This window comes from Papaver somniferum, chromosome 1, assembly GCF_003573695.1.
Source record: "Papaver somniferum cultivar HN1 chromosome 1, ASM357369v1, whole genome shotgun sequence".
Lineage (NCBI taxonomy): Eukaryota > Viridiplantae > Streptophyta > Magnoliopsida > Ranunculales > Papaveraceae > Papaver > Papaver somniferum.
The window spans coordinates 238,362,984-238,433,254 of NC_039358.1; the positions used below are offsets into that span (position 1 = coordinate 238,362,984).

At 36.1% G+C, this 70,271-nt stretch overlaps 2 protein-coding genes, 1 long non-coding RNA gene and 1 pseudogene across 5 annotated transcripts; 3 read left to right on the forward strand and 1 right to left on the reverse strand.

Moving 5' to 3' along the window:
- The first annotated feature begins 12,721 nt into the window (after positions 1-12,721).
- LOC113320735 (probable polygalacturonase At3g15720) lies at positions 12,722-15,034 on the forward strand. 2 transcript variants are annotated; one of them, XM_026568634.1, is made up of 8 exons: positions 12,722-12,862; positions 13,000-13,128; positions 13,237-13,374; positions 13,501-13,701; positions 13,805-14,012; positions 14,099-14,180; positions 14,271-14,379; positions 14,463-15,034. In XM_026568634.1, exons 1-8 carry the CDS (start codon positions 12,860-12,862, stop codon positions 14,814-14,816), a joined length of 1,224 nt encoding a protein of 407 aa, XP_026424419.1. In that variant the 5' UTR covers positions 12,722-12,859; the 3' UTR covers positions 14,817-15,034. The 2 variants fall into 2 exon arrangements, with proteins under 2 accessions (XP_026424419.1, XP_026424415.1); XM_026568630.1 differs by having other exon boundaries at positions 12,802-12,871.
- Positions 15,035-15,846: 812 nt separating this feature from the next.
- LOC113273715 lies at positions 15,847-54,719 on the forward strand (annotated as a pseudogene).
- LOC113320785 lies at positions 26,594-29,370 on the reverse strand. Of its 2 annotated transcripts, XR_003346296.1 has the most exons (6): positions 29,063-29,370; positions 28,929-28,964; positions 28,292-28,455; positions 27,838-28,180; positions 27,527-27,755; positions 26,594-26,873 (listed from the first exon to the last, which is right to left on the reverse strand). It is a non-coding gene; the product is annotated as an uncharacterized LOC113320785 (long non-coding RNA). The 2 variants fall into 2 exon arrangements; XR_003346295.1 differs by lacking the exon at positions 28,929-28,964.
- A 3,068-nt stretch (positions 54,720-57,787) lies between the features above and the next one.
- Positions 57,788-60,657, forward strand: LOC113320699 (heat shock 70 kDa protein 18-like). Its single transcript, XM_026568595.1, has 2 exons — positions 57,788-58,211; positions 58,464-60,657. The coding sequence occupies exons 1-2, from the start codon at positions 57,995-57,997 to the stop codon at positions 60,161-60,163; spliced, it is 1,917 nt and encodes a 638-aa protein (XP_026424380.1). The 5' UTR covers positions 57,788-57,994; the 3' UTR covers positions 60,164-60,657.
- Positions 60,658-70,271: the final 9,614 nt, after the last annotated feature.

Below are 70,271 nucleotides of genomic sequence, written 5' to 3' on the forward strand. Positions count from 1 at the left end.
TGTTACGATAGAAGAAGCAAGATCAGATCACACAACTACGATAAAAGTAGCATTGGTCTGGCTTCACAATCCCAATGAAGTCTTTAAGTTGTTAACCTGGTTTTCGAAGAAGAAAACCAAACATTAAAGGAGAATCGACTCTAGCACGCAAACTAGTATCACACGTAAGGTGTGGGGATTAGTTTTGCAGAGTTGCTAGATGTCCCCTTATATAGCCTTTCAAATCAGGATTTTTCCTTAGTTACAAAGCAATCAATATCCACCGTTAGATGAAACCTGATTTAGATTCAAACTAATATTTTTCAACCGTTAGATCGAAAACTTAGCTTGTTATACACAAATGACTGTACGCATCTAGGTTTGTTAACCGCACCCAAACGTGTAAATTGTTGGTTCAACAATAGTTTAACCGAAAGGTTAACTATAGGAGCATTTCATACCAACCATGTTCTTCTTCACCATAACTAGTTCAAATGACTCAAATAAACTAGTTAAGAGAGTTGTTCAATTGCAAGGAAATCTTATGTAACTACACAAGACACAATTGAAGCAAAGATGATTTGATTCACTCGAATCGGTTCATGAACTTTAATAGCCACGGTTTGCAGAAGCATTCCTTAGTCTTTTAAGATTAAGTTCATAAATCATCTTTAAGGTATATAACCTTTTCAAGTTCGCAGACTAGGTTGGCGGACTTAAGACACCAGACAAAGTTTACAGACTCTAGCAGAAATTCTCGGGATGAGAACTTCGCCGGTTCGCGAACTGGACTTGGCTCACGCAAGTAGTTTGTCAACTCCAGCAGAAATTCTCGGGTTTGAAAACTTCGGCAGTTCGCGGACTGAGTTCGCAGACTTGGCACTTGCCATACTTCCGGTTCTCTTGATCAACAAAGTTCGAGAACTTTAGTTCAAGGAATCCATTGGTTATGTAATCTAAACTCTCATTCCAATCATTGAAACATTCTTAGAGGACGTTATATAGTTGTTACACCATTTCTCGTCAAAGCAATTTCCAAAGTGATTGAAACTTTCATGACCTTCGTCACTAGGTAAAGATAAACTTCGTCGAAGCGAAAATCTTACCAACACATATTTCGAGATATAGATAGGCGAGGTATACTCGGCTCGAAATACCAAATGTGTATAATCTAGTCTATATATATAGCATGCGACTTTTGTCTCAAAGAGTAGGAGATAGAATAGATAGACTTTATAGTGACAGATAAGTTCAAGTCTCCACATACCTTTTCGTCGAGAAGTTCCACCGGTTCCTTGAGTAGATCTTCTACTTGTATGATGAATCTCCATGAAGTCCTTGAGCTCAACTATACTTACTATCCTAGTCCGAGACTTAGTTATAAGAGACTAGAAATCAAGACTTATAGTTTTGATCATTAACATTGACAAACATGCTTGAGATAGCAACGCATGCGAGTTTGACCGAACAGTGCTCTAACAGATCAATACGTATCAATGGTGACAAAGCTTACTTACTTCTTGTTTTTGACAATTAAATTTAGCTTTGTGAAAGATATAATTCCAACACATTGGCTTAATTTCTGCTTACTGTTTCTACCTGGCAAGATATTGAGATTTTCTTGTCCGGAAATGCATGTTTCATTTATTGGGTTTCTAGTATTGGAATCTATTTAGATACACCACATTATACATCTGTAATGCCGTGAATTTTGAGTTCCTCATCCCCTTGGAAAAGTTTCCATGTGCAATAAAATAAATTGGGTAGCCTTTTACAATACCGTATATAATAAATTGGGTAGAAACTTGCTCTTCTGTGTTTTTTATTCATTTGATATGGCGACCGAAGATTTTATGCTTTTATGTTGTAGTATCTGTGATACGTTGGTTTGAATCTGATACTGCAACACTATACTAGCTAATTTCTATCTTGTATTGTCATAAAACATTTGCACAATATACATACAGAATTCCTCTAAATTGATCGTATAAAATAAATCGGGTTTTCTTTCTTGCCTTTTAGGAAGTTGTTCAGTATGCCACTTTAGCCAAAAGTGGATTTCATTTAAAAACTGAATGCTTAGTCGTAACTATTAATAATTTGCACCAAATGGCTGACAATAAGTTGGTTGGAAAGTAGCAAAATGGGATATAAGTCATTAGTTATGTGGTATACTCTTTTCGAATGTTTTTCTACATTAATGCATAAAGTGGCAAGACGGATCTATAGTTGTTATAAAAAGTATTAACAGGACAAGATGTAAGTCTGAAAAAGCTGAGTTCTTAAAGGGATTGAGTTTCTTAAAAAGACATGAAAACCTTGTTGCCAAAGGTCAGTTTTAGTTTGTCTTATCCCTTATTTTGAATGTCTGAGTTCTAACAAGAGATGGTGCATTAACTGACAAGTTTTTAGGTGCTTTTGAATTATGTTTTTAAAATGCATATTTGGTAAAACCAGCTTGTAGAAGTTCTATGGAGGCACTGAGTAGAACTTTTAAAGAACCCTCTGTATTTTAGTTTAATTTCTACCGAAGTTTTTTTTGACAACCCCAGGATTGTACTGAAGTTGATATCCATGTATTATTGTGTAGGTATTGAGTATTTACATAGGAACAAAGTGACCAAGCCATCTCTAGTTCGCATAAACTTATCAGTTGAGAAAGTCTTCATAGACCAGAAATTCAACATTCCTAGACGACGACATTGTTCACAACAACAGGCTTTGTTTTCTCTACACTGAAGGCTGATGACATTGTTTTCTCTTTCTAAGGAAGAAGTTGGGCTTTGATTGTGAATAAATTATTCATGTATTAATAGTTCGATTAGGATCCCTTAACAAAAGGTTTTAACAAAACCTTCCAACAAAAATTATTAACCGTGAGATATCATACATCTCACGGTTAATAATATAGGAATTATTATGAAAAGTTAGTGAAAATAGGTAGCTGTATTTAGGTTGAAGATTCATCTTCTTTCGATATTAAATTGAATCCGTACTTGCATTAGAATTTAGCGCGTATAACAAAAATGGGCTCCATCTTACTGCTAAAAATCCACCTTGATTCTTTTGATTTCCCTGAAAACCAGATCACTGCACCTGCTGCTCTTCACTTGAATGGTATGAAAAAAATAAACATATATTGTTTTGGACACGGCCCTATAAAATAAATTGGGTAAAAAAACTAGATGGTCACATAAAATATGTTGGGTTTTCTGGTCCTTGGATGGTCAATATTGGGTAAATTAAAATGAGGGTTAGGGAAGTTGATATTGGGTTCATATTACGGGTATGACTTATTTATTTTATCCATTCCCGGTCCGGAAAATTAGGCTAAGGCCCAACTCATGGATAACCCATAATATTATGCCCTTAATTAAAAGAAGTTTAAATATAGGCCCCGAAATATTAAAGAACGATTTTTTTGGGACCATGGTTTTTTTGGAGGGACCATGGTTTTATTTTGGGTAAAGGCATTAGAAGTAATTATAGGTCACCCCATATCTAGTTATTTATTTAATACCTAATCAATTTAGGTTATGATTAGTGAAATGATTTAGTTAAAAATAATTAGTGAGATTAAATTAAAAGATGGGTTTATTATTAGTTGAGTAGAATTATTGAGAGAGTAGAGTTAGAGAAGATGAAGGAGAAAAACATGGAAAATAATTTTTTTTCCAATTCACTAAGTTTGAGTATTCAAATGATGAAAACTCATTTGATTCTTTATCTCCATCCTCTCCTAGAATATTTGTTGATCTTCAAAATGATCCGGATTTGAACTGGATTTTGAACAGTTCGGTTACTTTATATGAAGAACAAGTAACCGAACTCATCTGAAGCTGTAGTTCGGTTTCCCCGTGAGATGAACAAGTAACCGAACTCATCTGAAAGTGTAGTTCGGTTACTTATTCCAAACACGCAGGTTACCGAACTCTCTAATAATTTCTAGGAGTTACAATGTTATGTTCGGTTGGTTCTCAATTAACCGAACTTTGGTGTACAAAGTTCGGTTGGTTCGCATGCATGCGCTTTTGATCTAACCGAACTTTACGTAATATAAGAGTATATAAGTTTACAAAGTTCGGTTCTTTCGCAAACTTGAACCTAACAGCTAACCAACCGAACTCTGAGTTCGGTTTCTGCGATAAAATTGTGAAGTTACCGAACTTAACAAACAAAAAAAATGTGAAGTTCCAGCGTCTATTGGCTAAGTACGGTTACTTTGTAGTTTTAAATTTTTTTGCGAACAAAGCGAACTCTATTGGCTAAGTTCGGTTATTTTGGAACTCGTCATAGTGGCCACAACAACACAGTTTGGTTAGACTGGATTTGTTTTTTTTCGGTTCTAAGGGTGGATTTTGGTTACTTTGTAATTTTAAATTTTTTTGCGAAACAACCGAACAGAGAGTTCGGTGACTTAGTTTTGAATCCAATAGAACCGAACTGGTCTTCGTGTTCTTCATTTTCAAGAAGTTCGGTTAGTAAACTAGGGTTTTTGGAAAATCGACCTAACCGAACATGGCTCTGTAACTCCTATTAAAACCCTATTTTGATGATTTCTATTCGATTGAAGCAATCAAAATCAAATTAAAGCGAAGGGTTTGTTGGAAAATACCTCCGGAGTGGTCCCATGGCAGAATCAGGTTGCGGCTGACCTCTTTTATACTCGATAAAATTATTATGTAACTGAACTTAATTGTGATTGCATTGATGTTGTTACATTTCTTAAATAGGCGGTGGTGGTGGTGGGAGGAGGTGGTGGTGGTAATAGGTGGTTGGTGGTGGTGATAATCAGAGGAGGTGGTGGTGGTAATCGGCGGTGGTGGGCGGTGGTGGTGGGAGGAGGTGGTGGTGGTTATATACATAGGTGGTTATTAGGTTGGTTTTAAATTAAATTAGGTTAAGGGTAGGTTAGTCATTTCAACGTTTTAGGACACCCCTTATCACTGTAGGGAAGGTGGCCTAATAAAACCATGGTCCCCTCAAAAAAACCATGGTCCCTAAAAATCATTCATATTAAAAGACCTTGATACCCTTATGCATCTTGTCAAGCCCATAATTAAATAAAATTTATATCTAGGCCCAAAATTATTAAAATATAATAAACATGATGTCACACCCATCTTTACAACCGACATCCACCACCAACTACCGCCACCGCCCACAAACACCGCCAAAACCACCTCCAACCACCACCACCACCAACCGCCGGCGGCGGCCACCACCGCCTGTCATCACCACCGACCACCGCCTCCCACCAATAACATATGGATGTGTAATCTGAAGTTACATATGCAACGTGCATGTGTATCCAGAAGTTACACATGGGTATGGCATGAAAATGTTACACATGCGTACGACATGTGTAAGCAGAAGTTACACGTGCATATGACATGTGTAAGCAGAGGTTACACATCCATATGGCATGTGTAATGAGAAGTTACACATCAAAAAAACAGACATCAAAAAGAAAACATAAAAAAAAAAACATGTATTACTTTAAGATTTATTTACAATAATTTCTTAGCATGTGTAACTAAAAGTTACACACGCATCTGTCTAGTGTAATTGAGAGTTACATATGCATCTATCTAGTGTGATTGAGATTTACACATGCATCTGACTTGTGTATTCATCGTCAACTCCAATTCCAGCAAGACCAATACCACAAATAAGCAATTAGCTTTTATAAAGTTATTGGAAACCTGAAATATAACACCAAGCAATCAATTTTTATAAATATTAAATGAACAGTACATACAACAATGTATAGTTCCACATGGAACTGACTAATGTAACTAGAAGATAGACATTCATATTGGAATTCAGACTTCTTATTCCTTTCAAACCACAATTACATTAGATTTCACGACTGAATCTAGCAAAATCATCAGCATCTTCCTAGTGTAACCTTTAGTTACACATGCATTTTCCTAGTGTAACTAAAAGTTACACATGCATTTTCCTAGTGTAACTAAAAGTTACAGATGTTTATATACAAATCACCTCCAATACATGAATATTAGATAGTTCAGTTATAGAAGGCTAAGGAAGTACCTATACAGATATAAACGAAGACTCACAATCTGTGCAAGTTTTTGTTGTAGGTCCATCGAATCAACTAACTAAGTCAAATAAAAAAGTGGTACAAAACGGACGTATTCATAGCAAGATAATATTGAAAAAAGACGAAGTTAAAGACCTTCCTTAGAGTCATAAAACGTACAAGACGGACGTATTCATAGCAATAAAAACCTTCCTTAGAGTCACAAGCTTAGAATTTAAACTGTATGCAATTATCAGTTCATGGTTTAAAGGAAGTTAAAGAAAAATTGACTATACTTACATTGTCCTGCACCACCACTGGATCCAAATCCTCCTCTAAAACCTGCACCTGCACCTCCACCACCAACACCTCCTACAATCACAAACTCAATAAGATAGTTACAAAAATTTGCAATTTAACCTCATAAAATCACAAACTCAATTCGAAGGCATCTACATAGTTTTCGCATGCAACTAATAAACAGAACTTCTCATCATTTCGGGTTCACTCAAACTTTTACACATATAATAAGAATGTGTAACTACGAGTTACACATATAATTAGCATGTCTAACTCGCAGTTACACATCCAATTAGCATGTGTAACTCGCAGTTACACATATAATTAGCATGTGTAACTAGTATCTACACATCCAATTATCATTGCATACTCGTAAAGTCTGAAGGCATCATACTAAAAGCTAATAGTCCCTACCAAAAATATACATTTGTGGATATTTCATTCTGTTGTCCATACACTACTTTCGCTATGGACTTAAACTAGTTAACCTAGTTTCACTAGTTGCTCCTACACTTACTTCAACAAACCATTTCCAGTACTTACATATATGCAGACACATGGGCATATGGATTTGATCGAAGTTGCATTAGCTCATCACTCTGATCATCAATTATAAGCATTAACAACAAGTTCATTTCTGTTGTTTCAGGAAGGGTCGCTCTAAATTCCGGATCACTAACTGAAACCTGGTCATTCAAATTGGCATTAGCTGACAAGTGACTTTACATCTGCACAGTTGGAACCTAGAAATCTGTTTAACATATTATGGGACAAATCAAGATTAAGAATGTACAAGATACTCACATCTATTCTCAGTTACACATCCAATCAGTATGTGTAAGTAAAAGTTACACATCCACTTAGCTTGTGTAACTGATAGTTACGTATCCATATAATGCAAAGAAATGTCTAATGTCTTGCACATCCATATAATGCAAAGAAATGTCTAATGTCTTACACCAAACTGAGAGTTACACATCCATATTTGTATTTGAATTACCTGCTATAGCATCCTCTGATGTGTATGATCTTACAATGATTAACCTATAGCATCCTGATAGACACATTTTTGTGTCTAATTTGTCCTCAATGTTCTGTATTGTTAGTACTCGATTACGTACTTATTATGGTGTTTTATGTTTTTGTAGATGTTTTTGGAAAAATAAGCTCTTGCGGCAAAATTGGCTCGAAAAGTGGTGTTTTACACCCCTGAAATGTGTTAAAGGCACCCCAAAATGCGCTGAAAGAATCCCAGAAAAATTACTATTTACTCCCAAAAATACTATTTCCACCCTAGGGCAAGTGCTAAGGGGACACCCATACAGGATTAAGGGGAGGACATCTTCTTCCCAAAATTCAAAAATGAAAAAAGGCGGGAAAAATGGCAGCAACAATGGCAGAGTTTTTGGTCGGATTTTGGAGGAGTTTTTGTGTGATTCAATCGCTGAAACTTCATGGGTAGTTGTGATATGTCCTAACAAAGCTAGTATGGGTGTTTGTTTCGATCAAATTTGTCTAAATAACTTGGTTTAATCCAAATTAGATGTAGTTGTCTTAATCAGGAAACTAGGTAAGGGCATGCTAGTCTTGTTCATTTTCTTGGTTTACTGCAGTTTCCTTTGGTAAACTCTATTTGGTTTTGAAGACCCACAATTATTCCGGCTACTGTTATACGGTTCGAGTTGACTAATCCTTTCCTAAGTTTGGCTGAAGACTTTAAACTTAGAACTTCTTGGGAGGTAACCCATGCTCATGCAACATGGTAATATCTTTCCTTAACTCTTTTTCTTCAAGTGGTAACAATTTCTCCTTGTTCATGATTTTAATTTTATCTTTAGAACATCGAGGACAATGTTAGATTTAAGTTTGGGGGTGGGGAAGAACTTTTTAGTTGCACTTTTGAAACTTCTAGCGTCACATGGTATCCGGTTAGCTAAGTTTACATACTGTTTCTCACCGAAAAGATATAAATTGGAATGCTAGGGATAACAACCTTTTGAGACATTAGAGAAAAAGACATTGAGATCCTTGAAATTCAGGAGAGAACTTGTTCCTTTTAGAGGGTAACTGTGATGAACCTAACCATACATGATGGAAAGGCAAGTAGTCCAGGAAATGCCAGAAAGACAAAGCAACCTCACAATGTAGTCTTAGTTACTGGATTGCGACTCTCTCTCAGTAGAAACTTATCATCATCAACAAGCGGAGCGACATCAAAATCTATGAAGAAAGTTGAAGACGTTTTAGGTTTAGAAGCAACAATAGAAAAGAATAATTCAAAAATCAAAGTTGAAGTTATAAGAGCAAATGATATAAGTTGTTAGAATCCATGATACCAAGACATCACAAGTTGCGAAGATCCAAGTTTTGAAAGTCCTTCTCTCATGACCATGTAAATTGTTGTCGTGTAATTTTTGTTTCCAAAAAAAAAAAAATGAAAAAAAAAAACTAATGAAAAAAATCATCGTTACGTTTTGTTCAATAAGGCCAAAGGGAAGTAGAAATTAATAAGTCAAGGAAGAAATCGAAGAGAAGAGTTAATTGTCAAGGTTCTATGAGGTTCGATAGTTTATCATCAACAGTTGAAGACCGAAGAAGACGTTGTTTCTACTGAGCACTATGAGAGAGTCGAAGAAAGATACATTTGGTTAGTCCGCTTTCAATCTGGAACAAGATACATTTGCTTTGTTAGTCCGCTTTCAATCTGGCACAAGATTTTTCTAGCACTGGTTTAACTCATCACACGTAATTAGTCCAGCTGTGTAGCAGATGTCCCTCTCACCTTTATCTCTCTCCTAATCTTATCCAGCAGTAAAGCAGCGGACGCATCTTACAATGTTTATCTAGCTGTGTAGTGGATATCTCTTTATCTAGCAGTGTTGCGGATGTGTCTCCCCTTTTCTTCAGTCAGCTTTAGAGCTGACACCTTTAATTTCTCTGGCATTCTAGGTTGAGAATATGTATGTCCTCATAACTCTTTGGATACTTGTGACCAATTAGAAGTAATGGTTTTGTGGGTACGCCTCTGGTAAACCCTCCCGAGATTAACTCGGTTTTATTTTTTATTAGTTTTGCTCGAGGACTAGCATATAATAAGTTTGGGGGTATTTGAAAGACACATTTTTGTGTCTAATTTGTCCTCAATGTTCTGTATTGTTAGTACTCGATTACGTACTTATTATGGTGTTTTATGTTTTTGTAGATGTTTTTGGAAAAATAAGCTCTTGCGGCAAAATTGGCTCGAAAAGTGGTGTTTTACAACCCCGAAATGTGTTAAAGGCACCCCAGAAATGCGCTGAAGGAATCCCAGAAAAATTAGTATTTACGCCCAAAAATACTATTTGCACCCCAGTGCAAGTGCTAAAGGGACACCCGTACAGGATTAAGGGGAGGACATCTTCTTCCCAAAATTCAAAAATGAAAAAAGGTGGGAAAAATGGCAGCAACAATGGCAGAGTTTTCGATCAGATTTTGGAGGAGTTTTTGTGTGATTCAATCGCTGAAACTTCATGGGTAGTTGTGATATGTCCTAACAAAGCTAGTATGGGTGTTTGTTTCGATCAAATTTGTCTGGATAACTTGGTTTAATCCAAACAGGGAGTTGGAGGAAAAACATGAGCTTACACGAGTTGTGGTGAATCTAAACGTGTACGGCACGTGTTTGGAAGCCTTAATCAACACTTTGGAACGTGAAGAAGATTTATAAGGAATTTAATCCAGCTGCGGATGCGTAAAAATCAAAATCATTGATAAAAAAAGAAAGAAAATATCTCGAGTAAAAGAAGATTATTTGGGATTAATGGAGGAGATTCAACGCGTGTTTTTTCTTTAAATAGATTCCCTGGGAGTCTTAGAGAGGGTGTCGAGAGTCTGGGGGGCTGAGGAGGGCCAGAGAAGAAGAAATTCGAGTTTTCCCAAACTCTGTTTCTGCTGCTGCTGCTGATGAACATGAAGAACACGAAGAACGGACCATCCAAGACCGTCGTTTTCCAACAGTAACAACGACTCACAGCCGTGTGTCGTACATCAGAGGCAGACTTATTTGCCAGCGGTTGCGACACAGAGACGTGGGTCTTAGAGTAACCGTGACAATCCTCTGTATCGTCTTTTTTTGGTTTGTAACAAATATAATTGTTACAAAACCCGGTTTTGAATTATTTCTCCATTTTCATCATTTGTAAACACCCTTTGAGCAATAATAATGATTTTTGAGCGTGTTTCCAACATGATGAGCGGCTAATTCTCCCACAACCAAGGCAATGAGGAAGCTATTTGCGCATGAATAATTGGTAACTATTTTATTTTCTCTAATATTTAATTATAATTCACTCAATCACTGCTTTTGCAGAGTTTTAAATTGTTTGCTTAATTTTCCTAATCAGTTGTGATTCAATTAAATAGGTTATGCTTTGTTTAGATAATCTATGCTTAAGAGATACAATTGATGTTTGAGAATTTGCTTGATTATTAGTGAGTTAAGAATAAAGGACTTAAAAGATAATTAGAGTTTTGGATTATTTACCATCATTAATTCATGTGCAATAGTAGAATCAGTGTCTTGGTTATTTTCTCATACCTCTCGCCACTTTGTTAATATTTTTGTATATAATTTTATTAAATCTTTAAATTTAATCTTCACAAGTCCGAGAGTTTGAACCTCATTACTACAACATCATCAAAAAATATTATCACATCCTCACTGCAATCATTAACTGTAAGATTTCCAGGCTTAATGTAATAAACAACAACTTGAGAATCCTAAGAACTGAAACATACTAAAAAGAAATAGATGTAGTGAAAGGTACTGAATGACACCCCAAAATTGGGTAGAGAGAACTTACAACTGTGATCGAATTAGAGAAAAAAAGAGAGATTAGACTTATCTTTCAGTTCCATTTCATTACAAAATCTGCACAAGAAGTGCTAATTGAGAAGTATGAACATAGATAGTAATTACCTGCTTGCATAGAAACCATAGTGAAGCAACATCTTTCCTTGTGAAATTTATTTGGTATCGTTGAATCATTGCAAAAGCTATTTCATCCAAGATGAGTTTCATGCCTCTCCTTACACAAACAAATAAAACCAACAAAATCAACACCACCAGAATTGAGAAATAGAATTAATACTGAATAGAGATCATAATTTCACAAAGAAACATCGATTTCAATGATTTTGTATAGACGAATTATTTTACAGAGAGAAGAAAGTTGAAATTAGGTTTTGAACTTTGAAATGACTTAACAGAGGCTCTGCAATCCATTGAATCCATTCCCTGCACCATTCAAAAACAGCTTCCATTTCATATCTATCAAGAACATATGAAATTGAAAATTAAAAGTGAATAAAATTCAATCAAATCTACGGGTAATAAAGATGATGAGTAGTTGATATCGAATCTCTAATAAATTTTTAGATCGCAACTTGAAATTGAGAGTTACAATGATTTTGACGAAGAACAGATGTGAAAATTTTGTTAAGGATTCTTCAAAATAACTACATGATACAACCAGAGAGACTAGATGAATGTAAATCTAAGATCTAAGTTAATTGAAAAACGCCTGAAGATTTATGTTTTGAAAAGTGTTTTTCTCAGATTTGTTTCTGAAATAAACAAACTAAAACCTCTCAATCGAAGAATTATCACTAGTAGAAGAGGATACTTATCTATACGCTTGCTGATGAACTTGTGTTGAATCTGTAAATCGACTGAAACACAACTCGATGAAATCAATACCTGAGAAATCTTCGAATCAACTGAAATCGATTATTTGATTGATATGTTAATCGATTAAACATCATCATCAGAGATCCATAAACATCATCAGCAAAGATCGATGAAGCTAAAATCGTCTTCTTCTTCTTCTTCGTAAAACACGATCTGAAAACCCTAAAACTATTCAGAGCAGAAACTAGAAAGAGAATGTGAAAATGAAAATGAAAATAAAACCGATGATATTCCTCCTGTATATATTCTAAAGGGCAGTGTTGTCATTATTAAAATTCCTAATAATTAATTATGGGCCAGATCTGAAAAAAAAATTGATTTTCCGGGCCCAGTAACATCATTTTCTTAAAGTATGGAGTTGACAGTGAAAGATCCATTTAGTGGGGCTTCTATATATTGAACCCATATAGTAGGGGGTTCTAGTATTTTTTCACTTCCCGGTTTGGTTAACCATTTAAAGGACTAGAAGGTCATTTTTGACCAATTCTGTGCCAATCAGGACGACTGGTTTGACCCTGTCGTCTAGTTAGGAAAACTGAAACTTAGTCCTTATGCTAGGGAAAATAGAAACCTTAGGATTTCCGTGAGGATTGCTCATTAAATTAGCCAAAAATCAACTACACTAATTAAGCAAAAATCAATTAACAAAATCCTCTGAACCATTAATTCCCAACCGTTTAGGAGCCAATTTTTCCCCGAAATTTTTCTTAATTTACTTTATAAATATACTTGTCTGATTTTTCTAATCTTTCATACCAACTTTCACCAAGCATTTTGGGTTGGTTAAAATAAAAATAATAAAAATCATGGTGAGAAAAGTATGATTTTTGTTTACAGTTGGATGCTAATCTTCTTTTCCATTTTTCAACATTCAGAATGCAGTTTTTACATTTACTTGTTGCAACATATACTTATTCCGATTTGTTTTATTTTGTTTTTGTTACAGGGAAGTAAGAAAATTCTTTTAATATTTGGGCTTATTATATCAACCTATATCCATGTTGCATCAGCAAGAGGAGTTTTCAATGTTATGAAATTCGGCGCCGTCGGTGATGGCATTAGAGATGATACTCAAGTAAGAGACATGTCTCAGATAAAGAATTAAGCAGCATTTTAATGAAAAATGAGAAATTGCAGATGTCTCTCCTGTGAATGTGCTAACAATGTCTGAAATTTGTTGTAGGCATTCTTGAAAGCCTGGGCCGCAACATGCGGAGATCCCAAAGGAATACCAAAAATGCTTGTTCCAAGAAGAAGGACATTTTTAGTTGGACCTGTTGATTTTGTTGGCCCTTGCAAGGCTACAAATGTCACCGTTGAGGTTTGTTCTTTTCCAAATGGGTTAACCTGTGGAGTTGTCATTTTAAGATTGTAAACCCTCCCTCATATTTAAGATGTTAAATTATTATTATTATTATATTTTTATTTTTTTTGGTGTTTCATGAAGATCGGTGGAACTATTGTCGCACCACTATCAACCAGAGCATGGGCTAAGGATGTTCATACATGGCTTAAATTCAACAACATTCATGGACTCACTGTCAATGGACATGGTGTAATTGATGCACGCGGTAAGGCTTGGTGGGAACAGTCGTGCCATAACTTTAAGCACCAAAACCAACCAGGATGCACCCAACTGCAACCAGCTGTCAGTTTTTTGTTTATTGCTTTACATATCCAATATATTTGTTGCATTTTTTTTTCCTTGTTGGGAAATTGAATAACGCGAACTTCATTTCATTGAATTGCAGGCGATCAACTTCTGGGGAACAAATGCTGGTACATTCCGTGACATGACCGTTAAAAATGCGGCTATGTTCCATGTAACTCTCTTGGGTTTGGATGGTTTTGAAGTTCACAATATCAACATTAACTCCCCTGAAGATACTCCCAACACAGATGGCATTCACACTCAGAATGTCAAACATGTCACTATTGCTGACAGCCAGTTTAGGAGTGGTACGTGCACATGCATATTTTTTGGGATGATACTCTTCATAATTAAGGAGGTTAAATCTTACCAGAATTTTTTTTTTTTCATTCAGGTGACGATTGTGTGTCAATTGGAGACAAGAGTTCGTACGTTTACGTCCGTAACTGTCACTGTGGACCAGGACACGGAGTAAGGTTAGTAATTAGTAGTTTAGTACTCATACAAGATCCTAGCTTTACAAAGAACAGTAATAATGTTGAGATTGTTTTCCATGCATAATGCAGTATTGGAAGCCTTGGTTCAGGAGGAACTGAAGCCCAAGTAGAGGAGATTCATGTTGAAAACATTAAATTTGTTGGTACCATGTTTGGTTGCAGAATCAAGACTTATCAGGTACATAATTACAGAAATTTCACTAATGAGCCTGGCTTTTATGATGATCAGTAGTCTAACTTGTTTAACTGTTGGTTCTTTAGGGTGGGAAAGGATACTGCCGTGCAGTCACATTCAAGCACAGCAACTTCACTAATGTGTTGAATCCTCTATATATCGACCAACATTACTTCTCCAATAATCCAGTGGAGACAAGCGCTGTTCGTATTAGCGATGTGACCTTTGATGATTTGAGAGGAACAACCGATATACGTACACCATCTGCTATCTCCATGAAATGCAGTAACGTGGTTGCTTGCACCGGTCTTAAATTCAACAACATCCACTTGACACCTGCAAAGCCTGGAACTAAACTTGTTTCTACCATTAACAATGCCCATGGAGCCGTACTTGGAAGAGTTGAACCTCCCTTGGTTGGTTTGAAAGCAGCAATATAATATGCTAACTAGCATGCACCTCTTCGAGAATCATCCACGCCAGACTGCGTGCCTCTTCGATGCTTGTAGAATCTTACACGGTTGATGTATTTTATTTATTTTTGTAAAAGAATGTTTCTACTTCCAGTTATATCCCAAATTTATGGGAAAGCTTGGTGTATCATAGTTCAGTACCTAAGGGAGTACTAATGAAATACCTTTCCTTGATTATATAAGCATATGGGTCCAACCAGAAAATCACGTTAAGAACAAAACTATAACACCTAAAAGTCATTTTATTCTTCTTACTATACTAGTAGTAAATTGTTCTTTTTTTCTTTTTTTTCGACCAGGAAAGATTCAAAAAAAATAATCAAAACCTGCGTATGAACCGCTCAATTGAACTCCCTGAAAAACCACCCTCTCGATCACATGTTTTATATCATGGGGCCCAAAGTTGCCTCCTGCTGACTCCAAAATGTGCAGGTCTCGCCCTCATGTGAGAGGACGGTTTTCATTTTGTTCATTTTAGGCAGTTCATTTAGAACCAGTGGGAAACAAAAAAAAGATTAAAAAACAAAAACAAGCATACAAAGAAAAGAGGGTCAAAAGGCTATTTTCTAGAGCCTCCGAACATGTGTTCTTTGACCTCTCCATGCTTAATTTCCTTGTTTTTCCTCCCATTCCATATTTTAATCTTGGGAGCTCCCTTGGCAAATTAAGACCCTCCTAAATAAAAAGCTCTAATTGTAATTGTTGGCCTGTATGAACATTATCAGTTTCAGTCTCCACCAAATTGCAAAAATAGCACAGGCTGGTTAATCATAATAGAAGTTTACTTATTTATGAACTGTAATTTCCTACTGAGAGATGGACACCTAATCCTTCCTTAAAAGGCCCTAGAGAGATTAATATCAATCATAATGAACTTTGAAAACGTTACCATCTTTCTTTTTCCCGTCTCTTTCTATAAAAGCCATTTTTTCTTCACTAGGAGTCTACAGATCTAGAAGTTCGAGTTTAAGAATTGAGGATTGGAATTTATTTTAAAATGGTTGGAAAACAAGGAGGGGCTGCAATAGGAATAATTTAGGAACAACATATTCATGTGTTGCAATATGGGAAAATGATCGTGTTGAGATTATTGCTAATGATCAAGGAAATCGTACTACTCCTTATGTTGCTTTTACTGATACTGAACGTTTGATCGGAGATGCTGCTAAGAATCAAGCTGCTTTGAACCCTATCAATATTGTGTTCGGTAAGTTGTTTTCTGTAAATAGTTTGCAAATATGAGATAACCTGGTGTTGTAGATGTAGGAGTGAAATATCGCACATTCACTATGTATGCGAAGTAAAGGTGAGCGAAGAACATCCCACATACTAAAATTAGGATGACGTATTTAATGATGTCGGCGTAGTCACGAGCAAAGTGTGATGATCTGTGCGAAAGTGCAAAGTGTCCGAAGTTGAGCGAATGTACATGAGCGATTGTAACGCACAATGATTCCGAAAATAAAGGATCTATTAGCTGTCATCCACTATGTAGTACCCTATATAAGGGGAAGGAAACTGTGTATTGAGAGAGATCTCTAGAGTGAGTATTAGACAAGAAATTAGGAAAGAGAAAGTTAGGGGAGCAAGTAAAGTCTTTGTAATATTTTGTATTCAATTTAAAGATCTTGATAAATAAAACGAATGATCTTCACCATGATTACTTAAAGAATTACATAATATTGAATGGATGTGGTTGTAGGATTTCCTGCAACTACATTTTGGCGTTAGAAACAGCTTGGAGTGATAAATCATGTCAACGAGTTTGTAGAATCTTGAAAAATTGGATCTGGAGATTCTGGAGAAGATAAGGATGAAAAGCGAAAAATCTATAGGATCTATAGGAAAAATAAAAATCATGACGATACAAGGAAAAGGTATAGGCATACAGTGTAATTTTATAATTAAAGCACCACTTTCTGATGAGGATTTTCAAGCAGGAATCACAGGAAGAATACATAAACTGGATTATAGAAGAAAGAAGGTGACAACGGTGGAAAAAGAATCTCCTCTAAAGGAGTGGGAAAAAACAAAGATAACGTTTGCAACAGATGAAATTCCGGAAGAAAATTTGACGCGAACAGACGCTTTGGTGATTACAATACGGCTGAGCGAAGCAAAGTTAGTGAAAGGACGGAAAACTCAGAAGAATGGGCAATTAATATAACATTGGTTGATACCGGAAGTGATGTTGATATCCTATTTTATCGAGCGTCCAGAACCATGGGATACAGAGATGCGGACATGACATGTCCAGCTTATAATATACATGGATTTAATAAAACAATCACAAAACTAAAAGGAGAGATTACAATGTGAATACTGTTGGGAGAAGTAGAAGTGAAGACAACATTGTGTGTGGTTGATATCGAATCACCATAAAACATTTTATTGGGAAGACCATGGGTGAACGCGATAAATGCCGTAGCATCCACATTACATCGATGCATTAGATTCCCAATTCCAAGTGGAATAGGTGAAATTAGAGGAGATGTTACAAGTGCGAAGATCTGCATCAGGTAGATGTAAAAAATTATGAAGTACGTGCAAAGAAGCGAAAGGATCGCTGGAGAAAAACAAAGGAGTTAAGGAAAGAAGAAGAATTTCAGATATATGTGATTAGAGCGAAGGAAAGGAAAGGAATAGCAAGCGAGATACCAGAGAAGGAAGGTGAACCAATACAAGAGATTAAGGAGTCAACACCAATGGGAGAACCAAGAGAGAATTTCACTGCAGCAGAGCCAACAAAAGAAGTAAATGTTGGTACAAAAGAAAAACCAAAAACACTAAAAATAGGAACTCAGATGGATAAGGAAGAAGAAGAAAAAACAATAAGCATCTTGCACGAATATAATGATATCTTCGCGTGGAGTATGGAAGAAATACCAGGAATAGATCCATTTGTTACATTCCATAAATTGGATATCAAAAAAATGTTAGAGGCAGGGATTATAAGACCAGCAAAATGATGTAGATTTTAGATAACCAAAATTAATGATTAAATGAAAACCAGTTATATCCGCAAGCGCACAGGTCAATAGTAATATAGATAGCAAATGCGGTTCGTTCCCACAAGGAGTGTGAAATACTCTACCAACTAATACCAAAAATTAAATAATCAACAAGATAATGTTTTAAGGATTTTTATAAATTCGGAACAAAATGAAATGATAAATAATTTAAAGATAAACAAAACGAGTGTGGGTTATTAGGATTTTCGGTTTTCACCAATTAATTATGCAAACTCTACTAATCTTTAAAAGTATATTCCATGCTTTTTAAAATATTGTTTCTCCGCTATAGTTGTCTTCGCTTCATGAGTAGTGATTATAAAGCATTACCTATCTATCCTTGCATACCACGTCTAGGGATTTAACTGAAGCACGCAGTATCAATTCAAAAGCATAAATAATCTAGAAAATTACATCAACAATATAATACCAAGCCAAATGAAGAAAAACTACTAATCAATCAACTCATAATTAAGCATATAAATATAGAGTTTTCATAACAAAATTTGGTTCTACCTAGACCCTAACATATCTTTAGCTAGCCATGGCTTTCATAAAAAACCATAAAAAGATTAAAATCAAATAGCTAAGCAAAAATGGAGAACAAAAACTCCAAAATACTTCTCCTGTTTCTCTTCCCGCTCTGTGGCCGGGCGCCCCCTGGTATATTTTGAAACAACACATAAATATAGCTCAAAAATGAATTCACGTTTTTCTTCTTCGTCGCCACATCACCTCCCAATAGAAGTCTGCCACATGTCATGAAAATATAAATTCTTCCAATGATGTTGTGACGCGTGTCATAATATGACGAGACATTGTAAAGTATCACCGAATCTCCACTTTCCATAGTATATGAATTTCATTTAGAAAGCATGATATTTTCTTGCATGTGTTGGGTCCCACCTTAACTGTATTTGCAAAATGACGTCATTTGGCTTCAAATATTCCTTCAGATTCTTTATATAAATATAGCAAGAGAACTTATGTAAGGACAAGATATATTAATCTTTCCTTTTTCTTCATTTGCACGTGGTCATGGAGGTGATATTCTTCCATTCTTATGCTAACAATAATAAAGTCACTCTTGACCAATCTTAGGTGGCATTAGTGTGCTGACATCGACTCGCTTCACCATGCATTAATTGAGATTAAGAATTGTCTGCCCGTTGTGAACTCGTGAGTGCCAAGCCAGTGACACTAGCCAACTGAATTTTAATTCTGCCCACGTCTATAGGAATCGTGTACTTAATCAACACATAAATATAGCTCACAAATGAATTCACGTTTTTCTTCTTCGTCGCCACATCACCTCCCAATAGAAGTCTGCCACATGTCATGAGAATATAAATTCACCCAATGATATTGTGTCGCGTGTCATAATATGACGAGACATTGTAAAGTATCACCGAATCTCCACTATCCATAGTATATGAATTTCATTTAGAAAGCATGATATTTTCTTGCATGTGTTGGGTCCCACCTTAACTGTATTTGCAAAATGACGTCATTTGGCTTCAAATATTCCTTTAGATTCTTTATATAAATATAGCAAGAGAACTTATGTAAGAACAAGATATATTAATCATTCCTTTTTCTTCATTTGCACGTGGTCATGGAGGTGATATTTTTCCATTCTTATGCTAACAATAACAAAGTCACTCTTGACAAATCTTAGGTGTCATTAGTGTGCTGAGATCGACTCGCTTCACCATGCATTAATTGAGAATAAGAATTGTCTGCATGTTGTGAACTCGTGAGTGCCAAGCCAGTGACACTAGCCAACTGAATTTTAATTCTGCCCACGTCTATAGGAATCGTAAACTTAATCATGTACTCCTTTTTCCTTGCAAGTTCATAAGGCTCCGTTTATGTTTGGTGCCGCGCAGTGGTGCTGATACATACGAATACCAGGCCAGCCACATTTACCCATTTTAGTAGCAAATGTCATTTGTTGTTTATTTAACCACTTATTTCTCAGGTGATTGGATTTGTTTGTAATTCCTGCAAAAGCCTTAAAACAATATTATTAGCCAAAATATCGAGTTCTAACTAATATAAATATGGGCATAAAATGTAGCACTTTCGTGCTTATCAACACCCCCACACTTATATTTTGCTAGTCCTCGAGCAAAACAAAGAATTGACCCGCTACACAGCTGGTCATATCATTTTTTTTTGTTTTCTTTTAGACACGCTACACAGCTGGTCAAATAATAAGATAAAGAGAGAGAGACCCGCTACACAGTTGATCATAGAAAATACCATACAAAAGACCCGCTACACAGCTGGTCATGACCCTAAAAACCATAACGATAATAATATATATTTTTTTAAGACCCTCTACACAGCTGATCATTTTTTTAGACCCGCTACACAGCTGGTCGTAAATTTTTATTTTTATTTATTTATTTATTTTTAAATCCTAACCAAAGTGCTACTAAGACCCGCTACACAGCTGATCATTTATTTTTAGACCCGCTACACAGCTGGTCGTAATTTTTTTTTTATTTTTTTAAATCCTAACCAAAGTGCCACTCCCCCACACTTAAATATTACATTGTCCTCAATGTAATTGAGTCATCCAACGTAGAAATCAAGGTGGGAAATTATAAATTGCCAAAAAAATAAACAAATAAAAATAAAAGATAGAGAAAATGGAACAAATCTGATGGGTTGACTCCCACGAAGCGAAATGTATTTTTTCCCTTCTTTCAATAGCACATAATCTCAAACAAAATGAGGTTGATACCCCAAAGTAAGCTGCCAATCATATATATAGAGTCTGAAAAGTTGGGGATCAACCCAACCAATCCGGTCAGCTGAAAATATGCACCTGCAAAAACTATAATCATCCAAAGATATATGTGAATCCATTCCCCATAAATAACAATCCTTAGTAATCAATCCATGCATTGTCAGGATATGTAAATCATTCACACAAAGAGGTATAAATTTTTTAATAACTTCTAGTTGAGGTGCACGCCCTAAATCAGGTTCTAAATCAGCGGAAATAACTTTTATGGCTGCTATTGGTTCCAGTTGAGCAAAATAGGGCACACGAACATATGTTGGCTCAAATGGAGCAATAATATCATGACTCATAGACCCGTTATCATCTAAGACGGTTTCATTATTAATATCATCAAGACAAAAAAATTCTGAACTTAATGGCTTAAAGGTCATGGTCGAAACTTTTTCGACTGATGGAATTAGTCGAGACTGGAACAAAATTAGAGGTTATAGTTTGGATTTCCATTTATTAGTGTCTAACAGCGGTGTGGAGTCTAACAAGGCATTGACTTCACAAATAACACTATCGTCATCAAAATCATACCCAAAATGAGCTAAGAAAACCTCTAATGGATCTCCCAAGTGGCTCTTGCAAATATCTTGCGAGTGCATACTTTCTTTTCGCCCTCACTTCAGACTAAAGTACCTAAAAAAAAAATCAAACAAACTGCGTAAAAAGAACTAAAAGAACAATAAAAATAAATTATTTACAAAAATTAAAAATAAGCTAAATACAATGATATCAACTAGCGAGTATTTTGCTACCACTCCCCGGCAGCGGCGCCAAAACTTGATGTAGATTTTAGATAACCAAAATTAATGATTAAATGAAACCCAGTTATATCCGCAAGCGCACAGGTCAATAGTAATATAGATAGCAAATGTGGTTCGTTCCCACAGGGAGTGTGAAATACTCTACCAACTAATACCAAAAATTAAATAATCAACAAGATAATGTCTTAAGGATTTTTAGAAATTCAAAACAAAATGAAATGATAAATAAATTAAAGATAAACAAAACGAGTGTGGGTTATTAGGATTTTCGGTTTCCACCAATTAATTATGCAAACTCTACTAATCTTTAAAAGTATATTCCATGCTTTTTCAAATATTGTTTCTCCGTTATAGTTTTCTTTGCTTCATGAGTAGTGATTCTAAAGCATTACCTATCTATCCTTGCATACCACGTCTAGGGATTTAACCGAAGCACGCAGTATCAATTCAAAAGCATAAATAATCTAGAAAATCACATCAACAATAGAATACCAAGCCAAATGAAGAAAAACTACTAATCAATCAACTAATTATTAAGAATATAAATATAGAGTTTTCATAATAAAATTGGGTTCTACCTAGACCCTAACATAGCTTTAGCTAGCCATGGCTTTCACAAAAAACCATAAAAAGATTAAAATCAAATAGCTAAGCAAAAATGGAGAAGAAAAACTCCAAAATCCTCCTCCTGTTTCTCTTCCCGCTTTATGGCCGGGCGCCCCCCTGGTATATTTTGAAACAACACATAAATAGAGCTCACAAATGAATTCACGTTTTTCTTCTTCGTCCCCACATCACCTCCCAATAGAAGTCTGCCACATGTCATGAGGCTTCGTTTGTGTTTGGTGCCGCGAAGTGGTGCTGATACATAGGAATACCAAGCCAGCCACATTTTCCCATTTTAGTCGCAAATGTCATTTGTTGTTTATTTAACCACTTATTTCTCAGGTGATTGGATTTGTTTGTAATTCCTGCAAAAGCCTTAAAATAATATTATTAGCCAAAATATCGAGTCCTAACTAATATAAATATGGGCATAAAATGTAGCACTTTCGTGCTTATCACAAAATCTCCAGAATGGATAGCAAACATTGTGGTGGTGCCAAAGAAAAACAAGGGGATAAGAATTTGCATAGACTTCAGTGATTTAAATAAAGCATGTCCGAAAGACAATTATCCTTTACCAGATATTCCACAAATGGTAGAATAGGCTTCAGGAAATGGTAGAATCTCATTGTTAGATGGGTATAAAGGTTATAATCAAATTCCTTTGGCTGAAGAAGATCAAGAACATACCTCTTTTTCGCACCCCGAGGATTATACTGCTATACGAAAATGCCATTTGGATTGAAGAATGCAGGTACGACGTATCAGCGAATGGTAGAAAAGTTTGTAGGATCAGAATCTCGCAACGACAATATTTCAGCGAAATTATCAACAACAAAATACAACAGCGTCGCAGAACAATTTCAGGAAGAATATAATAAATGACGTCAGCTAAGATCACGAAAAAGATGTGATAGTCCTGCGAAAATTAGAGAGCTTGCGAAATTAACATTTGTAAGGTTGCGAGAATGTCGCAGATTATACCCGAAAATAAATGACAGATTAGCTGTCATCCACTATGTATTTCCCTATAAATAGTCGTTCAAGTTGTAAAGAAAAGGGAGAGATCTTTTTTGAGTAAAAAACAAGTAAATAGGAGAGAGAAAGTCTAGAGAAGAGGTGATTCTTGATTTCTTTATCTTTTCTTGTAAGAAAATTCAAAGATTGATCAATAAAATTAAGAGTGTAAACCTAAAAATGAGTTGATTAATAATGAAATCATATGAGGGGTGTAATGTAGGATCTCCTGCAACTACATAATGACGCTAGAAACAGGGAATGATTGAAGATTATTCTAGAAAAAGCTGAAAATTAATATTGATATTTGTGAAAATTTAGAGTGATTGATTAAGAATTTTCCACAATTTCTTGCAATATTGTTAACATTGAAGAAATGGCTTGAAGAATAAATACATCCGAACAACCGACTACTGTTAGAAGAAGCAAGAGAATTGCTGGGAGATAAAGAAGTGAAATGGGAGAATCTACTAGAATGAGAAGTAATAGAGAAAATCAAATTCACCCACTAATTCAACAAACACTAGTTCAAGGGAGGAATACAGATTATGATAGGGTGAGTATACACACTTGGCAATCAAATTCGGCAGAAGAAGTAGAAGAAGAGCAACAAAACAGAAATTATAGACAGGAAGAGAGAAATCAAGAAGCATATGAAGGAATACTTCATGGAGATGAGGAAATTGGAACATTAGAAACGTTGAGACGAAGAATACATGAAAAAAGAAGAGCTGAGGCAGAAGAACGTGCAAATCTAACAAGGCAAAATCACGAATTAAGGATGGAGAATGTAAGACTACAGAATAAAAGATCGAGAAGTATGACAAAATCATATTCAACATCCACTAGAAGAGAAATGCGGCGAAACTCACCCACAATCAATGCTGGAAATAATATTCAAGAAGAAATATCAAATCCTAATGAAGAATATCGCGAAAATAGAGAAAGAGCTGATGATCGTTACGTTCCACAAAATGAAACTTTTGATGATGGGAAAAATGGTGGAAATCAAGAGAACGGACAACGTCAGGGACGAAATGACCAAGATGGCGAAGGAAATCGGGAGGAATGAAGAAGAATTTTACATGAAAGAGAAAATCAAAGAAATCAACAGACAATTGAAGAAGAAATTGAAAGACATTATGATGAACAAGCACGTTTAATCTGCGGACGTGAAAGATTGAGAGCGGAAATGGAAGAACAAGAGATTCAGGAGACAATTCGCCAGAAAAATCACGAAAATCGAGGAAGAAGGCGTACACAAAACCGGAATAACGGTAATCTCAATGAGGAGTATGATAGAGTACAGAGGATGGCTGAAAGACAGCGAATGGAATTGATAAGAAATGAACAAAATCATGGAGGGGAAAACGAAAGGCATCATCATATGCGAATTCAAGATAGAGATGAGGAAGAGAATCGCAGAAGAAGACGAGATGAGGATAATGAAGAAGAAATGCAAAATTTCGCGAGAGAAGATATATATGAACGCAGAAGAAGAGAGGCGAAATTATAAAGACCAATGGATCAAGATTCAAGTGTAAATAAACAAATCTTGAAAGAATTAGAAGAAATGATAGGAATGCCAAATAATAGAGGAGAAGTAGGAAGAAGACAATTGGATGAAGCAATAGAAGAAGCTGTGAAAACTCCATTTACAAGGGAAGTAAAATTAGGAGGAAAACCACCGAAATGCAATTTGCCCGCAGTAACCAACATTTTTGATGGAACAACTTGTGCAATTCAATATATTAAAGCCTATGTGAGGTGCATGTTACAATGGGAAAATCATGATGCCGTATTGTGCAAATATTTCGCATCCATCTTAACAGGAGAGGCGTTAAAATGGTGTGAAGGTCTACCAAAGAACACAATAACATCCTTTAATCATTTACAGACTACATTCTTGGGGGCATATATAAGTAATAATTCCTCGCGACCTGGTATAAAAGATGTGTTTGGATTAAAACAAAGGATTGCAAAAGTTTGAAGCACATGACTAAAAGATGGAGAACTATGTTTAGCGAAATGGATGGCCGTGTAGATGAGAGATATCTTATATTATCATTTATCAATCCTATGTTTGCAACAAACCTATTGTATGTCCAAATTTTCAGAGTCAAGAATACGATCACAATGACTGAATTGCGAGAACTTCAAGAAGAATACATTGCTCTAGAGGAAAGGCAAAATGAAACGGAATCATATCCAGTTGCGAACACCAGCTCACAAACAACGAATGCAAGCTTATTACCCAAGCTAATAAACACAGTAGCGAATACTTCGCAAGTACAACAAGAGAAGATGACGAGTAACAATCAACAGAAACTGGTGGCTATGGGAAGCCGAGATTAAGAAGAGTATGAAAGAGAAAGAAATTTCTACAATCGTGGTGGAAATAACAAGATTCAAAGACTCGATCAACCACAAGAAACTTATGGAGGTCAAAGACAAAACTATAATAGAGGACAAGGAGGTCACAAGGTAGTATGGGAAGAAATCAAGATGGCACCTCTAAATGCAAGTGTGGAGAAGATATGGGAAGCTATAATCTTGATGGAAAATATACCAACACCATGGAACATGGGAACGGAACCACCTCCAAACCACAGAAGCCATGAGTTTTGTTCTTATCATCGTTTTCATGGACATACCACTAGTACAAATCTTCACATTGGCCACACTTAATCACCGTGTCTATAGGCTTTTGGTCATGGATTTTTTTCACTCCAAAAATGTGGCATCAGGTGCCGTGACAAAGAGGTATATTTATGGCTACATAAACCTTGAGTGGCTATAAGATATGATTTACCATGGCCATAACTCTAAAACCGTGTCTATATGGTGGTCATTATTTTTTTTTGTGGTTAAGCATTTTCACTATCACCATGGCCATAGGATCCTTATAGACACGATTTGATTATATGTGACTAAAGTTTAACTTAAAGTCACGTGAATTTTATTTTTTTCGTGGCCTTTGTCATCAATTGGACACACAAAATCCATTTTATCATGGCCAATTCATGAGCTGCAGTTACCTTAAAGCCACACTAATTTTTCTTAACTATGGCCATATCTATCATTTGGACACAACGAAAATAATTTAGCATGGCCAATACATGACTTGTAGTCACGTTTAACCTATAGTGCCATGGACATCTATATTTTTGGACACGTGATAAACATTTTACATGGCCAATTAATAAGTTATGGCTACTAACTAATTTGTAGCACCGTGGCTAAAAAATTTCTAGAGACACATCATGTGTTTTCAATGTAGCTATTATTCATCTTTTGGATACAGAGGATACCACAAACCATGGCGAAAACCTTTATTAAATGACACAAAACGTATTCAACGTGGTAAGTATTAGCTTTTAGCCACTCGAAAATTGCAATTTTTATAGCTCAATTTATTCTTTGGCCATGGTTTAAGATCTAATTGGTGGCCGTATTTTATTTTCAACCACGTGAATGCAATAATTTATCATGTGTAGCAAAACTCACCTTAATAACCATCCATAAAAATTAATCACACTATAATTAGAATTGAACCAAAATAATTTTTATTAATCATATGATAAACGTCTCCATATCTGATCAATTGTGCAATAACCTTAAGAATAACAAAATTTCAAAGGGAGATTTACAAGTTTAAACATCCAAATTCTACAGTCCTCGACTATTTCTCTTAATAATTAGCCTGCAGTCTTGAGTCTCTTGCTGGATCTCCGAGACTTCAGTTCCTCGCTCCTCGAATATGAATGTTCTTTCTCTTCTTAGTCCCAGCACCATGTTCATCAGGATCTGAAAGTGGCTGCATCTGCAGCAAGAAAGTGGATGTATAAGGCATCCAACCATGCTACTGATCAGGATGCATAAGGTATTAAATAGTTAAAGTTCATAGAAATTTAGCTTGCAACTCCATATTTATATGTAACATGCATGAAGTAAGCCCTGCAATATCTTTAGTGTTCTCCCATAACTGCCTCAAAAATGTAAAATGTAAATAGTATTCACAGCTTCAAGAGCTTAAATAAATACAACAAAGAAAATGCTCACAGTTGTATGCTTGTGCGAATTGTAGCAATATATGTGTATCGGAGATAAAATACAGTTATATCATATCTGCTAGTGCTGGTTTTGAGCCAAACCTACGCTTAATAAAGATGCGGAGAAATTAATAATTGTATTCAGGTATCACACATCACATAGCATTACAGGATATAGCATTCGGGTGAATCAAGCATGTTCTGAGCTAAAGACAAAGCTACACTAGCAAATACATGTACATTTGAGCTAAAGAGAAAGATCTGATGAAATTAGAATACTCTAAAGGCAAGATTATGCTAAGATTGTAAGTAAAACATAAAACTAATATGTTTAAACCAACTTTGTTGAGTTTTCAGCATTCATCTTTATGGTCACATACTTGTTATAACAGACTAGACTAAATTATGGAACAAACCAACTTACAATAGAGCAAGAGATCACAAGTCTTTTCGTCAAAGATACAAAACTATCAACAACATCAAGTATTGTTTTGAGCTCGTGAGATGGCACGAGCAATGAATTATCCGTCTTTATCGCTTATTCAGTCGACACTTTGATGCAATCATCATCAATTAGAATCCATGTACTTCCTGATCTGACACTGATGAAAGAACAATACCCATGTGTTATAGGCCAGTGTCCATTTTCAAGTCTGCAAACATATATGCTTATTAACATCAACATATTGATCTTTCAAAACACAATATATTAAAATACCTGCAACAAGAACATACCATTGGAGTTTAGTTTTTTAGATGCCATCGACTGAGATGCATGTTGAGAGTTAGAGGACTGATGCTTAGATGCAAGATACATTTTTTTATCTGTATCATATTCCTGCGTTTCAGTTAGAGAAGTGTGTCTAATAGGGGAATCAGGCATAGAAGACTTCTCTCAAGTAGGAGATTTCTTAGTAGGAAAAGAATATGGTGGTGTAAATCCATTTCAATGCTGGCTAGATGCACGAGATCCTTGTGTAGTTGCAGGAGCCGAGTGATGTGTAGATGTAGAAGATCCTTGGTAGTCTCGATGCCTTCATGTTCATCATTCCCTCTGAGTTTAAAAACCCGCAACAATCTACGTAAGTTATTGCAAACACATGGTGTAAGAGTAAACTCGTTGTATTTATGTCAAAAGCAAAACAAGTAAAAACAAGCTAGTATAACAATTCTAGCATTACGACATTACCAAGATGGTCAAAATTTTGATAGATCCATCAGAACTGGTGCTATCACCATAACTTTCATCTCCTTGACCCTTTAACTCTCCTTCAAATTATGCAAGGCTTTAGTCAGCATACCCATCATAGTCTGACTCTCCACTCAGATTCTCGTGTGTAGGCAAATCAGAAACTGCATATATCATTGAACATAAACATAATTAAGATAATATGAGTGACTCAAATTTAGGCTCTGTGACATCAAAAACATTCTATAACAAAAAAATCAAGCATAATGATGATTTGTTTACGAAACATATTATTATGCCCTAACATTTGATTTGATGAACAGGCCTGGAATTCACTCAATTCATGAAAGGAACAACACTTTCTTATCTAAATATGACAAAATGAACTATAAGCTTATTTTCATTGCCTAGCAAACAATGTACTTATTATTACTCTGAAAATTGAACAGCTTAGGAAACAGTTGAATCAGAATCAAATTGAACAAACATATAGGTCATTGAGGAATAAGCACCTATAAAAACCCACAGGATCGAAAAATAAAATTTAACTATTTTACCCAAAATATAAAAAACACCTAGAATATATTCTTACAAGATAATGATTAATATTCAGTAGAAACTAATTTGAGAATTATACCAGTAAAAACACCATAATCCAAATCAGATAAGTTCTCTGTCAACAGAAATTAAAATCAATTGGGGTTTGAATCAAAAATCAAGCTTAGGATTCACTTTCTAGTTGAAGAGAAAATGGAGAAAAAAAATATAGACCTCATAAGATGGAGATGAAATTGGATGCAATTCTTCATGATTTTGGGGCTTTTAGTTGCACAGATTCACACCAAGCGGGAATAATCTCGTCCAAAAGATTTTTTATTTGATTTTCATGTCGCTCAAAGATATCTGGGGTTAACTGAAAAGAAGATTGAGTTTTGTTCTTCGGTTTCTTCTTTCAGAAAAATTCTCCTAAGAATCTGACCTGATTTAATCCTACGGAAGAAGAAAACTCAATCTTAGGAGAATTTTTTTTTTTCTCTTAAGAATCTAATTTCCTTTTTTCTCTCTCACAAAATCTTAAACATCCCCTAATTTTCAGCCAAATGAACCAAAAATATCCCACAAAATTTCCCATGGTGTTTGCAAAAGAAACCAGTATACAGTGTAACAGAGCCTAAGGTAAGAGGTGTGTGAGATCTATGTTATTGGTTCATCACTAGATATGGGCTCATGTTAGTTATCATCCACATTTAAATCTTTATAGATACATCCATTTTGATGATTTGTAAAGTAACAAACACTTTTCGAAATTGGACACCTGACTACGGATCAAAAGGTAAACTTGGACCTGACTGTGTGAACTGGACAGTTTGACTAGTTAACCGATTGAGTGAGCACATTAATCATGGTGACTATGATCTATTAATTTTTAATGAAATTATACAAAATTGAATACAATTGGACTGAATTTGTTGTTTTTCGGTCATGATGAGTATGATCTAGTAACGTTGAGTGAGATTTGAGTACAACCGGATAAAATAAGATGGAAGTGCACAGATGAATCAGTCATGGTAAGTATATCAGCCACAATGACTGTGACCTAATGATTTTGATGGAATCATGCAAAGTTGAGTACAATTGTATTGAATTCGTTGATTCTCAGTCATGACGCGTATGATCAAGTAACGTTGGACGAAAATTTAGTACCATTGGATTGAATTAAATGGAAATGCATAGATAAATCAGTCATGGTGAGTATATTAGTAATTATTATTTAGTAATTTCGACGGAAATTGGATTGAATTTGTAGATTTTTCATTCATGACGAGTATGATTTAGTAACGTTTGACCGAAAATTGGATAAAATTAGATCGACTAAGATGGAAATGCATAGATATATCAGTCAGGGTGACTATGATGTAATGATTCTGATAGAATTATGCAAAGTTGAGTATAGTTAAATTGAAATTTATTGAGAATCAGTCATGGCGAGTATGATCTAGTAATGTTTACTGAAAATTTAGTACAATTAGATTGACTAATTTTAGTATATTAATTTTCATTTACTAAAGACTAATTATCCACAAATCTATTAAATTTTAGTATATTTCTTCAAAGCTTACTCAGCATCACTACCTCATGCTCATCATGATTGATTTTCCACCTAGTTTAATCTAATTTATTATCACTGAAATATCGAGTTTTGATAAATTCCTTCAATTTGATGCAATCTCTTCAATTCTATAAAACTTAGGCTAAAAAGCAAACTATAAGGGAGAATATTGAGTTATGGATCTAACTTGATAAGAAACGTCCAATATCGATATCTCATGTCATACATTGTAACACCAAATGTGTGCAAAAGGAATTACATAAATAAAACGGATAATCTTAATATAACACCTGGTCTCATTTGGTGCTTAGATTTCTATCTGTGTTCATTGAATTCATGGTTTCATACTTTGTATTGAATTCATTCGATCCTTAAATATTTAAAAGTAGTACTCTATAATCCGAGATTTCCATGGTCTATTTTTATCTCACCATCCTTCTCTATTGCTTAGCATTTTCTATAAATTTATCATCTGATTCATGATTTCTCTATTACGTTTTATCTTACTCGATCTCATCGGATGCTTAGAGATTTACATTATTTTATTTGACATCAAATTTCACCCGGTCTCACTCGATCATCCCTAAATTCCTTTTCCGGCTCAGGGATCTCATTCAATGTTACTCATAGTGCATCACTGCAAAGGTCACAAATTTAATTAAGTCACATAAATCTTAATTCATTCACTTATAGAAAACAATTCGATTAATAACGATAAAACTAAGAAAGATATTTATACATCGGAAGGTGGGATCCCATGACAATATTATATGGACTATCTGATAAGATTTGCAGCAATTTTTTTAGAGTCCAAACGACAATGAATTTGAAAGTAATATTTTGATGATTATTTTTCTTATTGAATTCTAAATTGCTACTAAAAATGAGCACAATTGAAGATATACCAATTTTAATTTTGACCGTTAATTCTCAATAGTTTATTTTCAAAGTCGTAAATGGTGGTGTAATTTTAATTTTGACCGTTAATTCATGGTGTTATACTTTTCATATTGTCCTCATTTTTTATTTTTTTTTATTTTCGGGTAATTTGCGTTACCTCCTCCGGTGAAGATCATAATTTGAGTTACCTCCCCTACAGATCTTAAATTAGAATAACCTCCTCTTGTCAAGAATTCCGTCAAAAGATTCTGTTATTTGCCACCTAAGACGTGCACACGTGGCAGATCCATTATGAGTTAAATGAAATACCAACATTACCCTCATCTTCTACATGATATATGTTCTTAATTTCACTTGCAACAGCAGCGAATGATGTTAGAGTTCTATCGAGTTTCAGTAACACCAAGATAATCATTCATCTAAGAAGTTCAATCATTCTGCTACTGCAAAAACACCATTGAATCTTCCTATTGACAGCAACAGCTTCACAATTTCACTGTTATTCTCATGTTCAACAGATTCATAACCACCTCCATCATCAGATCTTAAGCAAACACCACTAGTTCCCATCACCAACTGCAGCTCGAAAATAATCCGTCTTCTCTCTGAATTACAAAAACAACCCAATTTCTAGTTTCTGAAATTCAATCCAACACCTATTTGATTTCAAGTATCTCAACATGACCCATGTTTGCAATCGGCAGTAGAAATTCCTCTTCCATGTCTCAAAACTAAAAACCCTAGTCAATACAACATCTCAAACCCTCAATTCGATTTCAGTTCTTCGATTCCAGCAAAACCCTATCATCTTCTCCTCCAATACAACAAAAACCCCTAAATTCAGGTTCTCGAGTAAACCAAACCCCTAAATTCAACATCCACTTTTGAATACTTCTATTGAAGTTCGATAATGAATCTGCTTATGATGAGAAGAGATACAATGGATTAAAAGGTTGAGATGTAGGTTTCAGTAAGAGTGCATAATAGCAAAATTGAAGAACGAGTGTTGATGTTGGTGATAATCAAGGGTAATTGATACATTCAGAGATGAAATTAAGACAGAGATGCTGCAGAGATTGAATCAAAACATGGGTTCACTTTGAATCAAGTTTTTTGTGTCGTAATGGTGGTGATTGAATAAGTAAATGAAATTAGGGTTCCGATCTGTAACAACAATTGAAGATATTATTGTTGTTGATTTTCATGGGTATAAGGTTTATTTGAGTTCAATAGAGAACAATTGATGGGTTCGATCTGTGTAGGAGATTGAATCTGCGTATGATTGAATCTGTGTAGCATGAGTTGATTGAATCTGTGTAGGAGATTGAATATGCGTATGATTGAATCTGTGTAGGATGAGTTGTTTGAACCTGAGTATGAGATTGAATATGCGTAGGCTTAGTTGATGTTCTTTGTTTTACAAGATGTTGTTGTTGTTCAATTTGAGCCAAGATACAACATCAGGGAGTGATACAGGATATTTACAAGGAAGAAGAAAAATGACGAAGATGAGGGTATTTTGGAAATCTAAGTGCCACGTGTTTAGTTTTGTCCAGATGTATACAACTGGTGACTCAGCTAACTGCCTTTGGACGAAATTCTTGACGAGAGGAGGTTATGCTAATTTAATATCTGTAGGGGAGGTAACTCAAATTATGATCTTCACCGGGGGAGGTAACGCAAATTACCCCTTTTATTTTTGTAGATTTTTCGACTTTCATATCAAAAAGTGGATCAAATCTTATAAGGTAATGTCCATATAAGATTATCTACCGATCCCCTTGGTACATCCCTATGTAAAATTTGTAGATTTAAAGCGTTTATCAAATTGAGATTTTAAGTTAAACTGAAAAATATAATTAACACAAGAACAAGTGTGATCCGTATAGTGTGATCCCTATGGTGTTTATCCGACCAATAGAAAACCAGAATCTATAATGTAACGAATATTATTGCAAACACAAAAAGGGACATGGATTACCACCAAATTTTGGTTGGCGGGAAAATTGCAATCTTGGTCGGCGGAAACAACCAAATTTTGGCGCATTATTTTATTTCCCCTAAATTTTCTTTTCTCCCGTGAAAACCTAACCCAATCTTGTGATTCTCTGCTCTTCGTTTTATTTCTTTTCTTTCCAAGCTTGAAACCCTTCGACAAAACCCATGAATAGAACCTGACCACTTCACCCCATGAATAGAACCCGACCCTTCCATTTTTCACCCCCATGATATCAATAAGCAAGAAGTCGATTATTTTCTCCAACCAAATCAAAACGACGCATCTAGTGGTTAATCAACCCTAAACCAAAACCCATATGTTTTTTCAGTTTTTTTCTCATGAAATTCTTCATTTTTCATAGATTTTAAAGATAGAGAAAAGGAAAATAAATCAATTCATCTCGTTCCTTGTTATCTTACATTGATTTCGGGTAAGCAGATCTGTTTTAAATTGAAAACACTTCTTGTTACATGGTGATTTTATAAATCTTGAATTAAATACCGATTTAAATAGGTTTATGTCCTTTTGTGTAGGTTTTCTGATTGGTTCATGTCCCTTAGTTTGCTGTAATTTCTAAACTTCCTTAACTGTGTTGTTTCACAATTTCTCATCTGCGAAAAAAGAAGAAAAAATGGCTTGACCATAATGACACAGGCTATGTTTTAATTCCTAATCAATTGACTTGATATGCTGATAACTTGATGTCCTTTATGTGTTTGTTGAAATGATTACCTAAAATTTGCTTGGTTTTTATAAATAGGTGCACATCTCTAGAACAAGTATCAGGGTCCAGGAGAGACAATATTCAGCTTTGGTTCCTTGATGCTTTTAATTATGCTATTGCAATCAAGATGAATGTGATGAATTTGAGTATAAGATTGCTTGGACCTTCCTTTTGTTGAGAAGGTAAAACATTTATTGGATTGGCATGGGTATTACCTGCATACCAAAATTTTGGATTGTGTTCAATATAAGCATGTGACTATTAGTGTAGTTTGTATAAAATGGCAAGCAGAAAGTGGTTAGGGGATTACTTACATGGGAAGGGGAATTAGGATCCTACACTTTAGTTGTTTGTGGAATGCCCGTGAGAGGAAAACTTGTATTCCCGGCCAGGTACAGTCAACTTATGTACAGTCGTAAATTAGTACCATCATCAAGCCTTATTTCTTGGTCGGCCACCCACCATTGTGCGGTCATCTAGTGGATACATCCCATATTAGACTCAACTCTAGTCATCCATCTGGTGGTATATGCTCTTAATTTGTGTTGTGACCTATAAGTTTTCGCTCGGTTTTGAAAGGGTGGGGTTTGTTGCTCGATCAATAAATGATAAAGAGTACAAGGGATACTTTAGTAGAAAATCATAATATTGGTAATTGTTTCCTGTAATTTTATAAAATGAATCTGAAATTGATAATCAACCGAAATTTGGGGAACTATACGAGCTGTTTTTGCTTGAACTTTGCTCACTGTATTAGGCTAGCAGATGCATCACCTATGAGACAAATATGTATCACCTATGTGCAATTTATTTAAGAATCTCAGTGAAATACTTATTTATTGGGATAGTTATTAATCTCACTTTACTTCTTTCTAGGTATCCATAATGCATTAAGGAATCAATGCCCCATATTTGTTGGAGACAATAATCGACGTTAAAGAGAATAAGAGTGCCAAAAAAGAACATGATGTACAGTTTTGTTATTAGGACTTCCAATGTTCTTTTAAGAGGTAATCTTTTCTGTTTTCCGGTGTACAATTTATTTTTTTCAAGCCAAAATGATACTCCAGCTGGTACATCGCTTTATGTCCTTTAATCAGTGGTTATTCAGTTAGTGACATGATATTGATAGAACGAAAATGATGGCCCTTTTGTTTATTCTTGTTCCTTAGCATGCTAGTTGTATGTATGCGCGCTCTATTCTTTCGAAAAGGAATAACATGATTTTACCTATGTCTCACATGGAACTTCAATTACAATTGCTACCGACAAATGCTAGCTCAATTTATGTCTGCATAATTTGTTTTTTTTGTTGCATCTTACATGTTGGGTTAATGCTTTAGTGGAAAAGTTTTTTCAGTCAGATGAATTCCGGTGTTTCTATTACTTGCTTGTTCTGTTATTTCTATTAGGATTTGAAACCCTTAACGTTATGCATCTAATATTATTATTGATTTGTATCCTTATTAATCTTTCAGTTCATATTTTCATCATCGAGTTTAATGCACTTACATAGTAAATTGTATTGTTTTTGACGAACTAGTTTGTGTGTTGAATTACCGCCACTTTTAGCATTTTGGGTGATTGAGCTATAGTTCTGTTGATAACCAATATTAGGTATTATGTATGTGCCTTCTGGCAATCTGGGTGATTAAGCTATAAGCCTATAAGTTTTTGTTTTCTGCTGTTGGCGCTTGTTTTGGGGTTAAATGGTGGTTTAGACATTATTATATTTTAAAGTTGGCAAATTATGTGTGAGATTTGCAGGTTTTATATGGTTTCTTTTGTTATCGACTGTTTCATCATAAATATTAAGCCATGCAGGTGGGTTGGATGTGTTGATTCCGGTAAAGCCATTATCTGTCCCCCGTCAACAGTCTTACTTAAGCTATAGTCTAATTGTCACCATTACTTTAGTGAGAGCTGTTATTTACATTTAGTATGCTTATAGATTTTAATTTTTTTCACAGAACAAAGAAATTAGACGCCGAGGTTACAGAGTTGGATACATTTTAGAAATATAAGGAGAAATCAGGACCTAAGACTATCTAGGATAAGATATTGCCAGGGGTTTCTGGTTGTTTAGGCGAGACAGTCTTGTATGAGAAGGAATTTCAACATTTCTAGGTTTCAGTTTATGGTATTAATGGTCACACAAGTTGATATAAGGAAGGTCTGACCATATAAAATGTATAACCTCTTTACGAGAATGCGATATCTATGAAATATAATGTCTTTTTTTTCCCACATCGTTCTGCTTTCTTGTTGACGTCCTTTTTATGTGGGTTGTTGATCTAATGGATATTGGTAATGATTGTTGCAAACTTTTATGTTAATCTCGAAGCGAAGGATGAGAGTTACATTTGTAACTAAGTAGATTCCCCTGGGGTAGGGGAATCTACTTTCATACTTTTTTCCTTCTTTTGGTTGAACTAAGACCCTGTTTCTTTGTGAATATTCAACGCTCTTACGATATTTTGTTGTAGGTGTGGCAGTAGTTCCTACCATTTATACATGAGAATATATAGCTGCAAAGGGGTTCTCTATCAAAAGTCACTCTCCAGAAATGATGCAAAAATAAGCTGCAAAAGTTCGCCAGTTTCACTTGTGCTTTATTTTCAATGACTTTTATTTCATAGTCATCACAACGAGGATATGCCTCATGTTTTCGATGACCTCAAGAGCTGCTGTGTTCCAAATTTCTCCTCTGAAGAATGTTAGGAATGGTCTACTTTTTCAAATTATAGAAGTGCATGCTGTAACATTTACACAACTACCAGGAGACTATGAAACTAGTTGGAGGCTTGTACTGTGCTAGAAGACCTGTACTGGAGACCACTTTAGCTCACACCTATCTAATGCACCCTCTTCTTGCAACTGGATACATGTTTATAGTTCTACAGTCTTTGTCTACCTTGGTATCTTTCGCTTTGTATACTATGTTAAGGGATGGGTTATGATTGTGTGGAGAATCATAGCAGATGCACTACTATATCTTCTTAGAGAATTTGTTACAACTGTGAGACACTTAATTTTGTATTACTCTCATAGTTTATTCTAAATTTTCTTGTTATCGGGCATAAATACAGCTCACCTTTGCCTGAATTATAGTCTGGTTGGTGTAATTTTACTTATTCCTGTTAAAAAATAAGCTGATGCATTGTGACAAATTGAAAAACCAAGTGTCCAGTTAGTATATTTGTACCAAGTTGACACACCGACAGTTGTGTCAAACCAGAAGCATTGCTTGAGAAAAATAGCGTCAACTCCTCCATCTGTATCAAACATACCTCCAATATAACTTGCGCATGTAACAGAAGTACCTACTCTTAGCGTACCATTCGAATATAGTTGTTACATGAAATGAAAAGCTGGTCTCACGGTTTTCTGATCATTGAAGTCCTTAAAAATAGATACACCTGACCCTAGTCGAGTTTCAACAAAACCCAAACACGGCGGATGGTTGTCTCGGTCACAAAATGTGTCTAATGAACCCAACCCTTTGGACACATAAACAAATCAAAGTGTCTTAATCAGATTCCTTTCCGTCACGAGTTAATAGGCGTGTCTAAATCCAACCTTTGAACTCGCTACGTACATAATTGCTTAATGTGGCCATATTCTCACCTATGGATATAGGTGATGGGCTTAGACTTAGACCCATGACCAAAAGGTGTTTATGGATACGGTTGAAGGGTTTACATTTAAAACCATGACCAAAATGGTGCAATATGACTACAGGGTAACACAAAACGTGGCTATAGTTATACCTATGACCAACAGCCACGCAAATAATCCGAAACGTGGCTAGGCTATAAATCAAAAAACGTGGCCTATATGAAGGTTTGTACTAGTATACAACAAATGATTGCAGAAATGTAAAAAGAATTTTTTTGAGAATGATAGATCAAGGAAAACTAAACGACTTTCTGGTAGGGCATCCACAATCTCAACCACTGCCACCACCACCAGAGTATCACAAAGTGAATACGATGAAAAAGAAGGAAACATTCTTCATAGAAGTTGGTGCAAAAGCAAAAAATCTATTTTGTCACTCTATCGTACATTCATATAAGACAATTGAAGATTTTCATGATAATGTTTTGAGTAGAGTGTTCGCAAGAGATAATGATGGAAGAGAAATTATGAATATTGCGAAAATCTCTCCTCTAGAGGAATGGCAGAAACAGATCATTTCTTTTACCGCATAAGAAATTCCGGAAGGAGAAGAGGTGCATGACAATCCATTGGTAGTAAAATTAGAAATTAATCCAAAATCGAAAGAATATGAGGATGATGAAGCTGAAGATTCATGGGAAATTAATAGAATTCTAATCGATACTGGAAGCTATGTGAACATTTTATTTTATCATACTTATAAAACCATGGGTGGAAGAGATGATGATCTTATACCATCAACATATAAGATATATGGTTTTGATGGTACTGCTAACAAGCCTAAAGGGGAGGTTACTATGCGAATTCCATTGAAGGGAATATCTTCTGAAATATTCTTTTGTGTCGTTGATGTAGAATCACCCTACAATGCGTTAATTGGTCGACCTTGGCTACATGGGATTCTAGGTGTAGCTTCAACTTTCCACCAGTGCATCAAATTCCCTCACCCCAGTGGTGTAGGAATCATAAAGGGAGATTGGGTTGAAGGAAAGAGGTGTTACGAAACTGAGATAGAATCTTGCGAAGGAAGAGCAAACAAGAAGGAAAACTGGCGACACAAAATCAAGATACACAAGAAGTGAGAGGTTGATGGTGGATGCAATCGAAAGGAAAGAGAAGAGATGTTGCGAAACTAATGCTAGCTCAGAATAAAAATGATGAACATACCACTACCAAGGAAGCAGTAGCAGAAAATAATAAAAAGCAGAGGATGGAAAGGTAATAAAAACAAGAAATGTATGAATGATTAAGTTGTTGCGATACTCTCGCAATAAGTAAAATTCTCAAAAATACATTTGATTGAATGCAAAATTGAGATTGCGAAATTCAATACAATATGATGATTTGCGAGACCTCGCAGAGATAATGAATTTTACAGAAAATCAGAGAAAATGACAAAAGAAAAGGGGAACCTTTATGGCGTACACCCTAGTTCGCGAATACAATTTCGCAAGAGGCAAATGTAAGACCTAAAGTACGTCATATAAGGGGGTACCTGTTGCATGGCTCAGGGAAAGGCTACACCGCCACCGGAACCTGAGTCATGGAGATTTGGGGTCAATGCCCATCCGGGAGAGGCACCTTGGATTCTCAGCTTAAGCATATGACTTAGGTTGGGCGACTAAGGTAATAAGGACTCTCCCAAGGAGTGCAGATCTGATCAAGGCGCCGAGGTACACGGTTGAGTCAAGAGTGCCAGGGACGTTTGAAGCGTACTTTCCATTCTTGACAAGTCTTGGCTTATACTGCACTCGGCCTGAAGAAAACCCCACTTAGGGTGCAGTCTCGTAACCATAAGCCCTATAGGTAAAAGGGATAAGAGGCTGCGAAAACAACTGGTTGTTGTTAAGACTGGATGGGAGGAGCTAACCTTGTATGGTAGAAGTACGCCTCCTTGAAGGGGCAACCAGGGGGAGATAAGGGCGGCACCCTCCATTAGGGAGCTGATAAGTGTCTTAAGACGCAAATGTCATGAGGCTTTTTATTCGCAAGGATTAAGGCTTGTCATATTTGTGCAACAATCCTGAAGAGGCAATAATACAAAAAAAAGATAAGACGAGATCAATGGGTTTTCGCATGAAAGTGCGAAGACGTCCTGCGATTTCGTCGCAAGACGGCAATGTCATGGGGCTTTATTTTCGCAAGAATATTTAGGCCTGTCATATTGTCGCAACATTCCTGAAGAGGCCATAATACAAAAGAAAAAGTTAAGGCAAGATCAATGGGTTTTTGCATGAAAGTGCAAGGACGTCCTGCGATTTTGTCGCAATGACAAGAGGTGGCATAATAAGACCTTTAATTAGGAAGGCAAAATAAGACCACACAGGAATGAGATTTTGAAAAGAATCAAAATTCACTTCGCATAAGATTGCGAAGTTATACATAATTAACGCGAAATTGAGACATAAAATAAGAAAATTTTATGAAATCTCTCATTTGGATTCAAATACAGAGGCAAGTATGGGAATGTATGAAATTAGAAAATGTTATTTGCTCCATATGATAGATTTACTCAAAGATTCAAGAATTAATGATTATATTGATTAACTGTATTGCAAGAAGAATTGTTTTAATGAATGCAGGTCAAAATGAAAGAAACACAAATATACAGAAAGAAGAATAAATGTACAAGTATTACAAAGAATCAAAGAAAGAAATAAAGACTACTTCTTAGTTGATCCTTCATTATCTTCATCAGACTTGTTCCCTTCTTCGTCTGCGTCAGAATCTTCATCACCATCAGAACTTCCATCACTATCAGATTCTTCATCGTCAGCTTCGCTATCAGAGATAATCAAACTGGGAGTATTCTGTGGGATTTCTTCCAAGAGACAAGGATAATCAGAATGTGGGATATTATGATCGTCACAAACCATTTGGATAGTTTGATTGCGAAAATGCATAGCATCATTCTTAAAATTCGCAACAGTGATCTTGATTTGATTCTTTAATCTAGAATACTTGTCGTTGCGAGAAGAAAATTCTTTGCGAGTTCCTCCTTTTCAGCTTCGAGTTCTCAATCTTTTCACGATATCTATTTTCAGAATCTGCGAGCAAAAGACAATCAATTATTAACTTGATGAAAATTCATAAGAAGCAAAAGATTAGTAAAGAAGAGCAGTTAGTAACCTTCTCTGTCAGAAATCATATCTCTAATCAAGGTGTATGCTCAACTTGGAGACTAACATTTACACCTAAATCTTTTCTAGCATCATCTAAGATTTTCGCAGCCCAAACAAATTCATCCTCACTACTTATAAGAAGACGAAACGAATTTGATTTTCCCTTTCGCAGAGTTCGATGTTCTTGCGGTTAGCTTCATCTCGTTCAAGTTGAACTTCAAGAAGAGCTCTTGGAATTTCGCCAAAGCCTTGGCACCTTGATCAGAGATGCGATCCTTATCATCTATGTGACCGCTAATTTTGGTTCTTAACTCATTGGTTTTCTCTTTAGAATCAAGAAGGAGACGCTTAAATCGGTTGGCTAAGCCTAAACTAGATCTATGATCAATTTCTAAGAGGCGAAATTTATATCTAAGCTCATTTAGAGAAAGAGATGAAATTCTATCATTTGAGAAGCTATTTAAGGAATTGTTAAGACGCTCAAGAACGGTATCATTATCCAAGGAATTAGGAAATGAACGAAGAAGGGTAGCTTCATCAGAAAGACCATAAATGTCTACAAAAAGGATCATTTAAATAAGATAAAACAACAGGATGAATGAATGAAGGGAAAAGAGAAAAGTAACATACCGTAAAGATGATTATTAGCTTGCTGAAGGCTAGAGATTTTGTTCTTATACGAAGAAGAATCAATTTCTAATTGTCTATTTTTCTCGCGAAGACCTTTAACTTCGGCTTCCAATTCTTCGTTCTTTGTGCGAAATTGAAGATTATTCTTTTCAAGATTTTCGCGTCTTCTCTCTAGGTCTGAGGCAACAGCAAAAGAAGCTTTTGCATCCTGCGAGAAAATATAAAAAATATTAATATAGAAAGAAATTTTGAGTTATGACAATAAATAAATAAAGGGATAAAAATATACCAGACTATTGAGGGAATGCAAGAAGTCGGGAGTCACTGATCTAGAAACTCCAAGAAGAGAACTATCACCATCCATTAAAGGGACATCGCAAAGTGTAGCGAGAGCCTCGCAGGTGTTGGCGAATTGGCTATCTCCCATTCCTTGTAGAGAATCAGAAAAGAGGCCAGAGAGCTTAGCCATAAAAGATTCAGGTGGAAAATCTTCACTTGCGACAAGATCATCATTGTACTCATCATCCTTGTCACTTTCGAAATTTTCTTGAGGAGGAATATTTGAAGGAGAAGAAGAACGTAGTTTCCTTTTCTTTGAAGGAGGAGCAGTTGATTTTTCTCTGCGAATAGCACTTTTACCTTTATCACCAGTCTTCGCAACATCAGCAGGCTCTTCTATTTCAGCAATAATCTTCACACACAGATATAAATAAGAAATGGAAGCAACAGTATACCGTTTAGAATCATAAGAGAAAATTTCTTACGTCATCTGTGTATGAGCGAAGAGCTAACAGAGTACTAGCTTTCCCAGTCCTGTTATAACTATCTTTCAGTTTTTGGATCTGCGGAATGTCGCAAGAGTTAACGAACAGAATAATAAAAATAAATAAAGAAATATAAAGTGAGTTAAATGGGAAGGAACATACCTCTTTCTCCTTCTCGGGCCAAGAGAAAACCCAAGGTTGATAAGCAGCGAGATTCGCAGGAAGAACATTTGACCCAGCAATGTAGGGTCCTTTTAGCATTAAAGGAAAAACACACCATTTATCATCTTTGGATTGGCGAGGAGTTGTGTTTTTACCAGAATGCCAGTCGATATCTTGCATGAGAATTTTGGCTTCATCAATGTTATCTTTCCTTTTTAAGCGAATACCCCAGCGAGTATTCTCTTTCTTCATGGAGATAAGTTCATAGTTCTCAAAGAAACTCGCTACTGTGTATTTCTCAGCAATTATCTCTAGGTTTGCGAATTTAGGATCCCTAAGTTCTTTGGAGTACAGATATCCTCTACCAGCACCACGGTTAGCGAACTATAGCATCAGACAGATGCAGTCCCCACTCAGTTGGAAGATAGCTCGCGAAAATCCCGAGTGAGCGAGAATTTCATAAAATAAAGGAAGATTTGGGTTATAAAGAGGAATAAGGAGACCTGCGAGAATCTGACCTAGCGAAATTATGATTGATTGATCATCACAATACTGATCAAAGAAAAGTTTGACAGAAAGAATTGATTTGGCATTTTCACCAGGAATGGTGGAGAGTGTGAAACCTTTATCAGCAAGATCTTTTTGGACATCTTTTAAACTCTTCTCATGTCTATGACCACTTGGAGCCATATTTAAATATAGAGTATGGGAATGAATAAAAAGTAAGAGGATTGAAGGGGGAAAAATTACAGCAGCAGAACTTGCAGAAGAATAACAGAGTTGCAGAGATGAGAGATTAAAATAGAAGAAAAAGTAAAAAGAAAAGTGGTAACAAGAGTATATAAAGGATATTTTTTTTACTCGAAGAAATAAACACCATTAAGACGAAAAGACGTGAGCGGTTGAAAAACAGCGGTTACATAAGACGTGTCAAGAAACAAATGGAAGAAAAAATACGTGTGATAAATGCAGAATATGAAAAGATGAACAGCTGCGGTATTTCTCACATCATTCTCTACTTTGCAGAGAATATATGAGAAGAGGAAAGATGTAGGATCAGAATCTCGCAACTACAATATTTCAGCGAAATTATCAACAACACGATACAACAGCGTCGCAGAACAATTTCAAGAAGAATATAATAAATGACGTCAGCTAAGATCACGAGAAAGATGTGATAGTCCTGCGAAAATTAGAGAGCTTGCGAAATTAATATTTGTAAGGTTGTGAGAATATCGCAGATTATACCCGAAAATAAAGGACAGATTAGCTGTCATCCACTATGTATTTCCCTACAAATAGTCGTTCAAGTTGTAAAGAAAATGGAGAGATCTTTTTTGAGTAAGAAACAAGTAAATATGAGAGAGAAAGTCTAGAGCAGAGGTGATTCTTGATTTCTTTATCTTTCTTGTAAGAACATTCAAAGATTGATCAATAAAATTAAGAGTGTAAACCTAAAAATGAGTTGATTAATAATGAAATCATATGAGGGGTGTAGTGTAGGATTTCCTGCAACTACAAAGGTGTTTCAGAAATGGATACATAAAACAGTAGAGGTCTATGCCGATGACATGTTAGTAAAGAGCAAAGAGGCGGAAGATCATGTTGATGATTTGAGAGAAATCTTTGAGCAGATGCGAAAGTTCAATATCAAGGTGAATCCAGAAAAATGTGTTTTCGGAGTATTATCGGAGGATTTTTGGTATTTATAGTCTCTAAGAAGGGAATAAAAGTTGATCCAGACAAGGTACAAGCGATTTGAGATATGTCACTCCCAGCAACGATGAAGGATGTTAAAAAGTTAAGTGGATTAATAGCTTCGATGGGAAGATTTATTTCACGTTCTTCGGACAAATGTCAACACTTCTTCAACATATTAAAGAAAGGAGCAAAATTTGAGTGGACAGAGGAATGTGACAAGGCATTACAGAGCATAAAAAATTACTCAATGAATTTATCCATTATGCAAAAAGCAAAGCCAGGAGAAGAATTTTCGTTATATTTGGCATCAACACCATATGCATTAAGCGCGGTCTTGTTACGTTCGGATCAGGGGGTAGAATAACCAATATATTATATAAGCAAAACGTACAATTCTGCAGAGAAAAATTATTCAAAGATTGGAAAACTAATTCCCGCACTCGTGTATGCGTCCTTTAAACTTTGCATTTATTTTCAGGCTCATAAGATTAAGGTATTAACAAAAGTACCAATTGAGCATGCGATGAAAAATTCAAAAGATCAGGGAGAATTGAAAGATGGAATGCACAATTGGGAAATTTTGAAATCGGTTTTGAAGTATTATCTTCACCAAAGTCACAAATCATAGCAGAGTTCCTGACCGAATTTTCATTGGAGGAAGATGAGTATGTAGAAGATATGATGGACGTGGATGAAGAACATGGGAATCTTAAAGATTTATTAACATATCGAAATTCAAACATGGGAGATACTAGTATATGGATCATCTAATGGAGAAGGAAATGGTATTGGCATTGTCTTTATTTCACCAGAAGGAGCGCAAATGGCTTACTCATTCAGGTTGGAGTTCGCATCCACAAACAATGAAAACGAGTATGAGGCAGTTGTACATGCATTGAAGTTAGCAATTGAAATGGAGATAAAGGAGGCGCGAGTAACTAGTGACTCCCAACTAGTGATTCGACAGATAGAAGGTAAATATTGTACAAATGAACCATCTTTACAGAAATACAATAAATTGGTCATGGAATTAACAGAGCGAATTCCAAACATAAGCTGGAGACATATAGGCAGAAAAGATAACAGGCTCGCAGACGCATTGGCTTTCATACCCTCCATATTAATAGATCCAATTGCACGAGATATAAAGATACAAACACTTTATATACCATCTATAAAGAAGGAAGACGAAACAGAAGAAGATGTGATGATAGTACAAGACAAGGAAGGAGAACAAATGAATGAAGACAAAGATTGGAGAATTGAGCTTCATTTATATCTAGACAAGGGAGAGTTACCTAGAAAAAGATTGGAAGCACACAAGTTAAAAATTCGTGCGACAAATTATGAATTAAGAGATGGTATTCTGTATAGAAGATCATTTCTCCGACTTTCGCTTAGATGTCTCACGCGAAAAGAAGGAATGGAAATCTTAAAGGTGTTACATTATGGGGATGCTGGAAACCAAAGTGGAGGAAGATCACTCGCATACAGAGAGAAGATACAAGGATATTATTGGCCTTACATGCATGAAGATGCGAAGCAAGTATCAAGACGATGCGAAGAGTGTCAACGTCATGGGAAGAAAATACACGCACCAGGAGCAATGCTAAACACGTCAGCAAACGCATGGCCATTCGGAAAATGGTGAATTGACATTGTTGGTCCATTTATACCGGGAACAGGGTAAAGAAGATACCTAATTGTCGCAACAGATTATTTCACAAAGTGGGAAGAAGTGAAAGCAGTTCAGCATATTCGTGATAAAGTCATATTCACGTTTATTTTTGAAAATATCATATGAATATTTGGCATCCCTGCACAGTTAGTATCTAATAATGGAAAACAATTTGGGGGTGAGAATATAGAGATGCTACTCAATGCGTTCAAAATTCAAAGTGGAAAGTCTACCCCCCTCTATCTGCAGTGTAATGTACAAGTAGAACCGACCAACAAAACGATCGCGGATACATTAAAGAATAAGTTCGAAGGGCATAATAAAGGTTGGTGCGAACAAGTACACAATGTAGTATGGGCATATAGAACAACAAGGAGGGAAGCGACACGAACATACCCTTTCTGTTTAACATATGGGGAAGAAGCAGTGTTACCAACAGAAGTCATTATCCCTACTACAAAGAAAGAAGCTTGGGAGAAGAATCTAAGTGCAGATTTAATTTTAACAAAACTAGATGATCTGGAAGAAACTCGAGAAGCCGCTTGGCAACATATGGAAAATTATCAAAGAAGATTAGGTCGAGAATACAATAAAAGAGTTAAGATAAGAGAATTTCAACCATGAGAATTAGTGTTGCGAGAAATACCGGTTTATCAGAGAGGAGGAGATGGGAAGTTAGAAAAGAAGTGGGACAGACCATATATAATAAAAAGAATAGTTGGAAATGGAGCTTATGAATTGGGAGATCCTGAAGGAAGAGATATAGGACGAAAATTAGTTCGTCTTTGGAATAGGCTATATTTGAGGAAATATTATCCATAAACATATGCGACATAAATGGCACAGGTCAAATAATGTGAAATCAAGAATATGAGTTCCTATTTTTTTTTAAAAACATGGATGTAATATTCGATTCAATAAACAAGTTTGAAGATTCAGTGCGTTCTCAAGAATTTTTCTCATCAGAAAAAGGCAAATATAAGTCCTTATAATAAGACCTTAATATAAGGCAACAAAATATATAACCACAGAAGAGAGGCATCCAAATGCGGCGTGCACCCTAGTTCGCATAAATTCAAGATGCAAAAAGTAAGACCTGTTGCACGTTACATTTGGGGAAAACCTGATAAGCATGACTCAGGGGAACTTGAGTCATGGAGATTTGGGGTGAGAAAAAATGAAAAATCCCATCCAGGAGAGGTGCCTTCAATTTTCAGTCTAAGTTCATTGCCTTATATTGGGAAACCAAGGTAAGAAACTCTCTCTTAAGGAGTGCAAAAACTCGATCAGGGCGCCGAGGTACACGGTTGAGTCAAGAGTGCCCGGTGCATTTGGAGCGTACCTTTCCACTGTTGACAAGTCCTGACTATGATGCACTCGGTCCGAAGATACCCCACTTAGGGTGCGGTCTCGTAACCATAAACCTTATCAGTGGAGGGATAAGAGGCTTCGAAATCAACTGGTTGTTGTATTACCGAATGGGAGGAGCCAACGTTAACCCGGTAGAGGTAAGCTTCATTGAATGGGAAACCAGGGGGAATACACTATCCAAAGCTTTCTTATCAAGATAAAGAGATTCCAATAAGAAAGAGGAAGTTGAAGAAGGGGAAACCGAAATAGAAGGAGAAGAAGTAGTAAAATTCGCAGATTGGGAATATCCATATTATTTTGAATGGTATCGGTGCTAATGGGAAAAGGAGATTTAACAAAGGTTGAAAAAATTTGAATAACATCCGGAGCAAATGTAAAAGCAGGAGTGGGGGTGCCCTGTAGACCTTGACTAGTAACGGTTTTCTCTTCGGGAGGAAAAATTTCGTCGAGAGTAACAGAGACATTCGCATGAGAAGGAAAAATATTAGTTTGAACTGGAGATGGAGGAATGACGTCTACGATGTCGAATTCGGGAATAGAAATATTTGATTTAAGAGTTCTGGTATTGCGAACTCTCTTAAGTTTCAGTCCTTTCCCTCCACCCATCTCACAATCGGAATCCTGCGAAAACAACGCAGATAAGAAATAGAGGCAACAATATTGTTTGATAAAAACAAGAATATTTCTTACTCTTTTGTTGTGCGAAGACTTCTTGTTGAGAGATTCTTTCTCCTTGATATCTGAAGAAAATTTAGGGTTGGAAACAGTAACTTTGAGGCCACTCGAAGAGGAAATTTTCCTACAAACAATAGGGGAGTTAAGTTAATCAAAAGATCAACAATCGAGATCGAGATTAATAATTATGATCAATAATCATAGTCAATAGAAGAAAAAGAGGATGATTTTGATAGAATATACAAACCTGGGATTTGGATCCATGAGGATAATGGTGATAAAACAGCAGAAGCAAACAGCAGCAGCAGTAGCAGTTGAAATAGGGAAGTAGAAGTCTCGAGATAAAAGAGATATAAACAAAACCAAAAGAAACGAATAAGTTATTCCTCAAAAATAAATCAAATAAATATAAAAGAGAGATGACCGGTTAGAGACGGGTTGTATTGGTAAAAAGCAGAAGAATCGACACGTGTAGAAAGAAAGGATGAAATTAAGGAAGAATTTCGGCAAAACAAAATATGAAGAAATCAACATGTACGATAAGTTGGATTGAAAATTTCTCACATCGCTCACTTTATAAAGAGAACGGTGTGAGAAGAGGCAAAATATAGGAGTGAAATATCGCACATTCATTATGTATGCGAAGTAAAGGTCATTTAATATAAGCGAAGAACATCGCACATACTAAAATTAGGATGACGTATTTAATGATGTCAGCGTAGTCACGAGTAAAGTGTGATGATCTGTGTGAAAGTGTAAAGTGTGCGAAGTTGAGCGAATGTATATGAGCGATTGTAACACACAATGATTCCGAAAATAAGGAATCTATTAGCTGTCATACACTATGTAGTATCCTATATAAGGGGAAGAAAACTGTGTATTGAGAGAGATCTCTAGAGTGAGTATTAGACAAGAAATTAGGAGAGAGAAAGTTTATAAGAGGAGCAATGATCTTTACCATGATTACTTAAAGAATTACATAATATTGAATGGATGTGGTTGTAAGATTTTCTGCAACTATGGTAGAAACTATATATGCCTATTATTTATTTTTTATGTAAGTAGAGTGTTCAGCTATAGAAGCACTTGGTGATTAATTATGTGGTTTTTGCGGTCTAGTTGTCTACATTGCCGATGTGAGTATTCGTGATATCTGATTCTCATGGAAATAGTGAACTAATTCCGTGTTTCCTCAATTGCCGGTTATTCTACATTTCTGAAGTATTCGTATTTCAAACCGAGTGTTCTGTGTTTTTCTTAGTTATGTGTGCACGTGTTCTAGAATGGGATTGTGCATATTCATTAGAATCTCATGGATTTGGTTAACTTAATTTTTGTAATTGTAAGAAATTGTGTAAAGAGAATAATTCACGAAAACGTCGCACTTAAAGTCGGCATCACGTAATCGTTTTTTGAGCCTGTTTTCTGTTTTTTAGATGCAAAACGTCTAATTGGTAGGAAAATCAGCGATAGCTGTGTTCAGAATGATATCAACCTGTGTCCCTTCAAAGTCATTGCTGGAGTGGACGAGAGACGTATGATTCAAGTCAATTACAAAGGCAAGGATATATTATTTTCAACTGAGGAAATCTCATCCATGGTTCTCATTAAGTTGCGTCAAGCAGCGGAAGAGTATCTTGGTTCAACTGTTAAGAACGCTGTTACTACCGTCCCTGCTTACTGTAATGATTCGCAGCGTCAAGCTACTAGAGATGCTGGGAAAATTTCCGGATTAATGTAATGCGAATCATCAGTGAACCAACTGCAGCAACAATTGCTTACGGCCTTTAAAAGAAGGCAACCGAAGCGGAAGGTGATGTGAAGAATGTTCTTATCTTTGATCTTGGTGGTGGTACTTTTGATGTTTCGATACTAACCATTGACGGGAGTAAGTTTGAAGTCAAAGCTACAGCTGGAGATACCCATCTTGGTGGAGAAGATTTTGATAACAGAATGTTGAATCACTTTGTTCAAGAATTTAAGAAGAAGCACAAGAAGGACATTAGTGGAAACCCGAAGGCTCTTAGGAGGCTGAGAACATCATGTGAGAGGGCAAAGAGGACCCTGTCGTCGACTACTCGGACAACCATTGAGGTTGATTCGTTGCATGAAGCAATCAATTTTCAGGCGTCCATTACTCGTGCTAAATTTGAAGAGTTGAATTTGGATTTGTTCCGGAAGTGCATAGAACCAATTGAGAAGTGTTTGGAGGATGCTAAGATGGACAAGAGCGTCATCCACGAAGCTGTCCTCGTTGGTGGGTCCACTTGAATTCCCAACAAGTAAATGAGCCAGTAGAATTTTTTGAACTGACGGTTTTATTTGGCCGATAAAAGCCTGTTCGAAAATTTCGAATCCAAAAGACACCATTGATGTCTGTTGATGAAGGAACCTGACGTTTCGTGAATAGAAACCTGTTGGCGAATAAAAACCTATTCCCAACAGGTGCAAAACCCTTTATAAATAGCTTCTCCCAGTTTCGTTTAAGATATAAGAAAAATCAATCTGTTTTCTCTGTTTCAAAAAGCATCATCAGAAATCAGAAATCTCTTTGTGTGTTCTTGATTGAATCAAGGGGTACAAACCTTGAATTCAGTTTTCGTTGCAGGGCTTTCATTGTATCCTGAAGGCAATATTTCGCATACCTGTTGTAATCGCCAATTGTTATTGGGAGGGTAGAAATATTTGTCTAAAAGAAATTTATACAAGCCTTGAAAGTTTTGGAGTGCAACACTTTCTTCTCTGTTTCATTCATCCTTTGTGAAACCCATTTTTTCCAACACCACGACCAGAAAGACCACCACAACCATAAAGACCATCACCTACTTTTATTGATTACTCTGCTATAGAATGTCAAATATGCAAGAAAACAGGACACTCTGCTAGCAGATGTATATACAGATATTCTCAATCTAGAAACAATGGTCAATACAACCAACAAAAACAACAAGCCCACACTTCAGTTCAACAACCAGATAACACACATCATGCAAATACATCTATCCTGGTTAACTCTGCTTATATTTCAGAACATCCAACTTGTCCTGCAGCACCACTCTGTTTACCTGACTCTGCAGCTACTAGTCACATGATTTATGACTCTTCACTTCTGATAAACTCTTCTCCTTACACAGGAACATAAACTGTGATGGTAGGAAATGGATATCACATACCCATTACACTTGTTGGTAACTCAATTCTGCATACATCTACTGGCTCATTTACTTTGCCAAATGTTTTATTTGTACCACAACTCACACAAAACTTGATTTCTGTTGGTTTATTCACTAGAGAATACAACTGCTCTATTGGGTTCACCCCTTAGGGGTATGAAATAAATGACTTAACTACACATCAGACCTTAGCTGAAGGCATCATCAACAATAACCTATATCATATTCACTCAACTGCATCATTACGTACTACTACTTCGACTTGTGTGTCCATTACTGCCTCACCTTCTACATTGCACAAAAGATTAGGACACCATGCACCCAACATCATTCAAAAACTAAATCACAACAACCACATAATACTTTCACCTGGTAATCTTGACTCACTATGTCACTCTTGTCAACTTGGAAAGAGCAAGAGACTTACTTCCCTTCACAAAGTCCAACAGAACTACAAGCAGTCTACTTGAACTTATGCACTGTGATATTTGGGGGCCCTCACCACATACTTCTCACTTGGGATATAAATATTATATCCTTTTCATTGATGATTTCAGCAGGTTTCATTGGATATTTCCAATGACTGACAGAACAGAGAGCCTACAATGCTTCAAGCACTTCAAAACCACAAATGAAAAATTGTTCTCAGTCAACATCAAATATTTTCAAGAAGACGATGCCTATGATCTAATTAAGGGACAATTCAAGGAGTTCTTGGACTCTTCAGGCATCACCATTTCCTGCTCATGTCCACATACTCAACAACAAAATGGAGTTGCAGAAAGGAAACATAGGCATATTACTGAAGCTCGTCTTACTTTAATGCCTCAAGCTTGTCTTCCAAAAAGGTTCTGGATTGATATTTTTCTTGCTGCTACTTATCTCATCAACAGAACACCAACCAAGCTACTTCAGTTTTTATCCCCTTACGAGGTATTATTTCAGAAATTGCCAGATTACTCCTTCCTCAAGGTTTTTGGGTGTTTATGCTATCCTTACTTAGGACCTTACAAGAATGATAAACTGAAACCAAAGTCCTCAGCCTGCACCTTCATTGGTTACAGTCCCATCCACAAGGGCTACAGATGTTATGACAATACAACCACCAAAATATACATATCAAGACATGTTGTGTTTGATGAGATAACCTTCCATTTCTGCACTTGTCTCAACTCAACCACTCCATCCTCTTCAACTCTCACTTTACCAGATATGTTAGAAAACCCCTGTGAAGACACTACATTTCCAGATCAAGTTGAAGAAGAAGAGGTTGATAACACTGTAGAATATGATGCAACCACAGATGAACTTAAAACTGCCCCTACTACTGAATATGCACCACCAGCTCCTACTCGCTCTATGATTACTAAGCTAAGAGATGGCATAAGGAAACCCAAATACATACCAGACTTTGTCACTCATTTCACCACCCCACAATCTATTCACTCAGCTTTTCATATTGTCATAACTATACCTAAATAACCTAGAACTTACAAGTCATCAATTAAGGATCAAAGATGGATACAAGCTATGAACAGTGAATATCAAGCTCTTATGCAAAAAAACACTTGGTCTTTAGTTCCAGCCACAAGTAGTATGAACATACTGGGCTGTAAATGGGTGTTTAGAGTAAAATTGACTTCAACGGGTGGGGTGGACGAATTCAAGGCTCGTTTAGCACCAAAGGGATATCACCAACAAGATGGACTTGACTACAACGAAACTTTCAGTCCAATTGTCAAGTCCTCCGCAATAAGATCCGTTCTCACTATTGATCTAACTATGAAATGGAGTATCAAACAGCTTGATGTATCAAATGATTTTCTTATGGAATAACCTCAAGGTTTTGTCGATGTCTCAAGACCAAATCATGTTTGCAGTCTGCACAAAGCTCAATATGGCCTTAAACAGGCTCTTAGGGCATGGTTCATTTCCTCTTTGACTTTGGTTTCATCATGTCAATCTCATCAGATCCCTCTATGTTCATCTACCAAAATGGAGACTTAACAGTTGTTCTTCTTCTCTATGTAGACGACATAATTCTCACAGGTAACTCTGAGTCTTTCTTAAACTCTCTTATTTCACAAATGAGCACAAACTTTGCTATGAAAGATCTAGGAAATCTCCATTATTTTTTTGGAGTTGAAGCTCATGTTTCATCTGCAAGAGACACCATTATACTTACACAACAGAAGTACACCATAGAACTTCTTACAAAGGCAGATATGCTAGACTGCAAGCCCTGTCTTACTCCAACCACAGCTGAGAAGCGAGCTTCCATTCATGATGGTACTCTTCTTAGTAACCCTATGGAGTTTCGAAGTCTGGTTGGTGTCCTACAATACTTAACAATCACCAGACCTGATATCACCTACGCAGTAAATTACTTCTCCCATTTATGCATTCCCCTACTTCCGCTCATCTTGGCTTAGCACAACGAGTTCTCCGTTATTTAAAAGGAACTGTGGGGTATGGCATTACACTTCATACTGGTGATATTTCTTGCATCACTAGTTACTCTGACTCTGATTGGGATGGTTGCCCTGATACAAGGTGTTCAACCTCAGGTTACTGTGTCTTTTTAGGTTCCACTCTTATCTCCTGGTCCAGCAAGAAGCAGCCGACTGTCTCTAAGAGCTCTACTGAAGCAGAGTACAAAGCCTTCAGTGAGCTCACAGCTGAGGTTATGTGGTTATATGGTCTTCTCCAAGAACTGAATATCACTCCATCTGTTCCTATGAAGCTCTACTGCGACAACATGGGTGCACAGTTCTTGGCCTCCAACCCGACATTTCATGTTTGTATGAAGCATGTTGAAATTGATCACCACTATGTCCGGGACCTTGTTCATGTTGGCACAGTAACTGGGACCATGTCCCCTCATCTGCACAATTGGCTGACTTATTCACTAAAGGACTCTCCTCTACTACTTTCCACGCTCTGGCGAACAAACTAATGTTGTTGATCTCTGCATCTGTTTGAGGAGGGGTGTCAAAGTACTCTCTTACTCATTTATGTTAGCCCCTTGTATAGGGTGCCTTTTATGTTATCCGTGTGCCTATATAATTTTATCGCTTTCTTTCTAGGGTTTAAATGCTACTTAAGCAAACCCTACAATTCTTTCTCTTGTACGTTTTTATTACATCTTGAATACAACTACCTACTTTCACTTTTTTTATTACATCTTGAATACCCTACAAGTCTACAATACCAACCGAGATAATCAAACTATTGTGGGGATTAAGGTGTTTGAGGGTGAAAGAACTAAAACCAGTGACAATAATTTGTTGGGTGAGTTTGAGTTAAAAGGAATTCCTCCACAACCTCGCGGTGTTCCTCGGGTGACTGTATGCTTTGATATGGATGCTGACGGTATATTAAATGTGTTTTCCGAGGACAAGAAATCAGGGAACAAAAATATGATTACGATTTCAAATAACAAGGGAAGGTTGTCGACAGATGAGATTTCAAGGTTAGTTCTAGAGGCTGAGAAATACAAGTTAGAAGATGAAGAACACATGGATAAGGTGAAGTCAAAGATTTGAGAATTACGCATATGACATGATGAATAAGCTTGATAGCATTGGGTGTAAGCTGGCATCGAAAGACAAGAAAAAGATCAAGGATGCAGTTAACAGTGCTATTCAGTGGTTGGATAACAACGACCTACCTGAAACAGAAGTTGCAAATGACAAGATAGAGTTACAAAATGAATGCCACCCTATCATATCTAAGAAGTAGATGCAGGGTGGTGCTGCACCTAAAGATTGGTAGGCTAATATGCGTTTACCTTTGATTTAGATCAAATCTTTGGTAATTTCCAGGTGATATTTATGTGCCTTTTTTTTTTGCTCTTTGTTAATTTCTTTCGAATTTTACGAATGAAGCATTTCAAGTTGGGGTATTGAGGAACCCATCTTTAGCAAATTCTATCGGCCTAGCAGACCTTAAAAACTAGGGAAAATTGGGAAAATGCCCCAATATGGGGTGCAATGTTGGAAATCTGCCAACGTCAAAAATAGTTGGAAAAATGCCCCATTCCGTTAAAATTGCCATCCAACCCAGTTAAGTCACATGTGTATGACAACCATCACCACCAGAACCACCACTAAACCGACGCCACCACCACCCGAACCCTAAACCTTGAACCCTAAACCTTGAATCCTGAATTTTGAACCCCAAACCCTGAATTCTGAAGGATATATTTGGCTTTTTTTTCGCATGTATAAGCTCACACATGTGACTTAACTGGATTTCTAACGTAATGGGGCATTTTTCCAACTTTTTAAATGTTGGGGCAGATTTCCAACATTGCACCCAGTTTTGGGGCATTTTTCCAATTCTCCCTAAAAACTAACTTGCAAAGATAAATGACCCTAACGTAATGAAAGATGCTTTCAAGTTGGAAACGGACTAGAACTGGGTCTGTTCGTCTTGAAAGTTACTCCATTAACTCTATTCAGCTTTTAAGAGCAAGCACTACGTACGGTGCGTGATTTTTCTTTGCTGTGGACACAATCTATTAGATGTCACCTTCGATAATTTAACAGGAACAACAGATAACGCACACCATCAGCTATCTCCATGAAATGCAGTAATTTGTTTGCTTGTTCCGGTCTTGAATTCAGCAACATCAACCTGACCTGAAAAGTTTCTACTATTAACAATGTTCATGGAGCCATACTTGGACTAGTTGAGCCTACCCTGATTGCTTGAAAACAGCAATCATCGATGCCGGACTGTGGATATATATATTTATATTATTTTTTTGTATATGAATGTTTGTTGCTTACTTTTGTACTAATAAAATGACCTAATAAAATGACCATCTTTCAGAATTTAACCATACACCTAGCACATAAAGATTATGAAATATTTTGTAAAAGGGTCGTAATTTTAATGTCTAATTAGGATCTGGGTTGTGAAACATGCAATTGATGTGTTAGGGTCGTAGACTGACTTTGACCGTCTTATTTTTTACCACAATATCCTTATTAAATACTTAAAAGACATTATATCCTAACCCCGTTTGAATACTTGACCAAACATTTCATCGAACATGTTAACTACATGTTCATTGTTAGCACAACCCATCTCAGATTACTTCCTTCTCCCCGTGATTCTTACAAGAATCATCTAACATTGGTGAGACTTCATCTAATTATACTTTATTAGTAAGATGCATCACTAAATCCAACACAATCTAGATTCCAATTTACTACATGTAAACGAGCAGCAACAAGACAGGGAATGGAGACATCGATCAATAGAAGGAACAAAATTACGAAGAAAGATGGGCCTATGGATATCGTGTGAGGTGTTGACTCGACCAACTGGACTTGGAAGATATTGGAGAACATATTAAGTTCAAAGGTGAGGCATTCTGTTACCAAAAAGAAACGAAATGTTTCTTAGTGGAGGCTTTCATTGGTTAACTAATCTATCGCAAATTTGCAATTGAAACTCGTGATTCCTTCCTGTACAAAAGAGTGGACAGAAATTTGGACGTTAGAGAGTTATTTTATAACCAAACGGATTTGCAAAGTTTCGCAAGGATACTGTTATGAGGTTAAATTGCAATAACAAGAAACAGAGCCGGTCTCGTGTCTACAAGGGCCCTGTGCAAATTTTTTTCGTAGGGCTTTCTATAGTGTCGAATATTTAATTCAATGTTGTTTTTATAGACGATTCCATAGAATTTTTTTTACACTTAACTGATTTCTTAATGCGTAATTTTAAAAATAAAAAAAATTATTCAACTGAAACCTTTTATTTGTTGATATACATCCGCATTAATAAGAATGCGCAAGAAAAACTCAAATGATATCGTCATATGAATTATATTTAAGGTCTTGGGAGGTAATAAAAATACCATAAACACAAAACGTGTCTAGAACAAAGAACAACGAAGAAACTAGCTCGGTGATTGATGCATTAACCAACATTACCTGGATTATTAGTTTTAATTTAGTTTTAGTAGTTCGAATCTCTTCAAATACAAAGAAGATTTTCTTTTTTCTTTTTTCTTTTTTTTTGTGTGTGTGGAAATAAACAGTTGGGCTAAGGGAGAAAAAGGCCTTCGACAGACTGGGCCCTGTGCGGTCGCACACCTTGCACACCCTCAAGTTCAGGCTCTGACAAGAAAACGGTTGGGCAAAAAAATGGAGAAGGAGTTCATATAAATGGAAGAAGATAGAAAAGGATGAGAGCTAAATGTTTAGGCAATATTTAAATTGTCAACTAGTCGATTGATGGTCAAGGTGTTTGGCAAAATAAAAGAAGTCAACTAACAATTTTTTAACGGTCATTGATTAGTGTACGACCCTAGTGCATCAACCGCATGTTTTAAGATCCAGACCCTAATTAGATAAAAAGTTACGATACTTTTACAAAATATCTCAAGAATTATTTATAGGAACGCAAAACAAGACCACAAATGTTAAAATTTTCGAAACATAAGTCAAGAATGAACGGCTACTTACCAGTAGTACTGGTCCAAAGTGGTAGTGTCCACTTTAACCACTTTCGGCTGGTTCTCCGTCAAATCAGTTGTCTTACAAACAATCTTAATCGTTAAGACAATTAAAAGCAGCAAGCTATGCTGGAAGCCACCAAATGGAGTCATCATCATAACTATCAGTCTATCAGCAAAAAGACGACATCTTTTAAGGAAAACAACCAGTCAATAGTCCAAAGCATAGGCATCATCCTCCTTGACAGAATAGGCCTTTCTTAAGTCAATGAAAATAACTCCCTTTTTAGCTGCATCTTAGCTAGTTGGTTCGAGTGTGTGCAATTTGTCCGCTAATAGCGTGTATATGTGTGTTCATCCTGGTCCACTCCACCTAACCGTCTAGTTTCTGTCCATTTCAAATCCGTTTCTCTGTAAACCATTATTCCTTCACTTTTCTCTTTATTGCCTCCGCTTGCTCTCTGTAAAACTCCACAAAAATCATTCAGTTGTTGTAGTTACAAAGTTCAGTTTTCTTGTGAGTGTTCAGTTTCAACAAGCAACAATGGCTGAGAGAACCGCAGGAGGATTTGCAGTAGGAATAGATTTAGGAACAACGTATTCATGCGTTGGTGTATGGAAAAATGGCCGTGTCGAGATTATTCCTAATGATCAAGGGAATAGGACAACTCCTTCTTATGTTGCTTTTACGGAAACTGAACGGATGATTGGTGATGCTGCTAAGAATCAGGCTGCTATGAATCCTCTTAACACCATTTTTGGTAAGCTTCTTCGAAGTCTTTATATATCAAGTTTGATAGGAAATTTTTATAATCATGTTGCTTATTGTGCATTTTTTGTTATGAGAGTTGTATTTCTCTAAGTCCTCAAATTGTTATGAGAGTACTTAAAGAACTTGTATTTCTCTAAGCACTCAAATTGCTAGATATATGATAACTTCAATAGTTTCATGAGAGTTGTTTCATGATTAGTATGTCCCTAAATTTTCTGAATCCGTACATTCTTTTATGTAGATGCAAAGCGTTTAATTGGTAGGAAAATCATCGACAGCTTTGTTCAGAGTGATATGGAGCTATGGCCCTTCAATGTCATTGCTGGGGAGGACGACAAACCCATGATTCAAGTCAATTACAAAGGCAAGGATTTACAGTTTTCAGCCGAGGAAATTTCATCCATGGTTCTCATTAAAATGAGAGAAACTGCCGAAGAATATCTTGGTACAAGCGTTCAGGACGTAGTTATTACCGTCCCTGCATACTTTAATGATTCACAGCGTCATGCTACTAGGGACGCTGGTATCATTGCTGGCCTTAACGTATTGAGAATCATCAGTGAACCAACGGCTGCCGCTATTGCCTACGGTCTTGATAAGAAGGGAACAAGTGCTGGTGCCGAAAATATTCTTATCTTTGATCTTGGCGGTGGAACTTTTGATGTTTCGATACTCACCATTAAGAAGGGAAACATTGAAGTCAAAGCTACTGCTGGAGATACCCATCTTGGAGGAGAGGATTTTGATAACAGGATGTTGAATCACTTCGTTGAAGAGTTCAAGAGGAAGCAAAACAAAGACATTAGTGGAAACCCAAAGGCTCTTAGGAGACTGAGAACAGCATGTGAGAAGGCAAAGAGGATTCTCTCATCTACTACTCGGACAAACATTGAGGTGGATGCCTTGTATGATGGAGTTGATTTTCATATGTCCATTACTCGTGCAAAATTCGAAGACTTGAACATGGATTTGTTCACGAAATGCATGGAACCTGTTGAGATGTGTTTGAAGGATGCTGAGATGGAGAAGAGCGCAATACACGAAGTTGTCCTAGTTGGAGGTTCCTCTAGAATTCCCAAGGTTCAGTCTCTTTTGCAGGATTTTTTTGATGGGAAGAAACTCTGTAAGAGCATCAACCCAGATGAGGCTGTTGCATATGGTGCGGCAGTAGAAGCTGCTATTTTGAGTGGTGTGGGTAATGAGAAGGTGCAGGACTTGGTACTGTTGGATGTTATCCCTCTTTCTCTTGGTGTTAGGACAAGGGGAGATGTTATGAATGTGTTGATCCCAAGGAACAGCACCATTCCCACCACAAAAAAGGACACCTTCACAACTACCTACAACGACCAAAGTATCGTGGCGTTTCCGGTGTATGAGGGTGAGAGAGCTAAAGCCGCTGAGAATAACTTGTTGGGTACGATTGAGATACAGGGAATTCCTCCAGCACCTCAAGGTGTTCCTCAGATAACAGTATGTTTTGATATGGATGCAAACGGTATATTGAATGTGTTTGCTGAAGAAATAACAACAGGGAACAAAAGTAAGATCACTATTGCAAATAACAAAGGGAGGTTGTCAACAGTTGAGATCCAGAGGCTGGTTCGAGAGGCTGAGGATTACAGGTCACAAGATGAAGATCACAGGAAAAAGGTGAAGTCAAGGTTATCATTTGAGAATTATGCATACAACATGCGGAACACGATCCGTAATAGTGGAGGAAACATTGCATCAGATGATAAGAAGATAATAAAGGATGCAGTTAACGAAGCTATCCAGTGGTTGGATACCCATGAACTAGCTGATGTAGACGATAACAACCAGAAGATGGAGGAGTTGGCGGATGTATGCAACCCTATCATCAGTAAGATGGATCAGCAGGGTAGTCCCAGTCATTCAACCGGAGTTAGCATTGATGGACTTAAAATTGAGGAAGTCGAATGAAGTGAAATTTCTTTTCTAATTTTGGTTCCACTAAATGTTTGTTCTTTTTGTAAGCATAAAGTCCTATCCTCTTCTTCTTATCATATTTTATCATATCGTGAGGCGTTTTGCAAGAGACATGACCAAGAAAAGCCATTGGTCTCATGGATACATTTTTATGTTGATAGTAATTTGTTTCTGGCACATGGGACACCGAGGTAGAACGAGTATTCCTTCCCACATTTTGCATGCTGACGCAATTCAAATTGGGTATGAACTATGGAGGTTGCGAAAACTTTTTTTTGTTTTTTTCTATAATATTTTTATTTTATAATTAAAGTCGTTTTATTAACTATATTTGTGCCGGTGGTGTTGTGTTTTTTGTTTGGTTTGCACGGGGATTTGCCCCACTTAGTAGTGATCTCATTTTTGATTTTGGTGTGCGTTTAGCTTGGCGGTGCATTTTTTATCATGTGTTGCAGGCAAATATGTTATTTTATTTGCTACACACCGACCATTTTTTTCTTTCTTTCAATTTGGTGTGTGCGGGGATTCACCCAGCCCCGTGACGGTGCATTATTGATTTGGTGAACGCGAGACTTCGCCTCGCCCCGTGGCTATGCATTTTTTATTTGGTTTTGTAGGGTGAACACGTTAAATAGGTGGATAAAATATAAGAAATATGTACGGATTTTATTTATTTATCTCTTTTTATTTTTCAACAGAAAATATGTGTGGAATATGTGGTGTTTTTCACCTATATGTATAAATTTGGAGGGAAAAAAGGTCTCGTGCCCGGTCTTTGAAGTGCTTCGCCGAGGATTAACCATAATCAGAGATATTTGTTGTATTTAACCATAATCAAACCTAGGTATCACCCGTCCTGTGGTCGTGCTTCTTGAGGAGATTTTATTTTCTTTATTTCCTCGAGATCCGTCACCACTACAGGAAAAATATACATCTACAACTGGGGTTTTACAACTCTTTGCTAAACATCGTAGAAAATCTTATGTTTTACAACTGGTTTCAAAGAAAGAGTTGTCGTATATCATCACTACCAACCTTTAGGACCAAGGGGTTCCGCTAAGAAAATAAACGACAACTCCTTAAGCAAAAGAGTTGTGACGACATTTAGGTATAACAACTTTGTTCCATAAATGAGTGACTAAGGCTTAGTTTGGTATTGCTGCAGCTTTTTTAAAAGAACTTTTCTGTTGTGTGTTGTTGTGCGGTGTTGTGAGAAAAAAAACCGTTAGACGTATGGTAAAATATTAATTAAAATAGAAGATGATTAAAAAAACAATCAAAGTGTGTTTGGTAAAATTTCAGATTCAACCATTGTTGTTGTACAAATGACAAAAACAAACATACCTTTGATTGTAGTTTTATTCAATTTTATTGGGTTTAAAAATAATTAATTTTCTTACTATGCAATATTAATGTTCATACTAATTATCACATTTATCATGATTGTTAAAAAATTATTTTACTTAACCGTAAATATATCAATTCTTCTTAATATAAAGGCGAATGTTGGTGCTGACATGGCGCAACCAGATTTATTCTCACAAATGCAGGACATTTAGAGTGCCACGTGGCAGAGAATGTGTCGATACACGTAGAAGAAGACAATATCAACGTGACACTTCGAGATGCCCATTCGGGGGCGAACAGTCGTCGTGGTTCAGAAGTATTGTATCAGTTTCCCAACTACATAAACTTCCTACAGCATGAACCTGCGGAATCAGCGTCAGATTGATTTGATGCGGACTTTACAAGTAACAGAGTTAGAATCCTGCACAATGAAAGAAAAGAAAGAAAAAGGAAGAATGTGATTATATATCAAACTGTTAGAAGGTATGGATTTTTACGTCAAGCTCAAATCTGGGATTTTTTCCATACCTTTTGTGGTTTCAGTTTCATTTGCAGAATTTGGGAGTAACATATTTATAGTCATGGACAATGAAAGAAAAGAAAGAAGAAAAGGAAGAATGTGATTATGTATCAAACTGTTTCGAGGTATGGTTTTTTAAGTCGTTTCAATTTGTTCTTGATTAATGTGTTCGTTAAATTGTCTTGAAGAGAATCGGCACATTGAGAAACATTATCCCAATTTTAGATTACTGTGATTTTCTATCTATTATGTACCAATTGCATAGATTTTTAATTAATATTAGTTGGTTTATGAATCTTTGTGGTTCTGATAGTTCACGTGATCTGAAACACTTCAGTGGAATATCGAAACAGACGCGACTTCGTATAAGGAAACAATATAATCACATGATCTTTCGTATAATATGGGATTCGAGATTTGAGGGCTCCCAACTATATTTTGATAACTAATTGATTTTAGTGATATTGTCGCGAGAAGAATTTTCTTTGGTGTAGGTGTTATTAAGGAGAAGACGGGCTCCCATCTTGAAGCAATTTCCTCGAGATATTAGCATATCACCGGTCTGTGGGTTGTGGAATGGTTTTATGAAGCTGCACCTTATTATGCTTGAAAATGGAGTTACTATAACTTAACAGAAAAAAAAAAAACATGGAAATGACAAAGAGCCCTTCAATGCCATCTTTTCTTAAGCTTTCATGTATTGTTTTTCTTAATTTCTTTTGTTAGTGACTAACATAAGTGTATACAGGGTTGTGGATTACCAGTGCTGTCAAATTATGCCTTGCTTGGTGACATTTTTCGTGATCCTGGTATTAGGATATAACAAAATCACTAACAGTTCTTTGTATACTTTACAGGGGAGAAGGGATGAGCGCACTGGCACCTAAGAATCTCCTCAGACCAATTATGTAATGTAATGTAAGATAGAATTAATGAATCAGCCAATCAAACAAAAGAATGCTAGCTACGTATATTATTTCAGCCCAAGATTACAGTTAATGAATGCCAGAAATCAACTGCACTCAAAGGACTAGGTTCTCATTCTAAGAATTTGAAGAAATACAAGCTCGGGATGGAAACAACACATACTAACAGGTAACCAGTTCATGTTCAAATACCATTTCTTAGTTTGAACGTTTTGTTTTAGAAACGCTAAAATTTACAGCAAATATAGTTGTAATATTGACGGGCTAACTAAGTCTAAGGAAATCAATAGTAAAAGATAGGTATCCAAACGACCAAAAATGACTGAAAGTTAAAAACAACAAGGGAATGTAAGATGTCATTCAACTAATACAATAAATTGACTGAATAATTTTTATGAAAGCACAATTACTTACTGTTCTTATTTCTGATTATAGATGGTCTTCAAATAACTTTGTTGGCGACATGACAAAAGGTGTACCTAATGATGTCATGGCAATGTCTTCACACTCGGTGGTCTATGTTATCCCTTGCGCCAAAGTCAAATCTTTCATGAGTACTCACTGAGATTTTAAGCAAATCATTTATTTATTTGTAAGTATATATTCGAGTGCACTATCATTTTAACGTGACATTTTAACAGGATACAACGTACATGTAGCGCTTTTATATATGTTGCACACTGGTGCGTTATAGTAAGTACCCAATTGAGTAGTGATTTATAGCTAGCTTAGTATGCATACCAGACCCTTAAGTAAGATTAAGAAAAGACTAAATTACAACCCCATTATGACACTAGCCCGTGCATTTTGCACGGGCATAAAAGCCCTTGTATATATATATATGTATTCAAACAGAAAATGAAATTAAAATTAAGTTATTATTTAATATTTGTTTTTATTTTTACTATTGACAAATGAAATGGTATAGTTTGAAAATTAAAAGAATATAATAATATTTAAAAAATGCAATATAAGTAATAATAAAAAATTGATTGTATACAAATTTAAGGGTAATTTTTGTCATTTATAAAATAAAGTAGGATAAAAAAGATAAACCAAGCATCAAACTTAGGTGGGACCACAACTTATGTTTTTGTAGCTTTTAAAAGTTCCTCCTCCCCAGCTTTTAAAAATTGAGGAATTCGGGAAGTGCTTTCGATAAAAAACACTTTAATTTTTTTTTACCAAACACAAATATCAAAAATTATTGACATATATAGGTTTCGAAAGTGCTTTTGCAAAAAAAAAAGACTCAGCCTAAGCCTATCGCAATTTTCACAAGAGTTTTTGAAGAACACCAAAATATGATGATGAAAAATAGTGTTAGAGGGGAGATTCGAACATGAACCTACGGCATGGAAGTCTAGCTCACAACCATCCTTAAAGTTGTTTTTTTTTTAAATAAAACGTATAACAACACTTATAAGAGTTATTGAAGTAAACATATAGAATGTAGGAAAATGAGGTTGGGGGATTTAATCCTCAGCCTCCTGCATGGAAGTCTACACCACTAACCATACCTACACTATCACAAGTTTTGTCAAGTTTTTGGTTCTTTAATATACTAACTTAAATTGGTAGAGGTGGTAAGTCTTCAACTTTGTGTATGATTACTTGTTGGTGGAGAAATCTCTTGAGATGATGAAGCCGATATCGATGTAGGGAGAGATGAAGACGCTGCTCTATTGAAGACAATGAAGTTAAGGGGGAAAAAGGATAAAGACGAAACGGATATGGAACAAATGATGTTAAGGAAAAAAAGAAAATGAATGGATGGTTGTGGATGAAATAGGATTATTAGAAAATATTAAAGAATAATTGAATGGATGGTTATGATGTTATGATGGTTATATTAAACATAGGATTATTAGAAAGAAATTAAGGAAAAAAATAAATTTAATGAACGGCTGTAGAGGGAAATGGATGGTTATGATGAAATTTTTCTAGAACCCCCTTCCACAACTCTTGAGAAAGATTGTCGTAGGGATACGACAAAATTTCACACTTCTGCAAAAGATTTCTCAATTCTGCTAAAAAAAATTCACTTTTGGAGTCTTACCCTACGTTTTCTTTTACCTCTCTTTGTTGGATTACTCAAATCAGAACAAAGATTACTTGTTATTCCTAAAATACCCCTAAGCCTCTATGATACGTACGCTAACTCTTTCTCAGTTGTCACTTCTTCCCGTACGATTGGACACCATTAAAACCTTTCAGAAGCAATTCATTGTATGTTATACGTTAGCACGCGCATCCGTTTTGTTAGTCTAATCCAACTCTGCACATGTAACGCGTGGCATTACATGTTTGAAATTTCAAGGGGGAATATTCCAGAAGAATATTTCCTGTATATGTGGTTGGATTCATCGTTCTTACGAAGTTTCCGACTTATAGTAGACCACTTACGACCAGGTTTCGATCTCGAAGCCAGGTCCATGCCTCGAAGTTGACGAAAAGGGGTTTGTTTAACGTTTGGGGGAATTACCTGAGAAGGTCCGAAACTCTTGTTTGCATACCTAGTATGAGAACACATTGGTTAAGTTCTAGAATCGGTATTGTATAATTCTTATACTCATGAACACAAACATTTAAGATCTAAGGAATGCAAAGTTTGCAAACAGTGGCTTAATGCAAAGTTTGAAACACAATTAGATTCATTTGATTATCTTTCATGATTGATTGATCATCATATTTGATCTAGAAGTGCTAGATAAATATATGGTTAAGTTAAAAGTGTCCATGTGGCTAACTTCGGTTAACTATATGGTTGGATTCATCGTTCTTACGAAGTTTCTGACTTATAGTAGTCCAATTACCACCAGGCTTCGATCACGGAGCCAGGTTCATGCCTCGAAGTTGACGAAAAGGGGTCTTTTTAAGGTTTAGGGGAATATTCCAAAGGAATCTTTCTTGTATATGGTTGGATTCATCGTTATTACGAAGTTTCCGACTTATAGTAGTCCACTTACGGCCAGGTTTCGATCTCGGAGTCAGGTTCATGCCTCGAAGTTGACGAAAAGGGGTCTGTTTAAGGTTTGGGGGAATTACCTGAGAAGGTATGAAACTCTTGTTTGCATACCTACTATGCGAACACAATAGTTAAGTTCTAGAATCGGTATTGTATGATTCTCATACTCATGAAATAAAAAATTTAAGATCTAATGAATGCAAAGTTTGCAAACAGTGGCTTAATGCAAAGTTTTAAACACAATTAGATTCATTTGATTATCTTTCATGATTGAATGGTCATCATATTTGATCTAGATGTGTTAGATAAATATATGTTTAGTTAAAAGTGTCCTTGTGGCTAACTTCGGTTAACTATATGGTTGGATTCATCGTTCTTACAGATTTTATGACTTATAGTAGTCCAATTACCGCCAGGTTTCGATCTCGGAGCCAGGTTCATGCCTCGAACTTGACGAAAAGGGGTCTGTTTAAGGTTTAGGGGTCTGTTTAAGGTTAAGTTAAAAGTGTCCATGTGGATAACTTCGGTTAACTATATGGTTGGATTAATCGTTCTTACGAAGTTTCCGACTTGTAGTAGTCCACTTACCGCAGGTTTTGATCTTGGAGCCAGGCTCATGCCTCGAAGTTGAAAAAAGGGGTCTGTTTAAGGTTTGGGGGAATTACCTGAGAAATTATGAAACTCTTGTTTGTGTATCTAGTATGTGAACACAGTAGTTAAGTTCTAGAATCGGTATTGTATGATTCTCATACTCATGAACTAAAACATTTATGATCTAAGGAATGCAAAGTTTGCAAGCCGTGGCTTAATGCAAAGTTTAAAACACAATTAGATTCATTTGATTATCTTTTATGATTGACTGATAATCATATTTGATCTAGAAGTGTTAGATAAATATGGTTAAGTTAAAAGTGTTCATGTGGCTAACTTCGGTTAACTATTATTGAGCCAACCCAATATACACGTTTTTAGGTACAGTTACCCATATCTGGATGAAAGTATATTTCATTTGTGTGTAATAAACTAAGAACATCTAACAGTGGAGATTGATATTCCTATCAAAGTATATTTCGATCTCGCAGCCAGTTTGTTTCTCGAAGTTGACGAATTTATCTGTGTTTAAGGTTTCTGAGAGTAGTCCTATGGAATCTTACCCGTAAATGGTTGGATTCATTGTTTTTGCGAACTCTCGGACTTATAGTAGTCTGCTCCTAGCAGATTTCGATCTCGGAGCCAGTTTATTTCTCGAAGTTGGCGAATTTGTGTGTGTGTTAAAGGTTTCTGAGAATATTCCCATGAAATCTTACCTGTAAATGGTTGGATTCATCGTTTTTGCGAACTCTCAGACTTATAGTAGTCCGCTCCTGACCAGGTTTCATTCTCAGAGCCAGTTTCTTTCTCGAAGTTGAAGAATTTGTGTGTGTTTAAGGTTTCTGAGAATATTACCATGAAATCTATCCGTAAATGGTTGGATGCATCGTTTTTATGAAATCTCAAACTTATAGTAGTCCGCACCTGGACAGGTTTCGATCTCGGAGCCAGTTTCTTTCTCGAAGTTGACGAATTTGTGTGTGTTTAAGGTTTCTGAGAGTATTCCTACGGAATCTTACCCGTAAATGGTTGGACTCATCGTTTTTGCGAACTCTCAGACTTATAGTAGTCCGCTCCTGGCCAGGTTTCATTCTCGGAGCCAGTTTCTTTCTCGAAGTTGACGAATTTGTGTGTGTTTAAGGTTTCTGAGAATATTCCTATGGAATCTTACCGGTAAATGGTTGGATTCATCGTTTTTGCGAACTCTCAGACTTATAGTAGTCCGCTCATGGCCAGGTTTCGATCTCGAAGCCACTTTCTTTCTCGAAGTCGCCAGAAAAGGGTTTGTTTAAGGTTTGGAGAATATTATGATGTATCCTGCTAAGGTGGAAGTCGAAACCCTCCCGGAGCTTCTTGGTTCATAGTTTGTATGACTGTTTACCACATTTGAAGTTCGAATCGACATTGAGATTCATATTTATCGATTTCGATGATGTATCGTTCTAAGTTTGAATTCAAAACCCTTTCAGAGCTTCTTGGTTCATAGTTTGTATGAAGGTATACCGCATTTCAAGTTTGAATCGACACTGAGCTTCATATTTATTGATTTAGATGATGTATCATGTTAAGTTTGAAGTCTGAACCCTCCCGGAGCTTCTCGGTTCATAGTTTGTATGTCGTTATACCACATTTGAAGTTCGAATCGATATTAAGCTTCATATTTATCGATTTCGACGGTGTATCATGCTAACTTTGAAGTCTGAACCCTCCTGGATCTTCGTGCTTCATAGTTTGTATGCCTTTATATCATATTTGAAGTCTGACTCCATCTGGAATTTTGTGGTCCATCTCTAGTAATCTTATAACCTGAGTCTACCAGTATGAACTAAATCTACTTCATGACATGTTTGACTAGTCAAAATTACTTCATGACCTATGTGACTAGTCGAAATTCAAACCGGAAGCACAAAGAAAAAGTACAAAAGCACAAAGAAAAAGCACAAAGAAAGACACCAATTATCGAATTCAATTTTCATTTTCCCTATTCATTCTTATACATTTTTTTGGATTTTTTTATATTAGAATGTCGATAAAAATGTCCTAAATTTATTAATATTTTTTTGGATTTTTTTCGTGTCGAAGGTTGATGATAAAACCGAATACATGAGTTCGTATTAGCACAAAGAGAAACACACATATTTCTCAATCCGTATGAGCATCCCAAATACAATTTCAACTGTCAAGATCTTTTCTTAATCCGTATGAGTGGATCAAGCGAAACGTGGTCTATCCATTCTTTTGGTTGTATCACCAAACCCTCCCTCAATACTCAGAACTCTAATTCCTATCTATTTTTTCTCTTTCTTCCTCTCCGTCTCTTTTTTCTTTCTCAGCCTGCGCCTCCGACTCTCCCTCTCTTTTTTTTTTCTGCGGATCTAATGCGTGTTGTTGATATTTACTTCTTCCATATGGATCTGCAGAGTTCTAATGAGTATTCATAAAGAGATATCGAGAGATTAAGAAATAAGGGTTTCAGTAGATAGATGAAAAATTAGGGTTTCAAAAATCATAATTTCTTCGTCTCTGACAAATCCGGTGAAGGTTATGCTACATCAAATCGGAATTAAAGGGCTAGGTTCTGTAGGAGGTGTTCTTGCAGGTAGAGAGCTTCAATTTTTTGAATCTGTTGAAAAATTTGTTGGAGATGAACAGAAGAGAATAAATTGGTTCAGATTCAGGGCTTTCTATTGAATCCGAGAATAAATTGATCTTAGCAGAGGCATGGTGATTATCATGGGTTTCAGATGAGAGTGGTGATGACGAGTTTCAGACCGAGGAACGACAAGAAGAGGAATGACCAGATAATCAATTAGTGAATGACGAGTTTCTACCTGGTTTTTCTTTTACAAACAAAAACGGACCAGTAATTTTTACGGTCATCTTTCAGTCGAACCCAAGGTAAATTTACACTCCCTCTCGTTCATTAAGATGTATTCGTTTTCTTTTGGACTTTGCCCTAATTTTGATCAAAATGAATCAATACATTAAGTGTTTAGTATTTTCTTTTCTTTCTTTTGAGTTCTTTTTTTTTATTTGATTTTAAATTAGAGAATCTAATTTATCGTAATTTGAATTCATTCATGCAGGATGCAAGAAAAATCAACAAGCAACAGAGAATGTTTTATTTATTTTTTTATATAGAAAGTGGAGGTTGCAGGTGAGGCATTGTTGATGTATTGGTTTAATGGGGAGTTATGGACTGAATGATATTTGACAAGCAAGGAAAGAATACAACAAGTTGTGGTTTCATTTTTGTTGTTGTAATATATAATTGTCGAGACATTTTATGGAACATATGCAAATGAGAAAACCCAAAGAAAGGGATCCGACGGACGTCTAAAGACTTAGCCAAGGATTAGTACCAACTCTATATTGTTACGAAAAAAGAGTCCATAAATCCATGAAAAAAGAGTATTGTACCCTGAAAAAAGAGTCCAACAATTCTCCATCATAGATTTGCTCGAGCTTCATCATATTGGTCTTCAAACCGAAGCAGCTCAAGTTCTTGGAGGGTGCAAGAAGATAGACTATCCTTTGAGATGACTAATTAAGATCCTTCCCCTATGCATCATTAATTTTTCATCCATTCACCCATACATCTTAGTTAACGCATAGTCTTCACTTGATTTAGTCCAGCTATTGATGAAGTTTTGTTCAGAGCTAATAGAACTCGTAAAACTTGGGATTTATTGCAACCTAATATTCTAGGATTAACTGCTAAGTAAACAGCATTGTACCTTTAGTGGAACT

Excerpts from the sequence above, each read along its gene's own strand:
- LOC113320735 (XM_026568630.1), top strand. Across the intron at positions 13,702-13,804 it reads GCACCCAACTGCAACCAGCT|GCGATCAACTTCTGGGGAAC; the intron begins GTCAGTTTTTTG and ends ATTGAATTGCAG. Across the intron at positions 14,380-14,462 it reads GCAGAATCAAGACTTATCAG|GGTGGGAAAGGATACTGCCG; the intron begins GTACATAATTAC and ends TTGGTTCTTTAG.
- LOC113320699 (XM_026568595.1), top strand. The coding sequence starts at position 57,995 with ATGGCTGAGAGAACCGCAGGAGGATTTGCAGTAGGAATAGATTTAGGA. Across the intron at positions 58,212-58,463 it reads TCCTCTTAACACCATTTTTG|ATGCAAAGCGTTTAATTGGT; the intron begins GTAAGCTTCTTC and ends TCTTTTATGTAG.